Raw genomic sequence first — 60,948 nt, 5'->3', positions numbered from 1 at the left:
TCACCAATGACCTGGTTGACCACGAGCTGAGAATCACTGCATATGACAATGTGTTTTGCTTACACTTCGTTTGCTAAGGTGAGCCCGACTATCAGTGCTTCATACTCTGCTTTGTTATTGGATGCTTCAAACTCGAACCGAAGTGCGTACTCCAGCTTCACCCCGCTTGGACCGTACAGAATAATGACGGCTCCACTTCCTTGTTGATTAGATGAGTCATCTACGTGAAGGATCCAGGGCTCCTCGTCCCAGGTTAGCCTTGCTCTAACCGGGATTAGTGCCGCATTGGTTGTCCTCTCTGTGCTCGAGCTCGATCAATTCAGGGACTGCAGTGCGGAAGGTGCATTTTGCAACGAAATCGGCCAAGGCTTGGGCCTTAATCGCTGTTCGAGGCTCGTATCGGATGTCGTAATCGCTGAGTTCGATGGCCCACTTCGTCAGTCTACCAGATACCTCGAACTTTAGTAATATTTGCCTTAGAGGTTTGTTGGTGAGGACGACAACAGTGTGGGCTTGGAAGTACGAACGAAGCTTCCGAGCTGCAATGACCAGCGCGTACGCCAATTTTTTGATCTTCGGGTATCTCGTTTCGGCATCCTACAAAACTTTACTGACAGAGAAGATAGGTCGTTGGACCTGATCTACTTCTTTTATCAATATCGAGCTAACTACCTCATCACTCGTAGAGAGTTGCAGCTTTAAAACATCTCCCTCATCGGTCAGGTCAAAACCGGGATGCTAGCTAGGTATTTCTTCAGCTTGTCGAAGGTGAGCTGGCATTCTTCAATCCACTCAAAGTCCTTACTTTAGCGATTTGCTGATTTGGACATGAAGCGGCTCAGAGCGGCTATATGACCGTTCAGGAATTTACCCGAGGTGACACCGAAGACACCCTTGTTAGGGTTTAATTTTATATTATACTTGCGCAAAATTTTAAAAACACACTACAAATCATTTATTAAACAGTTTGAAAACTAGGTCTTAACAACCATATCGTCTACATAACACTCAACCTTATTGTCGATCAACGACTCAAATAGTCTGTTTACAAGTCTTTGGAAGGTCGCCTCAGCATTTTTTAGCCCGAAGGGCCTGACCTTGTAACAGTACAATCCTAATTCGATCACGAATGCCATTTTTTCCTTGTTGGCAAGGTTCATCTGGATCTAGTTGTATCCTGAGTACGCGTCCAGGAAACAATACAACTCATGCCCTGAGGTCGTGTCCACTAGACGGTCGATCTTAGGGAGTGGAATACAATCCTTCGGGCAAGCTCGATTCAGGTCAGTATAATCGACGCACATGCGCCATTTACCGTTGGCCTTTTTTACCAGAACTGGGTTAGCCACCTAGCACGGGTAATGAACCTCCCTAATGAAATTGGCTGCAAGGAGCTTCCCGACCTCCTCGTCAACTATCCTCCAGTGCTCCGGGGTGAGGTTGCATTTTTCCGTTGATTCAGGTCAGTATTCAATTTATGAGTTATAATACTAGGATTTATTCCGGGCATCTCTGCCGCGAACCATGCAAATACGTCTAAATTTTTAAGTAAAAAACATACCAGCTGAGAACGGAGTGGTTCCCCAATCGATGCGTCGATCTGGAAAGTTCTGGCTAGATCTTCTTTCGAGACCAGTATGTGAATCGTCTCCTCAGTTGGCGTAGCTCGTTCTTCAGGATACTCCACAGGTTGCTCAACCTCGATATCAACCGCTAGCTTGGCCTTCCCCTTGAGAGAGGCGACATAACACTTGCAAGACTCGAGCCGGTCACTTCGCACTACCCATACTCCGTAATCAGTAGGGAATTTCATGGCCATATAGTAAGTGAAAACCACTGCGCGAAGTGCGTGAGTAATTGGTCGACCTACTATGGTGTTGTACGGGGAGGGAGTCACGACCACTAGGAATGTATGCTCGAATCTTACAACGTTAGGCCACGTGCCAACCTCTACGAGTACTAAGACTCGACCTAGCGGTCTAACCTCTTCTCTGCTGAAGCCCACTAGGGGTGTATCTGTCGGCTTGAGATTGCCTTCTTGGAGCTAGAGCTTGTTGAATGCGTCCTTGAATAGGATGTCAGTTGAACTGCCTGAATCGACCAAGATGCGCTTCACCTCGAAGTCGTTGATTTTCATCTTTATGACCAGGGCATCGTCATGGGGATACTGAACCCCGTGTGCATCATCCTCCGTAAAGAATATTGGATCTTCGAGCCTAGGTCGCTTCGGTGGATTCTGCTCTTCATGTTCCAATTCGCGAACCAAGGCTTTCCCTGCTGTTGTGGTGCAGCCTGCGATGATGGACCCGCCAATAATCATATTGATCACTCTGCGAATCAGTCTCTCTTCCGGCATTTGTCTCTGCGGCTGCTCACTCTGTCTGCTACTGGACTCAGGAGCATTTCTCCTATGTTCCCCTTGCCGATCTGTCTGGTTTTTATTTTCTTTTTGTATAAAACTTTTCAAGTATCCGCGATGGATGAGTTCTTCTATCTCAAGTGGAGATTTCTACAATTCTCGGTACTATGACCGTGATCTTTATGGAAATGACAACAAACATTTCTGTTCCTAGTGGCACGATCTCCCCTCAATCGAGGCGGCCACTTCACATAAGAGGCGTCCTTGATTGCGTTGAGGATTTCTCCCCGCTTCGTGTTGAGGGGCATGTGGCTCGTCCTTTCAACTGGAGGAGTTTGGGAGCACTGATCTGACTTGTTTCCTCCCCTGGTCAGGGACTTGCTTTTCCTTCTTTTGTCGCCGTCGTTGTTCGGGTTGTCATCTTCCCTTTTTCTCTTCTCCGTTGGGGCTTTAGTCTTCTGGTTCATCTCCTCTTTGGTCCTTTGAGCATACAAAGACAAGCTAAGAACCATCTAAGGCATGGAAAAATGGCACAGACTCCCCTTTTGCTTTCGTTCTTTTAGACTGAGATGCCAACAGAGGCATGAAGTAGATTTGCTTGTGGGAGAGATAGATCAGAGATTAGGGGAGAGGTGTAGGCTATTAGAGATTGAGGGCTTTTGCAATTTGGTCCTAGTAAAGACTTTTTTCTTCCCACTATCTGCTTTTGCAATTTATTTTGAAATGTATTTGATTTTTCCAATTTAACAAATTTTGTTAATTTTATGTAAAAATCCTTTCCAAATTTTTTATTTATTTATTAATAATACCACTATATTTTTTAAATTTAATTTTTTAAGTTTAAATCTTTTGAACCAACTAACCAAACCAATATAACCCGAGTTCCTAGTTTTCACTAATGGTCAGTTGGTTTCGCGTGACCAACTTCTCCACCCGACTAGGTCAATTTGGTTGGCCAAACAACCTACAACTAAACCAAACCATCTTGTGAACACTGCTAATTTCATCTTAACTAATAGTCTAATCTCTAATAAATAACAATAGTTTAATCTCTAATAATTATTGAAAATTTTATATTAAATAACAAAACAAAAATAGATTTATACATAAATATTAAAAATATATTTATCAAAAAGTAAAATAAACAATTACTAAAAATACAACAAATATAAATTTTAGTATATTTAAATATATAATAAATATAAACTAAGATTTTAAAACTATTATTAATAAATATCAAATTTTCTGAAAGTTATTTTCCATAGTTATTAATTAATGTAATTGCAATAATGTTTTTATTATTAGTACATTAATAACTTTAATTATTATTCTATTTTTTAATATCTATAAAAAACATTTTTTTTGAAAATTATTACCTATTTTTGTTATTCGAAAGCTTCAATACCTCTAAATAATTTAATCTATTTTCATTATTTCAATAATATTTAAAATTTTTAAATTATTTATATTTTATATTCTTATTATCAAATATTACTAAATCTATTACAATTATTTTTTGTGTTTTAGATAAACTTTTTAAAGTTATTACATAATTTTTTTATTTTATCAATTTTACTTGTTATTTAAATAATATTTAAAATATGATTTAGTTATTAATTTTTTTATATTTAAAATATTTAAAAATTAGTTATTTTCAATATCATTTAATTATTTAAGTAATATTATTATTTAGTTATTTAAAAATTACTTATTGAATTTCATAATCCATAAAATTAAAAATTATACTATTATTACATAATTTCATTATTAATTCAAATTTTATGAAATATATTATAATAATTTTTCTACTTCCAATAAAATTTTTAAGTTTGTTATATAATTTCATTATTTTAACTACTTAAAATTTAGTTATTTTAAATAAGAATTATAGATAATTTAGGAGAAAATAGGGGTTAGACTGGATAGTGGTAATACTTGACTATATTAGATTAGATTTTGGTAGAGAGGGATTTTAGGAGCAGTTTTAGGAGTGGATATCCAAAGTGATAAACATAAAGGAAAGCATGCTAAGATGTTGAAATGAGGGAGGGAGAAGACACTGATGTCATGGCTTTGTGGGAGAACAAAAAAGGCTATATGAAATAGGGGTTGAGAGTTCTTTCTTGGGGTAAGGGAGAAAGCAAAGGCCATATGGCATGGCACCAACTACTTTAGTATATATATAGATTAGAACCAAACCGATTTGGCAACTTGATCCTATTTTTAATGCACTTTAAGCCTATTGAGCTTAAGCCAATTAAAAAGCCCAAAATACCTACATAAATAACAAAAAACAACTCAAATATCAAATTGAAATGTCAACAAGTGCCACCTATTGCTATTATATAAATTACATTGACATTTTCTCAAACAACTCACACACACACAATAAATCAGAATTTGCACTCCCATACTTGCAACAGTTCAAATGAAATTGAACTGTAAACAAACCAGTGAGCAAAAAAACTTAGATCTCTGCTTCTCTAACTCCTTTGAAGAGGGACTGAGGGAGACAGATTCATTCAGGTTGAAACAGTAACCAATTGAAATTTTAATTGTTTGAATTGTTCGTCATTGTGTATAATAATAACAGTGAAAAGTTAACAAATAGTGATTTTTTCCCTTGATTTATTGGACCGCCTGCAAATAATGTGCTACAAAAGCTTAATAATGTCTGAATGAAAAAATAACAATGTCATATGCTCTGTAAACACTTAACGCATCAGAATAATTGATTTTTCATGAGATAGCCTGTCTTGTTTCTTCTCAAGTGGGAGGAACCATTTCGTCTCTTAGAAAGAATGAACGGCTTTGAAATGCATCTAGACTGTTGGATAACAAACCACCAAGGCTAACACTATCTCCTTTAATAATCTGCCGGGACGATGACAAGCTTAGGTCTAGAGACCACAGAGAATCAGTCTGCATTAGGTTATTAAAAAGCAATCAGAAACTATTTGTTAAATATGAGTTGATTAGCTACTAAAAAAATGAAGGGAATATAAGGAAAAGGTTCAAATACCCGATTGATATCTGACATCCCAAGGCTGTTTTCACCATTATCTGCTCCTTGTGTCTGGGGCCGTGTATCTGCTTTAGGTTCTTGAGTCTGATCTTGTGTGTTTCCAGTTTTCACTCCCACCTGCAGAAGCATATCTTCAAGCTCAGTGGTGTTCACCAATGTGATCATTCCCATTAGATAGTTTTCTCAAGAAATTAATGTGTTTTCACTATTTTATGAAAGAATGGTGGAAACCCATTCTTCTTTGTTTTCTGTTTTCATTTTCAAGTGTGAATTACACATATGTCAGAAATGGATGATAAAAATAAATAAAAAATGGGGGCCGCTGAGATGGTAACTTATTTCCAAATTTTGGAAGCTTATTTTTTCTAGTTTTCAAAATCAGTATCAAGGTTCAAAATATCGTTACATATCAGCACAGGCTGATACGTATCGTATCGTGGCCTTTCTGATACACCCCTACCGGGAGTGTTTTGGGTCAGACCATGGTTCAGAGGGTGGATGGGCCTTAAACCAACCCCTCTGAACCAGATTCGAAAAAAAAAAAAACACAAAAAAAGCACCAATTCAGGCCGATACACCTTAAGTATCGATACTTTGAACCTTGATCAGTATCATAGCAACAGAAAATTTCCAATATGTGAAATTTTGCATTTTATTATGGTATGTGAAATCAGTATAATCTGAATACAAATGATAAAGATAAGGTACACTAGCAGCAGAGAAAAGGTTAAGACATCGGATGACTAGGGAGATTCACTCATTCCATTGTGTTGATATTCCCTTCTTAAAATCTACCAGGTCCAGACCAAAGTAGTGGTGAGTCCTGTACTCAATTTTCCGTTTATAACCTCTACCAAATATGTAGTTGTTTTGCATCAATGGCATTTATCCGATAAACATTTTGTACAAAGTTGCTTCGAAAAACAAGAAAAAATTGCCTTCAAACATTTACTTACAACTCAACATCACTAGGCACCACACGTGTCAAACAGTAAAAAGATCGCCCATAGATCTGACATTTTTCTGATAAAAGGCTCTCATGTAACCCAACAGAAACGTTTATCAACTAAACAACTCAACCAAACAATAAATGGGCCACTTTTCTGTTAAATGCCTACTTGGCACTATGCTGGCATTGTTGCTCTGGAAAATTCCATCTTCATCTTCATTCAAGAACCAAAAGATTCTCCATAAAGATGTAGAGAAGAGAACAAAGTAAAATAAGCTGATTATCTTCTATATATTAAGGCTCCATTTGGTTCGTTGGAATAGGGGTCTAGAATCGGAATCAGAATGATCCTAGTGGAATCAGAATTGGAATCCCATTCCCACTCCTAATGAGATGGCCATTCCTTAGCAAACCAAATACCATCTTAATCTTCATTCAAGGACCAAAAGATTCTCCATAAAGATGCAGTAGAGAAGAGAACAAAGTAAAATAAGCTGATCATCTTCTATACACTAAGGCTCCGTTTGGTTCTGGAATAGGGATCTAGAATCAGAATCAGAATGGTCCTAGTGGAATCAGAACCAGAATCCCATTCCCATTCCTAGTGGAATGGCCATTCCCTAGCCCTCCCTTAGGAATGAGAATCCATTCCAACTGATTCTGATTCAGATTCTGACTAAAAACCAAACAAACCCCCGAGTCAAACAACTTAATCATAACAAAATAAACAACCAAAATTTGAGTGACCAAAACGTCAAGCAAAATCGGAATCTGAATTTTGGTCACTCAAAACAGAATTTTCTGTTTCATGGATAAACAGAATCTCTGTTGCAATTTAATACAATCGCTTGAAAGCAATTCAATTGATATACAATTATTCAAGTACAACTATTCCCTAGTTGCAATAATAGTAATATCAATAATAAATGAATCAACGAGAGAGCATACCTCAACAAAATTGGGAAATTTGAATGACTTGGAACATGCATCCTGACTGCAACCCCTGGAAGAACCACTTCTAGATGAAGACACGATCTCTTTGCCAGACAACGAGAATTTTTGAAATGGAAATGCATGGCATGTTTCCTCTGCATCCAAAATCGATGAGTGTGATAGAAGGGAAGGTGGTGTTGGGCCTTGAGGACGACTATATATATGAGCAGCTATAGCAGCATCAAATGAATCAGAGCTAAATGGAAGCTGCTGCAAGGATGATTTATTTGCAGTTGGCACTGGATCGCATTGATTAATATTCCCCTGCAGAGAGGTTTCTGACAGAAGACCTCCAATGCTTATATTAGTTAAACTGTCAGCCCAAGCTAGCGAGGATAGCATAGTCCCATTGCTTGTTCTCAAATTATCCTACATACAGAAAAAAGAGCATAAACCAAAAAGGTATCAATATATAAATAACAAAATAATAATTAAGTTCAGTTTCTGTATGCAATGGAGTACGCTCATTCATAGTCCCATTTAGTGGATTTCAGTGGATTATGGACAGGACATGGTTTTTGGTCTAAGCCACTTACCTCAGATGGTTGCTTATGTCTATTCATAGTACCAATTATTCCACTGCAATGTTTTTGTACATCTTCAGATTGCAAAACATCACTTGATGTAAAAGGTGTCTTAAGAGTTTTAGATTCTAGATCAGAGAACCATCCATATCTGTTTGAGAGAAAGGTCCTTGTTAGCAAATTAAGCTGAGTAAATTTTTAATGGCCAGAATTTGGAATTAAACTATGCTTCAGAGTTCAGACCTTAAACGGAAAATAGCAGGTTTTCCAATGGCTTCATATACATCTGCTGAACTTGTATCACCATCTTTCACTGTCCATCTTCTATAACCAGCAAGATTTTCCAACCGAACATTATAGGGAAAAAGCACAAGCTCACCCATTGCAACAGTTGAAGTGTCCCACTTGTTATGGAGATGCTTCAATACCGAACCTACCTTCTTTCTAGAGCTTAGAGTGAGCTCCAAGTATGGATTATGACCATCCTATGAAGCATATAAGAATAAAAGAATTATGCTTCATGAACCTATCATGAAGAATTAAAAATGTCTAGCTGATCAAATGCTTAGTTTCTTAACTATACCTTCTCCAATCCTATGCGAGTACCTTCATCTATGGGAAAAAGCTGTAGCTTCATCCTTCTAGAAGGTTGAGGCATTTGTCCAAGCTCAATCTGAACTGTAGTCATATTATCACTTGCTTTTGAATGACCTATTTCTTTCACTGGGAGCTGCTGAAAATTTTCTTGAGGTGTAGAAGGCACAGGATGCTCATCTTTTTCATGCAAGCTAGTATCAGTTTTCCCTAGAAGAAACACCATGCAAAATTAAGAAGTAAACTATGTAAGATTCAGTCAAACCAAGATATGGGCTAACTGAATGCATCCTATAAATTCTATACAAGCTCCTAAATGACTCTATAATTAAGCAAACAATACTCTGACTAGGACTGGGAGAACTATTATACATCAAAGAGAAAATTCCAAGGAAACCTTACCAAGTGACGAAAAATACAAAGAACAATAACAATTAGATGATACATATTACTTGTTGCTTTTTGCCGCTGTCCAGTTCTCTTGGCATATGTTTTAGTTCTCTTGCAACTAAGGTCTGCACTTGCTTTGCTCTTTGCAGAAGCCTCACCTGTTTTCTTTTGCTGCCTAGCAGTTTTCATGGTAGAGCCAAGCCTAGTGGGAAACAAAGCCATTGATTATTATCAACTCCCTCTTCATCACAGCATTCCAAACCCCCATCTCTAAAATCTTAGAGAGATGGAGGTTAAGAACCAGTAATTCTACTGAACTAGTACCATTATGCACAATCAATTTATGCTCCTATTTTCTTCCCAAGAAAAAGCTAAAAAGGACACTTTCTGCATTCTAACATAGTAGAAATTTCAAGACTATAACTTTCACCCATCATGTGTAACCAGGGAATATAGAGACTCTTTATAAAGGACAAAAATGCCATAAAAAACTCAATTCTCATGCAAAATGCTGTATCAATTTGTTGGAGGGAGATTCAAATTTACAAGAACCTCTCTCCTCTCCCTTTTGTTTTTTGTCTTTTCCTCTTCCCACCCTTGAGTGCATGAGAAGACTCCTATGAGTATATTTGTAGCTTTGCTCTCTCCATGGATAGGGACCCATGGGAGGAGAGCACTATAGATATTCCATGCATGTGAGGGGGGTTTGGGGGTGCTTTTCACACATGCACGCCGAGCCGGGCCGGGCTGGGGCAAGGACATGGGTGTGGGTGCACGCGTTGCGCCAAATCATTTTATCCTTTAAATGAATTTGAATTTCGAACTTAATGTGTTTGCGTCTGCTCGAACAGGTGACTGTTCGAAGTTCAAAATATATTTTTTTCTGTTTTCATGTCTCTTCTTCCTCCCTGTGCCTCTTCAAACAGGTACACTGTTTTGAAGAGGCTCCTATCTGAATGGACACCTCTGTGTCCATTCGAGTCTGGGAGCACTCTAAGAGTGTTGGCCGACCCAGTTTTTTACAGAACAAGTTTTTCTTCCTTGTCTTCTTTGAAATCTGAGCATCAACTTCTATGGTTCGCGGAGGTCTGGTAAGCGAGTGCATGCCTACCAGTGGCCTGTTGGCTGTTTTATCTTGGCAACCGGTTAATCACTCGGCTGCACCGTAGGGGGCAAATACGGTTTTAAGGAGAGTGACCAAGTGGCACGACTCAGCCCTCCATCTTCCTACAACTCTCAGTTTCGAGTTCCTACAACAATTTCACATCACTACAACTTCGGTTTGGAAAGCGATTACCGATAAGTTCCATCTGCTCTCTTTACTATTTTTACAACACAATTTCTTAAGACTATATAAATCCTTAGGATCCTAGTCCAACAGGAAGTCACTAAATTATAAAAAGGTTATCTAGTTGGTTCAGTCAATCTCTCGAAACCCAACCTACATTAAAAGGTTGGGCCACTTAACTCAGGAGCCAGAGCCCACCTAAAGCCATATTTATGCCAAAACAAAGTAGACTATCACCTGTCACCTGAACAAGTAAACCATCCTGTTAGATCACTGCACACGGCACAACAGTTGATTCTTCTAATTTTACATATGTTACTACGTCAATCTCATTACCAATCTGCCTATGGATATGGGCTTGATTAGAATAGATCAATTAACTAAATATAAATTTCTAGAATTCCTGCTTCTACCCAAAACTTTCTGCCTCTATTCAACAAAGCTTATAAAGTGATAGGAGCACCAAACTTAACAATAATAATAATAAAGAAAAAAAAAGTGATTCTCTTTTGGTATTCCACTTCTTTGGATGTTAAGATTGATTAAATGAAGGCAACACTCACACCAGATTGGCACTTCCACAGTCACTCACAATTTAGGAAATTGTCTACCAGCTCCATCGTCCTTTCACATCTATATCCACACGCATCTGTTTGTAGTTTTGACATCATTTCATAACCGAATACAGTCTAAGCTGTCTTCATAATAAAATACGACATTTATGAAATTGTAGAAGAATCTATTTCTAGTACGTGCTTTAACTGCTTTTTTAGGCTAAAAGCAAAAATAGGAAATCATTTCTAATTCAGAAGGACGGTTTCAACATGAACTTCAAAGTCAAAACCGTTCTACTAAAAATCAAATAGTTTGAGAAGTACCTCAAATGGGTCTTATAGAATTGCAGTCGAAATCGGTCAAGTGAGCGAAATTCAACGAAACAAATCCTAGAAAATGGTTAAAAATAAATAACGAACGCGTATCTCCCTCGTTCGTAGCGATCTGAACGTCGCAGAACAATCCCAGCGAGGTTTCGGATCTCTTTCTTCTCTTCCAAGTTTAGAGATTCAAAGACGAATTACAAAGGAGCTGCAGAGAACACACAGAAACCCGCGAAATATTTTGAGAATTGATTCGCCTTGTTTCAAATACAAAATTTCGCAGAAAAAAATATGCCGCCTCTTTCGAATCCAGAAGGGGTATGATAACCGGAAGAGAGAAGACCTTTGTATCTTAAAAGTTAGGGTATAATTCAAAAAGCTCCCCTGCATTTTTGGCAACCATAAAAACCTCCCCTATAGTTTCATTTTAATAAATACCTCCCCTGAATTTTTTGGAAACCATAAAAACCTCCCCTATAGTTTCATTTTAATAAATACCTCCCCTGAACTTTTGAGAAATTCAACAAAAACCTCCATTCCATCACTCTCCCAGGCTGAAAACGTTAGATTGATGCACTAATTTTTTTCCAAATATCTATTCTACCATTTTATAAATTATTTTATATACAAAATTACTGAAATAATCTCATTTTAACTCAACAAAAATACATATTTTAGAATTTTATATGTAAAATTATTCAAATGATCATTAAAAGAGATGGGATTACTTCAATAATTTTGTATATAAAATAATTTATAAAAGGGTATAATGGGTATTTAGAAAAAACTGATGCATCAATCTAATGTTTTCTGTTCGGGACTATGACAAAAGGGAGGTTTTGTTGAGTTTTTCAAAAATTCAGGGAAGGTCTTTGTTAAAATGAAACTATAGAGGAGGTTTTTATGATTGTTAGAAACTTCATGAGAGATTTTGTATTTTACCCTAAAGGTTAAAACATGAAGGACTAGTGGAGTTGGACTTGGGCCGTGGTATGGCATATGGTTAGGGCCCAGACTCCATACCCATGATAACAAACTCACTTACACCTAGATAGGGATTGCAAACGAAAAGATAGTAGCCCAGTTTAATCTACCCTACTTAGGCTCTAATATAAGCCCCTGTTTGGGACTATTTTTAAGCATTTATTGGAAAAAGTATTTTAGGCAGAATCACACCAATAAGTATTTGTTTGCATTTGGAAAATAAGGTTCAATCAGCACTTTTTAAGGAACAAAGGTCATTTTGAATAAGCTCCAAATTTTGACATTTTTTCAAAGTGCTTTTTGAAAAAAGGCCTTATTGCATTTTCTAAACACCGGTGGCTCACACTATAATTTTCAAAAGGACAAATTTTTCAAAGTATCCTTACTATTTAGCTAATTGACTAACTCTACCCTTACTATTTATATATTGTCTTAGAGTACCTCCTAAGTTTTTTGACAATTGACTAGCTATACCCCTACCGTTAGCATCCGTTAATGTTCCATCAAAATCCATATGCATATGACACCATATAAAGTATAAAATTAATTTTAAAACCCAATACTACCCTATTCGTGAGGATGTTGATGTTTCCATTATCATTACAGTTGCCAATACTACCTTTCAAAATCCCAAACTCAAGATAACGGTAGAAGTGATTCCGAACTCTACTCCCAATGACATGGCAACACTCATTCAATTCCGCTTCCAAGTCGATGCGCATGGCAGCCTCTGAGCCAACTGGACCACTGGCGACATGGCAACGCCTGTCCTCATAGAACTCAGTAGGGTTGTTTATAAGAATGCCCAACCCAACCAAACCGACCAACCCGGACTGATCCAACCGAGTCAGTCGGGTTTTCATTTATACTGGTCGATTTCGGGTTGGGCACATACAAAAACCAATATCTCGAGTCGGTTTCGGTTTTCACATAAGAAAACCGAAACCAACCCGACCCGAACCGAACTAGTCTTTCTTCTACTAATTTGGTAATTCCTACTTCCTAGTTTGAGTAGTTTCCTAATTCCTACTAAATTTCTAGACTTCTACTAAAATAGAAGGCCCATTAGGCAATTACAATTAGAATTCAATTAATTAGGTGTCATTTTTTAGCTTTTTACCTAGATTAGGCAATTACAATTAGAATTCCTACTAGAACTAGAAGGCCCATTAGGCAATTACAATTAGAATTCCTAGTTTCCTACTAGTCTTGTAATTCCACTTTTGTCTTCTCTTAAAATCTTCTATTCTCTAATTTAACTTGGTTGGTCTGCCCCCTCAACTCAAGTCCTCAACTAATTCAGAGTTTATTTGGCTTTGTATAGGAGCAAAATCGAAATTGACCCAAACCGACCCAACCCAACTCAAACCGACCAGGTCGGTTTGGCCTATCAGTGGATCGGTTTTAGTTCCCACCTCTGGTAACCCGACTAGGTCGGGTCGGTTGGGAAAATCCCATGAAACCGATCCAACCCGACCTGTGAACACCCCTAGAACTCAGGACATCGAGACCAAGAGCGGGATGGTGATGTTGTTGGGTAAATTACACTATAGTAGCAGAAATGAATGTAAAACCAATCCCAGGACAGCAAGAAACTTTCCCCCAAATTTGCGTGTCAAAATGGGTTTGCCAACAACAATAATAACAAATAAACAATTCAGCCAAGTAACAAAAAAATAGATAACAATCACCACACAATAGCACACTGGAATTTTTACGTGGAAAATCCCAAACTCGGGGAAAAACCACGGGACCTACAGTCCGTAAAAGTCTTCCACTAATTCAGAATTTAATGGGTACAATAGTCTTCTCTAATTGCAACTAGAGGCTTACAAACATCAAGGAAATAATCATTGGCTCACAAGAACAACATTAACATCACCAAATGCAAGGTGGATACAACACAAACATAAGTTTAGATCTCACCAAGTTGCTGTAAATCTGAACTGAGAAGTAGAGAAAAGGAAGAAGAATCACCAAATCTGAATTGGAGTGGGATTCTTAATTCCAGCACTTAATATCATCAAGAACGGGCTTGAAAGGCACCTCTGAACTTGATCTTGAATGGAACAAGAGCCTGCTTTTTCCTCTTCTTCACAAAACTCAAAGAACCAAGAAATAACTTTCTTTTTTTGGTTTTGTAATTTTTTTTTCTTCTTCTTCGTTATTCTTTGTTCGATGGTTACTAATTTGACGCCACCAAAAAAAAGTCGTGGCCAAATAATGTGGTAACCCACTATTCGGCTCCCTTTTCTTTAGGGACTAAATGAAGGTGGGGTGGACCCCTCCACATGGACTGGACCCACACCGAACAATTCTCCCCCTCTAGCTCATATGGAGGGTTTCATCAAACCTGCAACTTTTTTGCAGAATTCAAATTTGTCTCTAGGCAAGGACTTTGTAAATATGTCTGCATTATTCTAATCAGTATGAATTTTCTCAATGTTCAAAAACTTTATATCCAATACATCCCGAATCCAGAGGTACCTTACATCAATATGTTTGAATCTTGAGTGGAAAGTTGGATTTTTAGAGAGATGGATAGCACTTTAACTGTCACAATAGAGAGCATACCTTTCTTGCTTCATGCCCAATTCTTGTAAGAACTTCAACCATAGGATCTCCTTATAGACTTCTGTAGCTGCAATGTATTCAGCCTCTATAGTAGACAATGCAACACACTTTTGAAGTTTGGATGGCCATAAAATTGCTAACCTTGCAAAAGTCATTAAATATCCCGAAGTGGCCTTTCGAGAATCAACATCACCAGCCATGTCTGCATCAATGTACCCATCTAACATGGCTTTACCATTCCCGAAGCATAAGCATATCTGAGAAGTACTTATAAGATACCTGAATATCCATTTTACTATTGTCCAATGTTCTTTGCCGGGGTTAGAGAGAAATCGACTCACTATACCAACAGCATGAGCAATATTTGGCCTCGTGCACACCATAGCATACATTAAACTGTCAACTGCCAAAGCATAAGGCACTTTCTTCATTTCAGCTTTGTTTTTCTCACTTGTAGAACATTGTTTAGTGTTGAGTTTGAAATGACCTGCAAGTGGAGTAGTCATTGATTTTGCATTGTTCATGTTGAACCTCTCAAGAACCTTCTCAATATATTTTTCTTGAGACAACCATAACTTCCCATTTTGTCTATCTCGAGAAATCTTCATACCAAGAATTTGTCTAATTGGTCCCAAGTCCTTCATTGCAAAAGACTTGCTAAGCTCACTTTTCAACTTGTCAATCTTGTTAGAATCATGTCCAACTACCAACATATCATCAACATAAAGCAAGAGAATAGTAAAATCACCATCAGAAAATTTCTTTACAAATACACAATGATATGAAGTGGTCTAGTGTACCCATGATTAACCATGAAGGAGTCAAATTTGTTGTACCACTGTCTTGGTACTAGTTTCAACCCATACAAGCTTTTCTTTAATCTGTACACCAAATGTTCTTTTCCTTTTTCTTTGAATCCCTCTAGTTGATCCATATAGATTTCTTTTTCCAAATCACCATGAAGGAATGTAGTCTTCACATCAAGTTATTCAACTTCCAAATTTAGACTTGCAACTAATCCAAGCACAACTCGAATAGAAGACATTTTCACCACAGGAGAGAATATTTCTTCAAAGTCAATACCCATTTTCTGACTGAAACCCTTTACAACCAACCTTGCTTTGTATTTTAGTTGTGAGCCACTCTCATCAGATTTCAATTTATAAATCCATTTATTTTTTAGTGCCATTTTCCCCTTTGATAATTTCACAAAATCATAAGTGTGATTCTCATGCAAGGATTTTAATTCCTCTTGCATTGCTTTCAACCACTTATATTTCTTATCATGTGACAGCCTCTTGATAAGTCTTTAGCTCTCTCCCATCTGTCAGCATCACATACTTATGTGGAAGATGCCTAGTGGAAGGTCTTCTCTCTCTAGTTGATCTTTTAAGTTGAACATGTGGTGAAGGAATTGGAGATACATGTTCATTCTGTACTTCCTCTGTATTTTCATTTATAGGAGTTTCATCACTAACAGTATCATCCTGTTCATTTGGTACAACTCCCCCGTGATCACCATCAACTATAGGTGGGAAAACCGGATCCAAGTTAACTGGAACATCAACAGAGAATTTTGGCTTCTCAATTTTCTCTATATCTTCAATTGTTTGATCCTCAAGAAATACAACATCTCTGCTTCTGATCACTTTCTTGTCCACTGGATCCCATAACATGTACTCAAACTCTTCGTGCCCATAGCCTAAGAAGATGCACTGTTTAGCCTTGTCATCAAGCTTGAATCTTTCATCTCTAGGAATATGAACAAATGCCCTGCATCCAAACACTTTCAAATGACTGTATGATACGATTTTCCCTGTTCAAACTCTTTCAGGAGTACCTCCATTCAAAGGAACTAAAGGAGAAAGGTTGATGAGGTCAACTGCAGTTCTCATAGCCTCACCCCAAAAGGATTTGGGTAACTTAGCATGAGAGAGCATGCATCTGATTTTGTTAGTAATTGTTCTATTCATTCTCTCTGCTACTCCATTTTTTGAGGAGTTTTAGGAACACTTTTCTCAAGCCTGATATCATGGATCCTACAATATTCTTCAAAAGGACCCTATATTCACCACCATTATTAGCTCGGATGCACTTCAACTTATTCCCTGTTTCTCTCTCAACCTTGGCATGAAAATACTTGAAAACATCCAACAATTGATCCTTAGATTTCAAGGCAAATGTCCACACTTTTTTGGAGTTCTCATCAATAAATGTCACAAAATATAATGCACTACCAATAGATCTATCTTTCATGTAACAAACATCAGTGTGAATTAAATCTAAAACATGAGGCTTTCTAGATGGAGGAAATTTATGAAATGTAACTCTACTCTGTTTGCCAGCTAAGCAATGTACACATGTTTCAAGAGGCATACCTTTCACTCAAATGTCCAAGCCTTCGGTGCCAAAGCACAATGGATGAATCATGAACTGTGTTCACCTCTCCTTTGCTCAACCTTGCTTGCATCACGTAAAGGGTATTATGCTTCTTTCCCTTTGCCACAATGAGTGAACCCCGATTGAGCTTCCATTTTCCATTACTAAAGATATTTGCATAACCTTCACCATTTAACATGCCAGTGGAAATCAGATTTTGATAGATATTAGGAACATGTCTAACATTCTTCAAAATTAATTTGCATCCAGTATTACTATCTAGACAAATGTCTCCCATACCAATAACCTTGGATGTACCAGCATTCCCCATACGAACATGTCCAAGATCACTTGTAGTGTAAGTTGTGAAAAATTCACCATGGGGAATAACATGAAAAGAAGCACATGAATCTATAACCCAATCACTATCTAGGCATGCACAGTTGACATAATTATCATCACAAACAATAACAACATCGCCCTTGGCTACAACAGCTGTAGTATCTTTTTCTTCTTTCTTTCCTTCACCTTTCCCTTTGGCTTGTTCTCTTTTCTAGACTCTGCATTCATTTTTGTAATGTCCCGGTTTATTATAGTGATGACAAATGATATTTTTCTTGGACATGGACCTTCCTTTGGATTTATCATATTTGTTACGGGGACCTCTGCTCTTACTTATTCCCTGTCTTTCTTTCTTTTTTGTCACAAGAGCTTGAGATTCTGAGTAAGTCCCTTGTTATTTCCTCTTGGACTCTTCATTCATTAAAGCATCTTTGACTGTGTCAATGGTTACTATACCATTAGAGGCTAAATTATTGACTGAAACCACCAAGGTTTCCCAACTATCAGGCAAGGAATTTAGTAAGAACAAGGCCTGCACTTCATCATCCAAATTCAATTTCATAGTAGTTAATTGATTTATCAAAGCTTGAAAATCACTCAAATGTTTAGACATATTACTCCCATCTTTATATATCAAGTGTGCTAGTTTTCTAATCAAGCCAGCCTTGTTTAAACTTGTTTTCCTTTCATACATAGACTCTAATTTTTCCATAAAACATCAACCCTAGTTTCTTGTGCAACATGGTGAAAAATACCGTGGTTGATCCACTGTCGGATTTGGCGTACAGTTTTTTTATGCATGATTCCCCATTCATCACTTGACTTGTCACTTGGATTTATTTCATCACCTCTTATGGGTAGGTACAAATCTTTGCAATAAAGAATGTCCTCCATTCTGGGTTTCCAAATGGCATAATTCGATGAAGTCTATTTTTGAAGGGATAGGATATCCATCACATGGATGCCCAAAGATTGTGGAATAAGGGGGTGAATTTCAATAATTTTTCTCTCCCTTCAACTGGGAATCGAATTCTCTATTTAGAAAATCATATTTTCAAGGATCATTCTTAAACCATGAACTAAACCAGATCTGAACCAAAAGGAGTAGGAAGGGATTATACCTGATACGGAGAAACAGTATCTCCCAATGGAGGTGTTTACACCCAAGGAAGGATCCAAAATCTGCTCCCATTGAAGATGGCGGAGTGCAGGGTGGAGTACAATCAATAGTGTTCTTCCAAAAGAACTTGACCCTTCGTAAGAATCAACTGGATGGCTTGTGAATACATATCAAGATCGAATATTGATTACTCCTATAGAGAGAAGGAGATCGAACTGCTGGAGGCGGCGGGTGCAGGAAAGAGGCGGCAAGAGAGTATTCGCAAGGAGCAAAGTTCTCTCTTCTTGTGATTTTAGCTCTGAAAACAGGAGTTGTGTATTGCATGTCTAAAGGTTGTCGCCCCCTCTTCCTTTTATAATCTTAAAGGGATCAGTTCCTAATCCCATTAGGAGTTTCTAATCCAAATCATATTTGGATAAGTAGTCCCTTTAAGTGATAAGTGATAACCCTTATCTTATCTGTAGATTAGATCAATCATCTCCTAATCTAATTAAGAGGCTTCCAGATCTAAATCTTATTTAGATCTTGGACTCTCTAAGTGGATAGGGTCTAGGCCCAATCCTATCAGTTGATTCATCTCAAAATTCGCCCCTTTAAATGACTAATCAAATCAGCCTAGTTCGAAATGAGTTTAAGGCTCATTTTAGGTTATGTATTCACTTAGCCTTCCAAATTGCTGTCCAGTTGGGCTTCCTTGTATGGCATGGGACCCAAACATTGATCTACACATAAGCCACATGGGTTCGGCCCAGCCTTTGTTACAAGGCCTGGCCGAATACACTATTATGGACAGTGCACTCCCTGAAAACCCATCTTATGGGCTCTATGGGCCCAACACTTACCCTAAGTGGTCCCTGGGCCAAGCCACCTTGTAACACCTAGGGACTGTGGTAGATGCAAGATTAGCCCATCAGATATTATCCACAATGGTCTTACACTTAACCTCTCAGCCCATAATGATCACACACTGCCCAACAAGAGAGGACCTCTCCATCGGTTGCAAGGAACAGTGTTGCACTCTCTACTTATATGGATCCCGGGAATTAAAACATTTTGCAAATCATTTTGAAACCATAATATATATACTTTCATATCTCATATAGAATATATTTTGCAAAATAAATCTCAACGATTGAAATCGACTGCCAACAGTCTTGGTTTCCATCATTGAGAGTGCATCCCCGATCATTACCTTTGTCCGACAAAGGGGCTGGTCCTATTACTATGATCACCCACTTAGATGAATTCTCAGACTATCCCAACATACCCAGGTTTTGACCCCCGCTAAGGATCTCACTGAATGGTATATCAAAGATAGCCCAATCCGACACCTAGTGCAGTATCATAATCGAGTCTAGGGGTCGGGTATAACTTTCTAGTTTTTCCCATCAATATCCAAGGTCCAGGGCAATACTAGAAATCTGGTCCAGTTCATAGATTCAATTAATCCTACACTATATGTGCCTAGGGTCTCACCCTGGCAGCTGAGACAGGCCACCCCAATCGACTTGGTGGCACCACAATGTCAGCCTTGTCAGGATAGGTCTCCTCAGACTGATCCACTGGCTATGAACATTCTAAACTAACACGAGTCTCATTAAGTGTCCAATTTAAGAGTATTACACAGAAACATACCAAGGGAACATGAATCAAATATGCATTTTTATTCATTTACAATAAACTCATAAAGTACATCATTCTAATTGAAGCTAAGGGCATACAAAACTGTCTAACAAATTCGATGAAGTCAATTTTATCATAACACCCGAGGATTCCTCCATTTGTATCAACACAAACAATTAATTTCATCCAACTTGGCTCTGATACCACTGTTGGGTAAGTTACACTATAGTAGCAGAAATGAATGTAAAACCAATTTCAGGACAACAAGAAACTTTCCCCCAAATTTGTGTGTCAAAATGGGTTTGCCAACAACAATAATAACAAATAAACAATTCAGCCAAGTAATAGAAAAAAAGATAACAATCACCACACAATAGCATATCAGAATTTTTAGTGAAAAACCCCAAACTCAGGGTAAAACCACGGGACCTATGGTCCATAAAAGTCTTCCACTAATTCAGAAATTAATGAGTACAATAGTTTTCTCTAATTGCAACTAGAGGCTTACAAACATCAAGGAAATAATCATTGGCTCACAAGAACAACATTAACATCATCAAATGCAAGGTGGATACAACACAAAAATAAGTTTAGATCTCACCAAGTTACTGTAAATCTGAATTGAAAAGTAGAGAAAATGTAGAAGAATCACCAAATCTGAACTGGAGTGGGATTCTTAACTACAACACTTAATATCATCAAGAATGGGCTTGAAAGGCACCTCTAAGCTTGATCTTGAATGGAACAAGAGCCTGCTTTTTCCTCTTCTTCACAAAACTCAAAGAACCAAGAAAAAACTTTCTTTTTTTGGTTTTGTAATTTTTTTTTCTTCTTTTTCGTTATTCTTTGTTTGGTGGTTACTAACTTGACGCCACCAAAAAAAAAACCAAGACCGAATAATGTGGTAACCCACTATTCAGCTCCCTTTTCTTTAGGGAGTAAATGAAGGTGGGGTGGGCCCCTCCATATGAGCTGGATCCACACCCAACAGTTATAGTGTTTCAAACCAAAGCGCACTAAGACCGGGGGCAAGGTTACCCTCTGTAACTGGAAGGTGCCCTAGCTGTCTCGATCCTTAACCAATGGTGACAATAGCCCCCTCCACCTTCAGCCTCTCTCTCTCCCCTTCTTCCCCTTCGTTTTCTCTCGTGCACTTCCCCGGTTTTATCACCGCCATTGCAACTCATTGCAGTAGTGGAGAAGGCTTTGATGCCAAAGTCATCTTCCCATTTCCAATGGATCGAATCGGAAACGTGTTGTGCCCGACAGATCTTGAAAAGAGAATGTTCATCTCTCCTGTAATTTTTTTCTTAACATAAGGGCAAAAAGGACACTTCATAATACCTATACTACCCATTTGAAACAAGCATTTTTTCACCAAATAATCATAAGCACTTATTAGGATAAGCACTTATTTATCCAATAAGCACTCCCAACTAACCACTTGGGACCTTGTATGCCCAATCTCTATTTATGAAGTCGTGGCCCTTTTTTTTTATAATACAAGGAAAACTAGCACTAGCGGGGGAGAACCCTCCCAGTATAAAATCCCAAGGGGAAGAACTTTGGATAGTGCCTTCTAATTGATCACAGTGGTTGGCCAGCCAATCTGCAACAGCATTTCCTTTTCTATGATGCACCCATACGTGATGATTAAAGAAGAGACTTGCACCAAATTCCTACACTCTTGGAGAAGCAATGAACATTGCCAGGGGACTTTTGAGGTACCTTTGAGGATGTTTATCACCAGAAGGGAATATCCTTGGATGATGATTGAAAGATCTTGAAATTGGATGGCTAACTTGTGGGCTTCTATGGCAGCCCGCATTTCAGCTACTAAAATAGTTGTAGAACCTATTTTGTCCCAACTTGTCTTTAGTACTCTACCTTCTACATCCCTCACCACAGGAGCTCCTCCCTTCGGTTTTTTTGAGGCATTAAAATTCAATTTTAGGCTATTTGAGGTCGATGGGACCCACCTAATCCAATTTAAAAGCTTTGTATTGTTTTCTCTTTGGAGAAATAGAAGATTGATTGATTCCATATACTCTTTTGCACAGGTCCAAGCCTTTGTCACAATCTCAGAGGGACAGAAAGAATTATTTTTAAATATATTTTCATTCTGACTTTCCCAAAGATACCAGAAAGTTGTAGCTATATTCTCTCCTAAAACCATTGCAATTGCTTGTCTATATTTCCAAGGGTTGTTCTTTCCCACCACTCAATAAGTTTCTAACTCCCCGAACCCAACAATTTATGTATCAGATTATCTAGTAAGTTCCACACCTAACATGCTATTAAACTGTTAAACATTTATGCCCTTAGCTCCAATCAGATTGATATATCTTTTGACATTTATTGTAAATGAATAAAATACATAATTGTTCATGTCATTGTGGTGTGTTTCTGTGTAATACCCTTAAACTGGACACTTATGAGACTCGTATTAGTTTAGAATCTTCATAGCCGTTGGATAGATCTGGGGAGATTTATCCTACCAAGGTTGACACTGTTATACCACCAAGTTGGTTGGAGTGGCTTGTTTCATCTACTAGGGTGAGACCTAAGGTACATGTAGTGTGGGTATTCTTGAAACCCTAAACCGGACCAAAATTCTAGTATTGCCTTGGACCTTGGAGATAGATAGGCAAAACTGGAATGTTACACCTGACCCCTACACTCGATTATGATACTACACTAGGTGTCGGATCAGACTATCTTTGATATGCCAATGAGTGAGATCCTTAGAAGGGGTCAAAACTAGGTATGTTAGGACAACTCGAGAATTTATTTGAGTGGGTGATCATAGTGACAGGATCAACCCCTTTGTCGGACAAAGTGAATGATGGGGGATGCACTCTCTCTGATGGAAACCTAAACTGTCGGCAATTGATTTCAACCATTGAAATTTGTTTTTACAAAATATATTTATATAAAAATATACATATATATTATGGTTTCAAAATATTTGTAAAAAGGTTTTAATTCCCAAGATCCATATGAGTAGAGAGTGCAGCACTGTTCCTTACAGTCGAGGGAGATGTCATCTCTTGTTGGGCAGTGTTTGATCATTATGGGCTGAGAGGTTAAGTGTAAGACCATTGAGAGTAATACCTGATGGAGTAACCTTGCATCTACCCACAATCCTTGGGTTTTCATAAGGTGGTTGGACCCAACGACCATTTAGTATAAATGTTGGGCCCATTAAGAGCTCATAGTGATGGACTCAAGGGTTCACTGTCTCCTACAGTGAATTTGGTCAGGCCTTGTAACAGAGGCAGGGCTAAACCCATGTGACTGATGTGTAGATCAATGTTTGGGTCCCATGACATATAAAGAGAGATAACTAGGCAGCATGTTAAGAGGTTAAGTGAGCACATAAACTTAAGGGCCTAAAGCCCAATTTTGAACTATGTTAATTAGATTAATTAAATAGTGGCAGATCTAGATTTGGATCAACAGATAAGGATAAGAGAATTAGTCTTATCCACTTAAAGAGTCCAGATCCAAATAAAGATTTGGATCAGGAAACTCCTAATTTGATTAGGATTAAGCTGATCTTGAGCTGCAGATAAGATAAGGGATTATCCTTTTCACTTAAAGAGTTCAGATCCAAATAAAAATTTGGATAAGGAAACTCCTAATCTAATTAGGAGGTTGCCTCTTTAAGGCTATAAATAAGACATCAGGGCGGACACGAAAACCACCATATAAGATATAGAGAACTGCAGAGTTCTTCCCTATTCTTGCCGCCTCTATCCAGTTCGATCTCCACTTGTGGGAGTGATCAAGAATTGTTCTTGATATTGCTTCTTGGTAGAAGAAGCAATCTGAAGTCGTGCTCACTAGCCCTCTACTCCATTCTTGCTGAAGAGTCGTCATGCTGATCCTACTTCACCTCACATTGTGTCATCTTCAATAGAAGAAAGTTTTGGTTTTCTCCTTGGGCGTGAACACCTTCATTAGGAATTATTGCTACTCTGTATCAGGTAGATCTCTCTCCTCCCTTTTTGTTTCAGATCTGGTCCAATTTGGTTCAAGATTGATCATTGAAAATGCAATTTTCTAAAATAGGGAATGCGATTCCCAGATGGGAAAGAGAGAAATTTTTGAAACTTTGTCCAACCTTCCTGTAGGGCTCGGTCATCCATATGATGGATCTCTCATCCCTTCATAAACATCTAACCAGAATATGATCTTTATCTTCTGGTTCTCCATAAAAGGGAAAATCAATTTGAATGTTTAAATCTCTTTCAAGGAGCTTAATTTTGGTAGGCAATTTATTTTTTATTAATAGCCAGAGGAAAGTCTTTAGCTTTACTGAGTAGCATACCTTTCTTTGTTTCTTGATTTGTTTTAACTAGATTGGATATACTGAAATGCTTTCACTAAGGTTGTGTTTGGTTTGAAGGAAAAGGTTGGAAAAGGAAGGGAAAGGTGGGGAAACCTTTACAAACCTTGTATAGGTTTCCTTGTCTTTCCCTACCTTTTCCTTCAAACCAAACATAGCCTGAAGGGAGTTGTAGGCTAATTTCATAGTGAGCGACCCCGATGTACCCAGACATGTGGATTGCCAAGATTTTTTCTAAAATTTGAGGAGGAATCATCCCAATTAATTTATCTTGATCCCATTTTTTGTGTCTCTAGGATTATGAAGTCCTTAACTTTTGAGCCAAGACTAATTTGGGATTCATTTTAATGTGTAGGATGTGCTAAATGGGTTAATTATCTATCCAATTATCCTTATAGAAATTGCAAGAAGCTTCATTTCCAATATTCAACCAAACCCCTTTTTTAATGTTTTCTATTTGTTTTGGAATCTGTTTCTAGGCCCATGAAATTGTTTTAGGGGGCTACATGGTCTAGGAAAGGGGTGTTTTTTAAATATTTCTCTTGGACCACTTGGACCTAAAAATTGTTCTTATCTTTTAGGACCTTCTAGCCAAGCTTCATTAGATTTGCTTGGTTAAATTTTGTCATTTTTAAGGCTTAATCCCCCTTGGTCTTTGTGTGTATAGATGGAGTTCCAGCTTGTTAGTGCAAAGGACTTGTTATTTTGTTTTTTCCTCCAAAATAATTTTTTTTATAACTAATCCATTTGTTTTGTTTTTTTTTTTTTCTTTTGGGAGCCCAAACATACACATTTGGTATTGGGCAAGGTGTCCCGGTACTACTTTGAACAAGGTAATTTTACCTCATAGAGATAGAATTTTACTCTTCCAACTTTCTAATCTCCTTTCATATTTCTCTAAAATAATTTTGAAAGTTTTAGTTGTTATTCTTTGGTTTGTTACTAGGGCCCCAAATAACTGTTTTCTTTATTTGAACATGGGATTCTGATAGCTCTTGTCAATAATTTTTGGAATATCAAAGGCACTTTTTTTTAGAAGAGCATGGCCGGCTTTTCATAGTTAGGTGTTTGACCTGAGGCCCCAACAAAAATTTTTAAAGTGTCCTTACTATTGTAGTAGGCTCTAAGTTTGTTTTAGCAAAAATTAATCAATCATCTGCAAATTGGAGTAGAAGGATTTTGGGTCCATTTCATGAAATTTTATTCCAATATTGGTTTTAGGGCCGATAGCTTGTTTTTGTAAGTGCATGGTAAAGGCTTCATAGCAGAGAACAAATAAATAAGGGAGAGAGGATCTCCTATCTTAGGCATCTAGTTAGCTTAAATGGCCTGGTCGGGGATTTGTTTATGAGCACTTGGTAGCTAATTGTAGTTACACATTCCATAATCCAATTTATCCATTTATCATGAAAACCCATTTTTGTAGGCCTAAACATAGATAATTTCATTCTAGTTTGTTGTAGGCCTTTTTCATGTCAATTTTGTAGGTCATTATGTCAAATTTGCCATTTTTCCTTTTGATGGAGTAGAAAATTTCATATGCTATTTGCACATTATCAACTATCTTTTTGCCTAAGAGAAAGCTGATTGTAGTGGGGAGACTAGCTTTTATAGAACAAGCTTTAGCTTGTTTACTAGGATTTTCTAGGTTAATTTATAATTGACGCTGATGAGGGGTAATTTGGTCTTCCAAATGACATCATGACGCATGGCTTTCAAGTGACACCTCGGCACTAAGTAAGCAGATCACCTTGGCAGGTCGGCTAGTAGCTCCTCGCTAGGGCTGACCTAAAGTACCTTGGCTTGACTGACTTGAAAGACCTCCGAACAAGGAACGACCTACCTTAGGGATAGGCCGAGCCAAGAAAGGTACTATCGGTGACCTACAAGGAATGCTTGTTGACTTGTCACATAGATCCATTGCTAGACCAAGTTCTCTAGAGTATTAATGAGTCGATCGCTAGGCCAACCTACCCACATCACATACATTAGAGTCAATCGGATGGATCTTAGCCCTCTACGCAGATTACGTAACTGACATCATTACTCTCCCGTGACTTAAGGAAAATGGCTCTACGGGAGTTAGGGACCCATTATAGGAGATCTCTGGTGTGCCCAGGATGCATCGTCAAACACCCGGGACACCAGTTTAATAATTTATATTTTTCCAATCCTCAAAGTTAAATAAAGAACGTAGTTTAGTGGTGAGAAAGGGGTCAAATCCTCAGGGAAGCAAGGTTAAAAATTATTATTTTGTTCCAAAGAAATAAGAAAAAGAAAACAGATTCGGGATTTGTAGAAAATAAGAAAATAAAATTTATTAAAGCTGAAATTAAATATTTAGAATTGAAAAAGACAAGAAATAAAATTCAAAAATTAAATAAAACTGAAATTAACAAGAAAATAAATAAAAATATGCTGAAATTAAAATCCAGTGGTGGTAGCTTTCTAGGAAGACAAACTGCAAGTTGTTCCTCCTCCGTTTAGCCCTCAAACCCCTCGAGACACCTTTGCCTTGAAATAGGCGAATTCAGATCTGCAAAAGACAAAGAAAAACAAAAATTAAATCAAACCAAAATAAAAAATTGCATAAACTAAATTGCTAGAAAAACTGAATAACAAAAAAAATGAAAATAAAGAAAAATAAAATTAGTGGATTAGCTCTAATGGTGGCAGTTGCAGGTTGGACAACTTGCTTGCAGGAACCCCTCCTGACAAGAACTGGGCATCCTCCTTCCTGTAACCCTTGAACCACTCAAGAAGCCTTGGCCTTGTGAACTGAGCTAACCAACCCCTTCTCAAGGGCCCTTGGGGTCCTTTTTAAAGAGAAGGGTGGACAAAACTGGGATTAGAGAGAAAGAGAGGGGCGGCTAGTGGGTTTATTCAGAAAATGGGCACCCCTAGGGTTTAGGAATGGAGGGCTAGGATTAAACTAGAGGGATCCAATGGCTAGAGTGAAAAGGAGAGGGCACCTATAAGTATGGAAGGCTGTGATTTAAGCTCCTAAGATTGAATGATGGAGATTAAAAGGAGTGGGTGGCACCCTAGGGTGAGTGGCTGAGATAGAGAGTGAAATGGAGGGCTGAGATCTAGTGGCTAAAGGCTTAATGGTGGGGATTAGGAGTTAGGTGGTGCCCTAGGGTTAGAATGCTAAAGAGAGGGGCGCCCTAGAATGGACGGTGGAGATTGCAAGGTGAAGATCTAAGGGTATGAGAGGTTGCTAAGGCTTGGATGGTTGAGATTAGATGTTAGAGAGGAGTGGAAGGTGAAGATTTAGCAATTAGGGGCAGCTAGGGTTTGTTAGAGGTGAAAAGAATGAGTAGGGAGGCGCTCTAAGGTTTTCTAAGGAGAGGAGAGTATGCTAATAGAGTAGGAGGGGCGCCTTTCTGGGTTTAGTAGATAGGAGGCACCCTCATGTGCTCAGTTTTTCACAAAACACCCCCTCTCTTAGCTAAAATTCTCACCAGCTTTCCAAAATCTACAAAAAAACTCTATAAATTTCCTAGTTTTCCCCAGAATTTGCACAGGGACCCTTAGAGGTCACGACGTTGAATTTAACCGGAAAAAGGGTACATATTAGTCAGTCTAAGGTCTAAAATACCCCTAAAGTGATACCCTTAAGGCATCAAAATACAGAGTTATCAGTCTTAGACCACTCACACTTGTATAAGGATTTCATTTTCACTTGAAGAGGTATGCGTGATTAAGCTCACACACTCTCTAATCTCTCAAGAATTTCTAAGAACTCTTCGCTGACTTAAGCATCAGAGTGCCCACCCCCGAGTAAAAGCAACCTGAGCACTCTAACTCTCTCTCTCTCTCTTATAGAATCATATAGCTTGACTAGACTTAGCTCTGCCAAACTCAACTCAACCACCAACAGAGTGCCCACCCCCGAGTAAAAGCAACCTGAGCACTCTAACTCTCTCTTTCTCTCTTATAGAATCATATAGCTTGACTAGACTTAGCTCTGCCAAACTCAACTCAACCACCAACAGAGTGCCCACCCCCGAGTAAAAGCAACCTGAGCACTCTAACTCTCTCTCTCTCTCTTATAGAATCATATAGCTTGACTAGACTTAGCTCTGCCAAACTCAACTCAACCACCAACAGAAGGAATTTCTAAATTGACCCCCAAGTCATTTGGCACCTGAGAGCTACCAGATCATGCACCATCAATTGGCACCGTCTACAAGAATACACTACGAAAAGCTAAGTTCTCATCTTTAAGCATTTTATACTAATATCCATGGCTTCATCAAGTAACCAACCCTCTAACAACAATAATAATAAGGTCACTAGAGGACACAAATGGCTTGGAATGATCCCGAAAGTACTTTTAATGACTATCGAACAAATTAATGTACCTTTGACTTCACCAAGCATCTTTCCTGCTTTGAACTCGGTCGTACCACCACCTCATGTGAATGCACCTCCTCCTGCAGTCAAGCCCTCTATGGCTCCTACTGGAGTTGATGTGCACCAGTTCTATGACTTGGTGTAGTGTGTCCGTGGAATGAGCGATCAAATGAGGGCCTAGGAGAATAAGTTTGGCACCCTAATAGGGGGCAACAACAGTCACAACAACAATAGGCTCAACATCAAAACCAACGAACACAACAACCACGACCACAACAGCAACAAAATGCTAGGCTCAACCTTAACTTGGCTCCTGCTCGGGTTCCAAATTAGAATCTCAACCAAGTACTTGACCAAAACCAGAACTAGCTCCCAGTGGAAAGCCGGGCTATTGCACCCAATGGAACAAAAGCCACTAGTTCGTCTAAGGGGTCCAAAATGTGGCACTGCAGACATACTCACCATGCCTCAAAGAAAAGTCAGCTTGCTCCGTCTGTGAGCGTGATGGACATGAAGAATGAAAACAAAGAAATCGGCCAGGCAGACACCTCATTTGGGCGGCCTATATCTTGCACCTCGCCATTGGCCCCCAAGATACTTATAGCTCCTCGGCCCAAAGACTTTAGGGCCCCCAGCCTCGAGTCCTACAACAGGACAACAGACCATGTGGACCATGTTGACACCTTTCAGGACTTAATGAAACTCCCCAGGTAAAAGCAACTCGGGCACTCTAACTCTCTCTCTCTCTCTCTCCTGTAGAATCATATAGCTCGGCTAGACTTAGCTCGGCCAAACTCAGCTTGGTCACCTACAGAAGAAACTTCTGATTCGATGTCCGAGTCTCTGCCACCTGGGAGTTGCCAGATCACGCACCATCAGACGTTACACAAGCTAATTGGTCAGAAATGATCAGACTTTTTAGGATTCTTAATTCTGGGGATAAGAGCCAAACGGTTTTATTTAGCTCTCTCATCATTCTTCCTAAATGAAAAAAAAGTTGTATTTGTTCTTACAATCAAATCTCCAATTATGTGCTAGTACTTTTTGAAGAACCCTACATTTAGCCCATCCAACATTGGGGCTTTTAAATCTCCCATTGAATGGAGAACTTCCAAAATCTCTTGTTCCCCAATTTCTCTAATCATTTGGGAATTTTTGTTATTTGATACTATAGGAGTTATGATATCTAGAAACTCCATGTTCTCTATTCCTTCACTAGTCATTCTACTAATGAAAGATGTTGTTAGAATTTCTTTGATTTGATTGACTATAGTGATCCAATTTTGGTCAAATTCCTTGATGCTTGAAATATGATTTTTATTTCTCTTTATTCAAGTTGATGCATGAAAGAATTTGGTATTTTCTCCCCACATTTAAGCCAAGGATATTTCGATTTTCGGGCTCAAAACATCTATTCTCTCTCCAAAAGTTTGTTTATCCGTTTTTGCATGGCCTCTTCTTTGTTTTTAATTGACCTATTATTTTGGTCAAGAACTCTCTCTTGTTGGACTTCCTTGAGTTGATTAATAAGCTTTATCTTTTGCTAGAATATATTACCAAAAGAGGTTTTGCTCGATTGCTTAAGGCATTCAGCTATTTGCTTTGAATTTTTATGAATTTTGACTCCCACAGATCCATCAATATTTGTATTCCAGTTATCTCTGATGAGATGTTCTACATTCTAGTCAATGGTCCACTTTTTCTAAATTCTAAAGGGCTTAGGGCCCAATTTATTTGTTTTTTTTTTTGTTTCTAGTAGTATGGGGGCGTGATCTGAGCTTAAAAATGGTAAGTTTTCAAGATTTGCTTGTGGGAATGTTTGCCTCCATAAGGACCCAATCAAGCTTTTCACTGATACCCCCTCTCTATGAAGGGATGAGAGATCTATCATAGGGATAGCCAAATCCTACAGGTAGGTTGGGCAAATTTTCAAAAATTTCTCTCTCTCCCATGTGTGCATCATATTTCCTATTTTAGAAAATTGCATTTTCAAAGATCAATCTTGAACCTAAACCGAAGCATATCTGAAAACAAAAGGTAGGAGAGGAATGTACATGATACGGAGTTACAGTAACTCCCAATGAAGGTGTTCACACCCAAGGAAATAACCAAAGACTGCTCCCACTGAAGATGACATAGCGTAGAGTGGAGTAGAATCAGCAGGATGGTTCTTCAGCAAGAACCTGTTTCTTCACCAAGAATCAGATGGAAGGCAAGTGAGCACGACTTCAGATCACCTTTTCTGCCAAAAGGTGATATCAAGAACCCTTCTTGATCGCTCCTATAGGTGGAGATCGAACTGGCAATGGCGGCAATAGCAGGAGAAGACGAGCAGATCCAAATAAAATTTGGATTAGGAAACTCATAATGGGATTAGGAGAAACTCTCTTTAAGACTATAAATAGAGGAGGAGGGCGAACCCTAGTTCATTCTACAAGATTACAGATTCAAGAGAGAAGACAACTCCAGTCAGACTGACGCCATCTTCTACTCTTGCCTCCCTCTATTGCTACCGCCATAGCCAATTCGTTCTCCACCTGTAGGAGTGATCAAGAAGCGTTCTTGATAATAGTTTTTGATGAAAAACTGATCCGAAGTCGTGCTCACTCACCCACCATCGAATTCTTGCTAAAGAGTTCAGTTCTTGCTGAAGAAGCACCTGCTGATTCTACTCCACCCTACGCTGTATCATCTTTAGTGGGAGCAGTCTTTGGCATTTTCCTTGGGTGTGAACACCTTCGTTGGGAGTTATTGCTACTCCGTATCAGGTACATCCCTCTCCTACCTTTGGTTTCAGATCTGGTCCGGTTTAGGGTTCAAGATTGATCCTTGAAAATGTAGTTTTCTAAAATAGGGAATGTGATTCCCATATGGAAGAGAGAGAAATTTTTGAAAATTTGCCCTACCTACTTGCAAGGTTCGGCTATCCATATGATGGATCTCTCATCCCTTCACCCACTTCAAGAAATCTATCCAACATAGCTTCCGTATAAATCACAGGATCTTCTCACTGATCGTGGCTTCCCCCAAGTAACTATCCTAGACAAAGTCGAAATGAACTGGAGGCCTAGAAATCCGGGTAGATCTTCTAGGGTGGTCATTACCTGGAGCTTGTGGGACATCTCCCACTACCCCTGAGCTCTCCTAATCAAGAATAACTTCTTGACGATAATTGTTCAGGATGTAATCATCTTCCAAGAAATGGGCATTTTGACTACAGAACACTTTTTGTTCTCCTGAGTCATAGAATAGGTAACCCACAGAGCCTTTGGGGTAACCTACGAATAGGAAACGACTGGTCTTGGATTCCAATTTGTCCGCACTCATTCTTTTAACATGTGCCGGACAACCCCAAATCATCAAGTGTCTTACACTTGGTTTCTTAACGGTCCAAAGCTCATAGGGAGTCTTCGTAACTGATTTGGTTGGAACCCGATTCAGCACGTATATCACAGTTTCTAATGCGTAACCCCAAAAGGATGTGGGTAAAATTGAGTATATGAGAAGTGATCGGACCATATCCAATAAAGTCTGGTTCCTCCTCTCTGATACACCGTTTAATTGTGGTGTAGCAAGAGAAGCTAGTTGTGATACTATCCCATTGTCCTTTAAGTAGTCCTTGAATTCGTCAGAGAGATACTCGCTACCTCGATCCAATCAAAGGGTCTTAATTTCTCTCCCTAACTGCCTCTCGACCTCTTGTCTGAATTCTTTGAAATTTTCAAAGGATTCAGACTTGTGTCTCATTAGGTACATATAACCATACCGTGAATAATCATCGGTAAATGTTATAAAATAAATGTGTTGGTTACATGTCCTAACACTTATGGGACCACATACATTAGTATGCATAAGGTCAAGCGTGCCTGTACATCTTTCAAGCTTATCGCTAAATGGTCGTTTCCTCATCTTACCCTAAAGGTAAGGTTCACAACTTGGAAGATTTCAATGGGCCCTAAACGGCTAGGGTTCCGTACGATTCCTCTTAAGGAGGTGTGTGGCCCACCACAAAAGGAGATCATCCAATGATCTTAAGGACACTATGGCAATGGTGTGCATTCAGCCATGGTGTGTGCAAGAGCCACTATCATCTCAGCATGGGTTAAGTACTGATTAATATTATCATAATATTACTGATTAATATTACCGTATCAGATGATTAATATTATCATCTGTAAAACTCATTCTTAAAGTCCACAATAATTCATAATACTACTGATTAATATTATCTAGGTATATGGGATGAATAGCAAAGAGCAGTTCGACCCATGTAGCTTTTATGTAGTTAATGGGCTTTAAGCAATTTTAACACATTAAAATTGGGTTTTACAGGTGTGGGCCGAATTAGATCTTGTAATTAAACATCAACTCCTAGACCCAAGAATGAAAAATTAGGGCTGAGAACAGCCCCCATCGAATCACAGATTCGGCCCAACCAGTTTGGTCCAATCTGGTTCGAATGGGTCTAGGGTTTGATTTTTAATTCAAGATTATGATCTGAAATTAAATTACTGATAAAAGACATTCAAGAATCAGTACAGGGTTCGTAGATCTTCTACCCTACAAAATAGAGGTTTGTCCACAGTTTGTAGTTTCTCAAACTGTAAATCGCAGATAGTTGAACCCAAATCTGTGAAACTCCTTCCTTCTGCGCAATCAACTTCGAATTTGAATAGAATAAAATAGAAAACCCTAATTTTTATTAATATTACATCAAATCGAATTCCTATACATTCAGTCTAAAAATTAAAAAAAAATAATTACAGACAAGAATGTAAAAGTTTGGGTCTCTGCTAGTTGAGTGACGATGCTAGATGTATCATTACATCTGGTTAAGTGTGCCATGGTGTCCCATCTTCTTGCAGGCGTACTAATGAGTCATGCTACATAGTCCCTCGTGATGATCCGTCTGGACGCGCCTATTCATTTCTTTTTTCGTTGGGTCATAGGCTACCTATAAAAGGGGGCAGGGTGTCTTATTTTGTATCACTATTTTTTTGTCGATCTTTTCCGTTTTCTATTTATGGTTGGGGATGGCTCTTAATCAAAATGATGCACAGATGCCCATTAATGAATCTGTGGGTACTAACTCGCCGTCTCTGGTGGGGTTGGTGTTGTCTCTGGAGTATGCCATGGTTCATCAGTTGCTTAGGCGGTATTGTGAGGAGAATGTTGTAGCCCCCTTGGGGTATGAAGCTATCAACGGGGTTCTTGTCTGGGGCATTTGTCCGGGTGAAAAATTTCTAGTAACAGGGGAAGTGGCAACTTTCGCACAGGCAACTATTCGATTTGGCTGGCTGCCTCCAGTCAACCAAATGTCATAGCCGGTCCTCGCGTAGTGGCTGAGGACTTGCGAGATTTTATCTGCAGTCGGGTTTATGTCGCAAAGGTTGAGGAATGCGTCATTTTATTGGCCCACATATTTTGGAGGGCCGGGCTTGGGAACTCGTCGTTGTTTTATGGACGATCTTTAGCGGACGTGTGTCATTGTGTGGAGGCAGCGGAAGCAATGTTGTCCGAAGATACAAGAGGCCTTGCGGCCCTCGAGGTGCAGTGTACTCGCCAACGCCGAATGGTAGTAGAGTGTGAGGTGGACATAGCTAAGCTCACAGCATATGCGGCTCGGGAACCTCTGCTCGGGGACATAGAAGCAATGAGAAATGAGTGGACTACACCATGAATACTGTATAGGGATTGCAATTATGTAAACTAATTTTTGAATGAAATCAATGAGATTCTCTACATCACAGTGTACTTAATCTATTGTTATTTTGCATTGTATTGTGCTTTTGAGAAAGGCTTGTGTGAAGCTTTGGTCGAGTTTAATTGTATGCATCTAGGTGTCACCCATGGTGTGTTGGTGTTTTATCCCAATTTGGGCAAAAGGTTAATTTGGTTTCCTGGTTTGGCTACATTATTGCCCTCGTAAGTCCCTCTCGACTACTCAGCAATTCGAGGGAGGAATAGTTTGTAGGGGGAGAACCCTTCTTGAGTAATAGCCTGATCAACTTATTGTCAATCCTATGAAGGCCATCCGATTCGTTTTCCAATCGGGACTCCATGATTGGTTGGGTTTGGTCGCTTGGCACCTGCTGGTAGGGCAGTTTAATCGGCGCTTGAGAAATTGTTACGATTTAATCACACGTGTAGGGCAAATTCGATGCTCGATATTGTTTGGCGACGGTTATTAACATGGCATGTTGTTTGAATTAATGTGCCTTGCCAGTCTCGCCTTCCCAGTGGTATTTGAGTAATTTTACGTAGTTACTTTTACTCTAAGTAATGCTTTGGGTATTGGGCAGGCGTCCGTTCATCTGTGTTGGCGTTGTTCGGTCTGCTATGAATGCACATGTCGGACAATCTCCAAAGAAAGGGATTCGAGAAGTTCCTTTCACCTTCGATTTGTGCTTAAGGTTCCTTTTGCCCGACACCCTTTTAGTTTCCTTGTGGGGTATCTACTATGCGTTCCCTTATCTCGCTTTGATTTCTATCCATGGCTCCATGTCGCCACTAGGATGTTAGGGTCACTAAGGAACAGAGGACGAAGAAGTCTAAGAAAAAGGGTTGAGTGCCCTTTTCGTGATTTCGTTACAGAAGTCAATACGGTGGAAATGCTCTCGGAGTGAGAGGCCGCCTTGGTAACTGCAGGGGAGCAGGGTTTTTGGCCTCTGGTCCTGGTGGCGAGAGGTGTAGAAGGCTTATTTGATCCTATTCGAGGGAATGAATTGTTGTGCCTTTGTGATCAGTCTGACCAATCCATGTCGTATAAGTGTTCGGAACATAGGACCAACAGTTCGAGGTCCCTCAACAGTTATATTGCATGGGGGGAATTCATTCTCGAAAACCTCATCGTATTGTCGGATGCTGCAGGATTTCGGCCTACTTAGACTCATTGATTGCTACACGGGTCTGTCTGGTAGGGAAGGTGTGAAGTATGTAGGGCGTCTATTGGAGCACTGGTACTGTCGCACCCATGTGTTCGTCGGAGCGCTCGGGGAGTTCACAGTGATAGTTGAAGATGTGGCTGCCCTGCTATCGCTTCCCATTGGCGGTGTTGTGTCTGCCAACCATTTCCAACATGTTGAATCTATTATGGCGGAGTACAAGGAGTTGTGTGACGAACTCCTTAGTGATATTGTAGTGTTTAAGGCATAAGAGGATCTGACTATCTCGCGTGGGAAGATGTGACTTGACCATTGGATGGAGTTTTGGTTCGAATCACACGGAGATTGAGACATAATAGTGAGGAGCGCGGATAGTCAATGCCATTTTGTGACGGTCTGACACAGGCTTAGCCTTGCCTACGCTTGGTAGGCTTATGTTAGGGACATGCCCGTCATTTTCGCTTGTAAAATTTTTGGTAGAACTGATGTCATCTTCAGGTAGACCACCAAAAGCTTAACATACTCTTTGAGGAGGGGTGATTGATCTCCTTGGGTGCTTAACCTTGGCACTCCTAGACCTTCATCCCCTTGCGGGGCGGCCCTGGTTAACGGCTAGCATGGCTACCAGGGTTCCTCATGGGTGCACATTTGCTCATGGGGACAGTGTTGGACCGGCACTGCGCTACCGATACTTAAGGGAGGCTTGGCATGCAGGCCTGGCTCAAGCATGTTCCTTCACCATGCCAGCCCCTTGCCCAAGCTAATTGAGCTATCCTGTTGCCTCTAGCGCACGAGTGTGTTCCAGCCCAAGCGGTTGCCTATCATCATGGCACGCAGGTGCCTGTCATCATCGGCATACAGGAGACCCATCACATCGGTGCCAAGTCACCACATCGACGCATGGTCGCCTTGCATTATGGTTGTCCCCCTTTAGCACGTAAGCGGCACCTCCCATGGACCGGTCTGAGCCAGGAGAGTGCCCCGGCCATTGGACTTGAGGTCATGATCCAGTGCTACTGACTTTGGTGGAGCCATTCCATCAGGCAACTCCTAGCCTCTATGCGTATAAAGGCTTGTCCTGGCCTGCCTTGGCCAGAATGCCGCACGGGTTTCTTCCGCTGTAGAACTACCCCCGTGATAGTTGGTATCAGAGCAAGTTGGCCAATTGCAGCCGCAGTTGGTTTTCAACAGATTAGCCTAGAGCCAGTTGAAGCGGTCATTTCGACAAGCAGCGTTTTGTGGGGTGCGGTCCCTAGGCACTTCCACTCAGGATCGAGTAGAATTCAGATCAGGCCTGGTAAGAGGCCATTCATTGTTTGTGTCCCATTCCAATGACACTAAAATAGCTTCCCTTGCGGGGGCAGACGCATTGGTTGTTATCCTCATGCGGGGGTAGACGCGTGAGCCTTGATAGGAATGTGGGTACACTATTTGAACATATCAATTATCTGGCCTAAAAAGAGGCCATTCAATGTTCGCGTTCCCATTCTAATGACCCTAAAACAACTTCCCTTGCGGGTGCAGACGCATTGGTTGTTGTCCTCATGCGGGGGCAGACGCGTGGGCCTTCTTAGGAATGTGGTTGCGCTAGCCGTTGGAGCATGGCGGCCCTACACTGGCAAAGTGTCAGTGGACATGCTCAGTTTTCAGGTTGAACACTTGCAGCAGTAGAAGCTCATCACAAGGCGAATGCATGTTCGGCAACTCATGGGTAAAAGTTTCCACACTCGCACAGATTGCGGTCAGGTCTCCTTGAGCTAGCAGCAGTGGGGCCCCCTTGGAGTGAAGATGTAGCCCGAGTCGGCGAGGCGAAGTGTAGTTTCGAGGGCCAAGAGAGCATAAGCCATGGCTAGGTTTGAGTAACCCGAATCGGCGAGGTGAAGTCTGCAGGCCAGCATGGTGAAAGGGTACCCAGGTCATCGCCAACATGAGGAGTAGACCTATCAGCGTGTTTGGTAGCATCACTAAAAAGCTACCAAGAAGACGATTGAGCCTTGAGGTAAGATGATACATGGGGCGGACCTCCGCGAATCACCACACACATTTCTTCGAGGGCCCTTCTTTCACAATTCAACGGCATAGCCATTGCACAGTTTGAGTAACCTCAATAGTGGGGGTGAAGTCCAGGCAGGCTAGCATGGTGAAATGGTTTCGTCCCCATAAATGGACACCAACATAGGCAAGACCCGAGTTGGCCAGGCGAGCCCTGGAACTGGCAGAAGAGTGGATGGCACGGGACACAGACGCGCATTCACGTGAAGACCATTGTCGAGGTCGACAATGGATTGAGTGGGGGAGCCTGTGACGGTCTGGCACAGGCTTAGCCTTGCCTACACTTGGCAGGCTTACGTTAGGGACATGCCCATCATTTTCGCCTGTAAGATTTTTAGGAGAACTGATGTCATCTTCAGGCAAACCACCAAAAGCTTAACGTATACTCTTTGAGGAGGGGTGGTCGACCTCCTTGTGTGCCTAACCTTGGCACTCCTAGACCTTCATCCCCTTGCGGGGTGGTCCTGGTTAACGGCTAGCATGGCTACTAGGGTTCCTCATGGGTGCACATTTGCTCATGGGGACGGTGTTGGACCGGCACTGCGCTACCGATACTCAAGGGAGACTTGGCATGCGGGCCTGGCTCAAGCATGTTCCTTCACCACGCTAGCCCCTTGCCCAAGCTGATTGAGCTATCCCGTTGCCTCTAGCACACAGGTGTGTTCCGGCTCAAGCGGTTGCCTATCATCATGGCACACATGTGCCTTTCATCATCGGTATACAGGAGACCCATCACATCGGTGCCAAATCACCACATCGGCGCATGGTCGCCTTGCATTATGATTGTCCCCCTTTAGCATGTAAGTGGCACCTCCCATGGACCGGTCTGAGCCAGGAGAGTGCCCCGGCCATTGAACTTGAGGTCATGATCTAGTGCTACTGACTTTGGTGAAGCCATTCCATCGGGCAACTCCTAGCCTCTATGCATATAAAAACTTGTCCTGGCCTGCCTTGGCCAGGACGCCGCACGGGTTTCTTCCACTCTAGAACTACCCCTGTGACAATTTGGTGGCTTTTATTCTTTACGTCCCTTCTCGGTTTCTCTTTTCCGATCCCCCAAACTATGGTCTACGAACGTCTTTGGTGTCACTTGTTGTGCTTGCCGCATGTAGGTATCAGCTTCCCCTGGCCACGATGTTCGTTGGGTATCTTTATGCGTAGATGGATGGCACTATGCAGGAGTTGGTAGATCCGAGCTACAAAAGGCGTGTCAATTATATTTGTGCGCCATTTCTGTGGATGTATCAGTGTGAGCATTTTGACCTTGCGGTTACCCCGCATTCGCCCATTTCCGGGTCCCTGTGGCGACCTTGCATGGGGACGAATTTGAGGACAAGGTTTTTTAGGTGTGTAGGGGGAAAAGATGGTTGCAAGCCGCTCATTATAAGAGCTTCAAGATGGCCAAAATCAGTGTGAGGTTGGTGTCGCTGGATGGGTTTGAGTGGAGGCCCTACGCTTACCCGATTCGTAATGCTCTCCCGTTTTGTGCTGTCGCGCCTGTTCTTGTCGATAAGGACCAATAGTGTGCCTTAGATGTTGATAGTCCTGCTGTGGGTATAGTGTGATTAGTCGTGTGACCTGACGTGGTGGCTTATCTCAACCTTAACGGTGAGGCATAGCCGGCCGTCTACCGCCCTGATCAGGTGATGCATCAATTTGGCTATGATGATTTGGGTGGCCAGTTTCTGCGGTCATCGGGGGTGGAAGTTTTTTTGGACTCGGCGACACAACCGTGCCTTTTCGGGGTGCTCACATTTGCCTGTTGCAGGCTTATTCAGAGTACCGAGGTGCGGAGCACTGCAATTGTCCTATCTTTGTACTTTGTTTGCTGGCTTCCAAGAGGTCTCAGGAAGACCTCTGAACTCTGTCATTCCTTGGCCCCTCCTTAGGGTCACGCTGGAAATCGGGGTGCTAGTCTAACCCCTGTCATGTCGCAATTGTCGTAGAGGCTCGGGGCCAAACGCAATAAGGGGCCTTTGGTATTGGAAGAGGGGGATAGCAGTAGTCCCCTTGTTGTGAAAAAGATTAAGGTCTGCGAGGGTGCCTTGTCCTCCACAGTTTAGTCTTGTGCCAGAACCTCTAGCTGTTGCCTCATCGCATGTACCTGCGGATGATCAGGGGGTTCCAGCGGCAGCCCTAGTGGAGGGCGCTGCTCCATTGGTGAAGCCAATAAAGTTAGTGGTTGCATCATCATCGTTCAGGGGTGCCATAGTTTGGTTTTCGAGCGGGCGGATGAAAAGGAAGGCCCCCCTCTCTCGAAGCGAGGCTTCGGGGATGACAATTCGGTATGCATTTGTAAGTTATGCTTTGTGTTTCGTTCTGGGCTATGATGAAGCGAGACTGTGTTAATTCTCTTTGTCTTTCGTTTCTGTCCAACCTATCGAGAATGAAGTCTATTAGGACATCACAAGCGTTATGGTGATTCCTCTGGAATAGCCAACGGAGGCTCCGGTAGAACCCTCGGTCGGGACTGGTTTGGTGAGTATCTAGGCTTATGTCGTAATTGTAGCTTGATATGTCTGTTGTGTATTACAAAGGCAAACTGTAAACCAGTCTTTCATTCTAAAGCGGGTTGATCGCAATGAAGCTCAGTCAGACGAGGACGAGGTAGATCCAAAGGTGAGTCATTGGTAAATTTCATTATTTGTTCGTTTGCTTTTTATTTGGCTCATGATTTCTCTCGGTGTTCTGACTATTTGGGTATGGCTTTATCACAAGCTTTCTTCTCTGAGTTTCTGGTCGGGTGCCAAACACAACATTTTTCGGGCGTCTAGTCGAGGAATTGAGGGCAATGCAGCCCCCCACGGATGAACCCGCGGTGGTTGGGGGTGCTGATGTAGGTGGCGACAGCGCGATGCGCTCCGATGTCCAGGAGGTGCGCCAGGCCAGTCAACCAAGAACGGAGCCGGAGGCAGCGACACAACATGAGGAACTCGCTGCTGATGCGGACGCATCTGGGGATGCCAGAGGAAGAATCTCTGTAGAGTCCCGGTCCTCCACTGTGGTTGTCAATTCTACCAGGGATGCCCCTCCACAGCCTGATCGCGATGAGGTTGTGGTGCCTGAAGTCTCGAGGGACTTGGAATGTCGTTCAAGGAATGAGGAGGCAGTGCCAAAATTTGTCTTCCCTCCGGAGGAGAACTTACGAGGAGGAACTAGCTCAAATATGGCAAGAGTTATTGGGATACTGAGACAATCAATGTCTCCCACCATTGCACTTCCTAGTGGTGGATCCTGTGCGCGTGCAAGGTAGAGAAGTGCATTACAATGTCTCTAGTGCGGTTGCTCAGTTTACATCAACTGCGATCTGTGCGGAATGGTTGCCGGAGGGGAGTCTGCGTCCGGACGTTGTGGATGCTGCCCTTAATACCATTGCTACTCTTATCAGTCGCGTGATGCGTCACCCACCAGAGGAGCTATCCTGGGCCGACTTCACCTGCTGGTTGGAAGCATGTCGGGCATTTTCCTCGATGGGTTTCTTCATTGATCAGGTCGAGCAACGAGTCGTGATATTAGTGCATGCCTTTTGAAAGTTGAGCTGGGACATATCGCGGAATGACTTGTTACATTCCATGAAAGATGTTCATGGGCGTCGGAAGGTTGTCGAGGCAGGTGCTGCTAGGGTAACAGGCAAGCTCAAGGATCTGAAGGAAGAGTGTGCATGGCAGGAGCAGATTTTGGATGACTACAAGGCGGAATTGGAGAGTTTGAAGCAATTTGAAGAAACTAGTCATGTGATAGAGACAATAGTTGCAATCCGGGAGAAGTGAGCCAAGTGATCACCTTGTGTTGTATCTGCTCTTGACAGTGCAGGGGATGCCCCGAATATTGTACATTACTTTGTTATATGTTGCACAATTTGATTGGTTTTGCTGTTAACATGAACTGTAAGAATATAATCAGCTCTCAGTTTTTTTGGTTCCCATTCTTGTTGTGTGCGTCTAGTTTTTATGATTATGGTGAGGGTAGTAGTGCATTTGTAGGTTATCTGTAGTTCGGATATGTGGCCACATGATACACAACTCTAGCGCTTATTCTTATTATGCGATAGAGACATAGTAGGCTAGCGAATTTTCCAATGTCAAATGTTGCTTCATCGCAAACTGTTGATCAGCCAGTCACTGTCATTAGTGTGAATGACATATTAATTTTGATGTTGCGTGGTAAATTTTGGTCTCCTTGCTAGAAAAATGAGTATGTGTTTGGGAATTTTGGTAGGAGAGGTTTATTGTGTTCTATTGACAGAACTTGCTCTCCAATGTTTGTACGAACGAGTCCCCTCCCCATTTGGGGGTCGTACAAGTATCTTTTATAGCTCTATTCTATTATGAGCTGGGCTCAATCGTGTGGGTTGGGTTTGTTTGATTGAATAATAGTGGCACTTTGTTTCACTGAATGAAAATTATGATGCCGTTTTATCGTGATTAAATGCCAATTGGAGGGTCATTTTATTGTAACCAAACGCAAATGTAGCGTCGCTTTATCGCAAGTTGTTTTAGAGGGGTTGAGCAGTGCTGATTGTGGGGAATTGCATGACTACTCTTTATGTAGCTATCTGATTAGGCAAAGAGGGGGGTTGTGTTTGTGTGGGAACCACTCGTCGAATGTTGAGGAATACTAAAGTGGTTTTATGCGTTACCATGCTTTAATGCGGTGAGGCTCTTTATGATATGCATGATAGGCGCTTGGTGTATCGCAATGGGTAATGAAAGTGTTGTGATATTGGTGAAGCCCCCCAATGGTTATATACGGAGTTGTGTCTATGGGGTTTGTGCTCGTGCCTGGGGTTTGGGGCTTACTTATTTGCCCGGGGTGTTCAAGGCTTTGTCTGTGTACCCAGGGTGCCAGATTTACGGGGGTGTCCAGGGCTTTGTATTGGTGCCTAGGGTGTCAAGGCGTACTGAGATGCCCGGGGTGCTAGATTTCCTGGGGTGTTCGAGGCTTTATATGGGTGCCTGGGGTGCCAGATTTCCTAGGATGTCCATGAAGGGATGGTATATCCATCACATGGACGCCCAAGTCTTGCGGAAAGGATTTGGTGAATTTCAAAAAAAATTTCTCCCATCTTTGTATGGAATCGAATTCCCTATTTTAGAAAAACATATTTTTCAAGGATCAATCTTGAACCATAATCAAACCAGATCTGAACCAAAAGGAGTAGGAGGGAGGATGTACCTGACACGAAGAATTAGTATCTCCTAATGGAGGTGTTCACGCCCAAGGAAGGATCCAAAGATTGCTCCCACTGAAGATGGCGCAGTGCAGGATGGAGTAGAATCAATAATGTTCTTCAAAAGAACTTGACCCTTCGCAAGAGACAACTGGATGGCTTGTGAGTACTGCTCCAATCAATCTTTTCCCAAAGATTGGTATCAAGATCAGATCTTGATTTCTCCCAAGAACTGGAGATCGAACTAAAGGTGAGGAGGCAAGAGAGATTTTGCAGAGGTTGCAGAAATTTCTCTTCTGTGATTTCAGCTCTGAAGACAAGAGTCTTATGTTTCACGTCTAAAGGCTGTCGCCCCCTCCTCCTTTTATAGATTTAAAGGGATTATTTGGATTAGAAGTCCCTTTAAGTGATAAGGGAGAACCCTTATCTTATCTGCAGATTAGATCAGCCATATCCTAATCTAATTAGGAGGCTTCCAGATCTAAATCTTATTTAGATCTTGGACTCTCTAAGTAGAAGGGTCTAAGCCCAATCCTATCAGCTGATCCATCTCAGAATTCGCCCCTTTTAATTGACTGATCAAATCAGCTAAGATCAAAATGGGCTTAAGGCCCATTTATCGTTATGTACTCACTTAGCCTTCCAAACTGCTGCCCAGTTGGGCTTTCTTGTATGGCGTGGGACCCAAACATTGATCTACACATCAGCCACATGGGTTCAGCCCAGCCTTTGTTACAAGGACTGGCTGAATACACTGTTATGGACAATGCACCCCTTGAAACCCATCTTATGGGCTCTATGAGCCCAACACTTACCCTAAGTGGTCCCTGGGCCAAGCCACCTTGTAACACTCAGGGAGTGTGGGCAGATGCAAGATTAGCCCATCAGGTATTATCCTCAATGGTCTTACACTTAACCTCTCAGCCCATAATGATCAAACACTGCCCAACAAGGGAGGACCTCTCCCTCGACTACAAGGAATAGTGTTGCACTCTTTGCTTACATGGATCCCGGGAATTAAAACCCTTTTGCAAACAAAATCTCAACAATTGGTTTCCATCAGAGAGAGTGCATCTCCGATCATTACCTTTGTCTGACAAAGGGGCTGATCCTGTCACTATGATCACCCACTCAGATGAATTCTCGGATTGTTCCAATATACCCAGGTTTTGACCCCCGCTAAGGATTTCACCGATTGGTACATCAAAGACAGCCCAATCCGACACCTAGTGTAGTATCATAATCGAGTCTAGGGGTCAGGTGTAACTTTTCAGTTTTGCCCATCTATCTCTAAGGTCCAGGGCAATATTGGAAATTTGGTCCGGTTCAAAGGTTCTATTAATCCTACACTACATGTGCTTCGGGTCTCACCCTAGTAGCTGAGACAAGCCACCCCGACAGTTGAAAGCACACCAGTGTCAGCCTTGGTAGGATAAATCTCCCCAGACTTACCCAATGGCTGTGAACATTCTAAACTAACACAAGTCTCATTAAGTGTCCAGTTTAAGGGTATTACACAGAAACACACCACAGGAACATGAATCAAATGTGTACTTTATTCATTTACAATAAATTCATAATGTACATATTTCTGATTGAAGCTAAGGGCATACAACTGTCTAACAACTCCCACTTGCACTTAGGTCCAATCTGGTATAAGCCGGAGTCCCATACTTTCCACGTGTTTCTCGAACACTTTCTGTGTTAGTGGCTTAGTCAATGGGTTTGCTACATTCTCCGTTGATGCTACCTTCTGAATCAAGATGTTCCCTCTACCAACAATCTTCGGAGTATGTGGTACTTCCTCTCGATGTGCTTTGACTTCGAGTGGGCTCGTGGCTCCTTAGCCTGAGCAATCACTCCATTGTTGTCATACAACAATGGGATGGGTGATGTGCTGGATGGAACTACTCCCAATTCGTGAATGAACTTCTTCATTCACATGGCTTCCTTGGCAGCTTCACTTGCAGCAATGTATTCGGCTTCGGTTGTAGTGTCTGTTGTGGACCCATGTTTGCTTACAGCAAACAGCACACGATCCTATCATGAAAACATATCCAGATGTAGACTTTCTATCATCCGTATCCGACTGGAAATCCGCATATGTATACCCTTGAATCTGTAGTGAATTACCATAGAATACCAGACAAAACTCTTTTGTCCTTCGAAGGTACTTAAGTATGCATTTCACAGTAGTCTAATGCTCCTGCCCTGGGTTGGCCTGGAATCTGCTTACTACACACACTGCCTGGGCAATGTCAGGGCGAGTGCACAGCATGGCATACATGATACTCCCTACGGCTGAGGCATAGGGAACGTCTTTCATGCTCTCAATCTCCTCAGAGGTCCTTGGAGGCATCTTCTTGGAGAGATTAACTCCATGCCTGAAAGGAACATTTCCTTTCTTGGAGTTTTCCATGCTGTATCTCTTGACTAATTTGTCAATATAAGAAGATTGGGATAATCCTATTATTCGCTTTGATCTATCTCTATAGAGTCGAAGACCTAGTATATAAGAGGCTTCTCTAAGGTCTTTCATGGAGGACTGCTGTGATAGCCATACTTTTATCGTAGTTAACATTCCTACATCATTCCTAATGAGTAGAATGTCATCTACATCTAGAACCAGAAATGTAACCTTGTAACCACTGGTCTTCCTGTAGACACAGGGTTCATCCGGATTCAGCTCAAAATCAAACTTTTTGACTGTAGAGTCAAATCGGATGTTCTAACTTCTAGAAGCTTGCTTGAGTCCATATATGGATCTATTCAACTTACAGACCATGTGTTCCTGACCCACAACTACAAAACCTTGCGGTTGGTGCATATAGATATCTTTAGTAAGATCTCCATTCAGGAATGTAGTTTTGACACCCATCTGCCAAATCTCATAGTCATAGTAAGCTGCTACACCTAGCAGGATCCTAATGGATTTAAGCATGGACACGAGTGAAAAGGTTTCCTCATAATCGATGCCTTCTTTCTGAGCGTATCCTTTCGCCACTAGACGAGCTTTGTAGGTCTCAACCCTGCCATTGGGGCCCTTCTTCCTCTTGTAGATCCATTTGCAACCAATTGCTTTTACTCCGGAGGGCGGATCCACTAGAGTCCAGACTCCATTGGTCTTCATTGAGTTCATCTTAGCTCTCATGGCATCTAGCCATTTAAGGGAGTTTATGTCCAACATAACTTCCGTATAAGTCATGGGATCCTCTTCACTAGTCGAGGTTTCGACCAGATAACTATCCTGATCATAACCAAAATGGACCGGTGGCTGGACACCCGGGTAGATCTTCTAGGTTGGTCATTACCTGGAACTTGAAGGGGTAGGATATCCATCACATGGATGCCCAAATCTTGCGGAATGGACTGGGCAAATTTCAAAAATTTCTCCCATCTTTGCAGGGAATCAAATTCCCTATTTTAGAAAAACATATTTTTCAAGGATCAATCTTGAACCATTAACCAAACCAGATCTGAACCAAAGGAGTAGGAGGAAGGATGCACCTGATACGGAGAAATAATATCTCCCAATAGAGGTGTTCATGCCCAAGGAAGGATCCAAAGACTGCTCCCACTGAAGATGGCGCAGTGTAGGATGGAGCAGAACTAGCAATGCTTTTCAAAAGAACTTGACCCTTCGCAAGAATCAACTGGATGGATTGTGAGTACAACTCCAATCAATCTTTTTCCAAAAGATCGATATCAAGATCAAATCTTGATTTTCCCCAAGAACTGGAGATCGAACTGGAGATAATGGCGGCGGCAGGAAGGAGGCAGCAAGAGAGATTTCGCAGGGTGCAGAATTCTCTCTTGTGATTTCAGCTTTGAAGACGAGTTTTTTTGGGTTGCATATCTAAAGGCTGCCGCCCCCTCCTCCTTTTATAGATTTAAAGGGATCAGCTCCTAATCCTATTAGGAGCTGCTGATCCAAATTATATTTGGATTAGAAGTCCCTTTAAGTGATAAGGAAGAACCCTTATCTTATCTACAGATCAGATCAGCCATCTCCTAATCTAATTAGAAGGCTTCCAGATCTAAATCTTATTTAGATCTTCGACTCTCTAAGTGGATAGGGTCTAGGCCCAATCCTATGAGTTGATCTACCTCAGAATTCGCCCCTTTTAATTGACTGATCAAATCAGCCCAGTTCGAAATGGGCTTAAGGCCCAATTAAGGTTGTGTACTCACTTAGCCTTCCAAACTGCTGCCCAGTTAGGCTTCCTTGTATGGCGTGGGACCCAAACATTGATCTACACATCAGCCACATGGGTTCAGCTTAGCCTTTGTTACAAGGCCTGGCTGAATACACTGTTATGGATAGTGCACCCCTTGAAACCCATCTTATGGGCTCTATGGGCCCAACACTTACCATAAGTGGTCCCTGGGCCAAGCCACCTTGTAATACCCAGGGAGTGTGGGCAGATGCAATATTAGCCCATCAGGTATTATCCTCAATGGTCTTACACTTAACCTCTCAGCCCATAATTATCATACACTGCCCGACAAGAGAGGACCGCTTTCTCGGATGCAAGGAACAATGTTGCACTCTCTGCTTACATGGATCTCGGGAATTAAAATCTTTTGCAAATCATTTTGAAACCATAGCATATATATATATATATATATATATATATATATATATATATATATATATATATATTTTGCAAAACAAAATCTCAATAATTGAAATTGGTTGCCGGTAGTCTTAGTTTCCATCAGAGAGAGTGCATCCCTAATTATTACCTTTGTCCGACAAAGGGGCTGATCCTGTCACTATGATCACCCACTCGGATGAATTCTCAGACTGTCCTAATATACCCAGGTTTTGACCCCCGCTAAGGATCTCACTAATTTGTATATCAAAGGCAACCCAATTCGACACCTAGTGCAGTATCATAATCGAGTCTTGGGGTCAGGTGTAACTTTCTAGTTTTTGCCCATCAATCTCCAAGGTCTAGGGCAATACTGAAAATTTGGTCAAGTTCAAAGATTCAATTAATCCTACACTATATGTGCCTAGGGGCTCATCCTGGCAGCTAAGACAAGCCACCCCAACCGACTTGGTGGCACCATAGTGTCAGCCTTGCCAGGATAGGTTTCCCCAGACCGACCCACTAGCTGTGAACATTCTAAACTAACACGAGTCTCATTAAGTGCCCAGTTTAAGGGTATTACATAGAAACATACCAAGGGAACATGAATCAAATATGCATTTTTATTCATTTACAATAAACTCATAAAGTACATCATTCTGATTGAAACTAAGGGCATACAAAATTGTCTAACAGAACTTGTGGGACACCTCCCACTGCATCTGAGCTCCCCTCATCAAGAACAATTTCCTGACGAAGATTGTCCAGGATGTAGTCATTTTCTAAGAACTGTGCATTCTGACTGTAGAACACCTTTTGCTCACTTAGATCATAGAATAGGTAGCCCACTGAGCCCTTTGGGTAGCCTACGAATAGGCAACGACTGGTCTTGGATTCCAATTTGTTTGGATTTGTTCTTTTAACGTGAGCCGAACAACCCCAAACATTCAAGTGTCGTACACTGGGTTCTTTCTGGTCCAAAGCTCATAGGGAGTCTTAGGAACTGATTTGGTTGGAACCGGTTCAGCACGTATATCGTAGTCTCTAATGCGTATCCTCAAAAGGATGTGGGTAACTCTGAATGGATGAGAAGTGACCGGACCATATCTAATAGGGTCCTATTCCTCCTCTCTGAAACACCGTTAAGTTGTGGTGTAGCAGGAGGAGCTAACTGTGATATTATCCCGTTTACCTTTAAGTTGTCCCTGAATTCGTTAGAGAGATATTCGCTGCCTCGATTTGATCGAAGGGACTTAATTTCTCTCCCTAACTGTTTCTGGACTTCTTGTCTAAACTCTTTGAACTTTTCAAATGATTCAGACTTATGTCTCATTAGGTACACGTAACCATACTGAGAATAGTCATCGGTGAATGTAATGAAATACATGTGTTGGTTACGGGTCCTAACACTCAGGGGACCACATACATCAGTATGTATAAGGTCAAGCGTGCCTGTACATCTTTCAGGCTTACCGTTAAATGGCCTCTTTGTCATCTTACTCTGAAGGCAAGGCTCACAAGTGGGAAGATCTTTTACAGTTAGAAAATCCAAAGGACCATCATTTACCAGTCTTGTGATTCGGTCAATATCGATATGGCCAAGTCGATAATGCCACAGACACGTGGGATTAACTGTATCACGTGCTCTTTTCTTGGGAATTTCAGCCGATGTAGTTTCGGCTATGCTAGTTTTAGAGAAGGATGTAGAACATAGAGACCGTTCTCTAGCTCCCCATATGCGATGAATTTATTGTTTCTTTTAATAGTAATCGTATTACTAAAAAAGATAGAATATCCATCCGCACACAATTTTGAAACAGAAATCATATTTCTTCTTAGATTTTGCACAAAAAGACAATCTTTAAGTACAATATTTCCTTCTCTAAATTTTAATTCTACGGTGCCTATTGCTGTAGTTGCAATGCTTGCAGAAGTCCCCAAGTAGAGCATCACTTCTCCATCATTTAGCCTTCTACTTACCTTGAACCCCTACAGTGAGTTACACGCATGAGTTGAAGTCCCAGAGTCAATACACTAGGATGTAGAAGCTACCAATAAGTTGGTTTTTATGACATAAGATTCAAAATTACATTTCTTGGATTCCAGGTACTGAGGACAGTTACTCTTCCAGTGGTCGGTTTGTTTGCAGAAGTGACATGCATATGTTGTCCTGTCCTTCTTCTGCTTCTTGGGCTTGGTAGTCTTCTTCTAAGGCTTCTTTGCCTTCCTCTTTTTCTTGCCTATTTTGTTAGCTTCAACAAGCATCACCACAGGCTCATCCTTCTTAAGTAAGTCCTCAGCCCTTTGCAACATATTGCTGAGCTCTTGGACGCTGACATTCATCTTGTTCATATTATAGTTTAATATGAACCCATTGAAGGAAGAGGGCAAGGAGTTCAGAATGGCATCCACTTGAGTGCCAAGATCTAGCCCCGATCCAAGGGCTTCTAGCTCGTTAATGTATCCCGTCATTCGAAGACAATGGTCATGAACTTTCTTCCCCTTGGACATCTGAGCGGTCATGAATATTTTCAAGACCTTCTGCTGAGTAGAACGGTTCTGCTCTTTATACATTATTTTCAGACTGTCCAATATGTCCTTAGCGAGTTCAATCTGATCGAACTGCCTCTGTATTGAGTTGTCCAAAGAAGCAACGACATAGCAGCGGGCTAGGGAGTTTGATGGACAGGCCATTATCAGTCAAAATTCGCAATGGTACCCTGAATCTGTGGACTATGTTTTGTCTCAGGAAGTTCACTATGTTGGTGGCATAGATTCGTCATAAGGGAACAACTTCTGCCCACTTAGTTTAGTAATCTGTCATGACAATGATGAAGCAATACCCCTTAGAGGGTGGGTGTATCTTTCCTATGAGGTCTACCCCCAAGTATGAAAGGGCTAGGGTATGATGATTGGGTGGAGGTTGTTGGCAGGCTTGCGGATCCTTTCTCCATGGAGTTGGCACTTGTGGCACTGGTGCACATGCCACTGCATGTCTTCCATCATAGTTGGCCAATAAAAACCAAGATGTAGGATGTGGTCGTGTAGGGCAAGCTGGCCTTGGTGGGCTGCAGGTTCAGAGCTATGGGCTATCTCTAATATATTGTCCTGGCCGGCTAAGCATCGTAGAGGTTTTCTTGTGTGAGATTTCTTGTACAACACCGTCTTGGAGGTAGAATATCTTGATTTTGGGTAGTAGCTTCCTCAATTGGATGTCAATGGGGAGTGTGTACTCCTATAGGTATTCTATGTACATCTTCCTCCAATCCTCATCACAAATCACCAAGCATTCCTTGTTGTCTTTCTACGGGACACATTTATCACACTCTCTTTCCATCTTAGTGGAGTCCCACTTCATTGTAGGCCAATAATATCCCAACCATTGTAGCTTATGGAATAGGGTACTCGTGATATTTCCACAAGTGGCTTTGTGGACTTTGTTCAACACCGCTTCCGCATCTTGCTTGCCCAAACACTTTGTCCTCACATCGTCTGACTCTCGATGATATAGCACTCCATGCACCGGATGGAATTTTGCGATCAACCTAATGTCTTGTGTCCCTATGGCTTGACCTTTTAGTTTTTGTATCACTCCATATATCCAATCGTCAGCCGCTATTTGCCCCACGTCTTCCACTCGATCTTTTAGGGTGGAGTTGATTGCCTATTAACTATCTAGATAGTAATCTCTATCAGATCTGGGTTGGCTTGTATCTTGGACCCTAAGGTAGCTAGTGCGTCAACAAACCTATTCTTGGCTCTATTTTGATGTTCGAAGCCTACATCCAAGTCGTGGACTAGTTTTTGGATCAGGGTCCTATAGGGTAGGATGGTGAGCTCCTTTACCGTTGTCCTCCCGTCAAGCTGCCCAATTACTTGCTTTGCATCACCAATCACCTTTATCTTCTTTGCGTCAACCTCAATCCCTTTTATCAAACCAGGGACTAGTGCTTCATACTCTGCTATGTTGTGGGAATAGGGGAACTGGAGCTTAAATGAATACACAGTGGTCTGTCCATCTAGGGAGGTCAAGGTTACTCCAGCGCCGGCCGAGGTGCTCGTGTTGCTCCCGTCAAAGGTTAAGATCCACTCCCTATTTTCTACCAAGGTGACCATGGGTATGTCTCTGGGAACTTTCTCTGATATAGGGAAGTCGGAAGTTGATGGAATGGTAGCCAATAGGTCAGCGGACAGGCCTTGTTTAGGTCCCTAAAGTTGATGCAAGATCTTAGCTGCCCATTCTTCTTCTTCACTGGAACCACATTAGCTAACCACTAGGGGTGTGCTATGGGTTTGATGAAGCCTACTTTCAGAAGCCGCTCCACTTCCTCCTTAATCTTCAGCGTTATCTCCGGCTTAAAAATCCTCTGTGGCTGCTTCATTGGCCGGAATTTTGGATCTATACAAAGAGAATGGCGGACAAATTCTAGATCGAGTCCTGGCATCTGGTTGTATGACCAAGCGAATACATCCTAAAACTCTTTTAGATGTGCGATGAATTTTTCCTTATCCTTGGTTGCTAATTTAGCAGATATATACAAGGGTCTTTTGTTAGATCCGTTGGCTGCTAAGTTGATTTCTTCCAATGGTTCTTCAATTGTGTTGATGGAGTCCTTCATGCACTTTAGGGGTGTCCTAACTTCATTGCAATATTCTATTGCACCTTCTTTCGATTCCTTTATGCCCAATTCAACGGTTGAGCCATCACTTGATGGCATGATCGTAGCAATATTGGTTTACAATGTGGTGAAATAATGCTCGGGAATGGCCTTTTTAGTCATGGGAGGTCTGTCACTCTCATGGTCCTCGATGACGGTGTAATACTCCTTCCCGTTGTCCCTATCACCTGCATGCATCTGCTTCTCTATCATCATTCTGACGTTCCTATGGGTTCGTTCCTATGCGGATGTGGTAACTTTGTTCCCTCCACTTTAGTTATCTTTGTCTCTTTGTCCTCTACCAACTCTGTGAAATCGACAACATCTCGGAGGTGTGTCTTGGATTTGTCAAATGGGGCCTTTGTGGCTGGGAACCTTATTAACCTCCCTCGGTCTCTGGCCTTGATGCATTGGTGGTATGTTGAAGGAACAAGAGTTAGGTCGTGTATCAGTTGTCACCCTAGAAGTGTGTGGTAGGAAGTCTTCCCTCGAACTACTTGGAACTCTTGCATTATACTGAATGGCCCGACCACGACTTGTACCTCTATAGACCCTTCGGTGGTTGATGGGTTACCATTAAAATCCACTATTTCTAATGGCAACCCTTTGATGTCCTCTTTTGGATACTCATCAGCTCTAGTGTGTGGACTAGGGTGAGGTTTACGAAACTTCTGGGGTTGACCATTGATCTATGCATGTCATACCCTCCTATCTTTTCCATGATGTACAAGGGCTGGTTGTGAAGGGGATCAACAACTAGCATGTCATCTGCTGTAAACTCCATGCTGCTATGATTGCAGATATATGGCTGCAAGGTGTACTGGAACACTTCCACTAGCACCTTGATAGCCAATATTTGTGTTGTTGTGTTGATTCCCTACTTAGTGAAAAAACTGGCGCAGTTCTTCGCTCTGCTCTAGCCTTTCTATCAGGGCATTGGTTTGGTATTGTCCAGTTGCCCTGACTACATTGATGCTACCTCGTCGAGCGTGCTTCGGTAGGGGATCAGTTTTTACACGAGCTGGTTCCTTTGTTACAAATTGATCTAACTTCACTTTCTATGCAAATATCCTCTTGAGGGTGAAGCAATCCATCAACTCATGATGTGGTGTCTGGTGATGGTTACACCACTTGCTGCCACACTTATCATTCTCTGGGTCTACTTTTGGAGGTGGTGGTGGCAAATTAATAACTCTGTCTTCAACCAACTTGTTCATAATCATAATTGCCTCCTCCCTAGTGCAAGAAAAGGGGGGAGGTGTTGGTGCATCTCTTCTTCCTTGGGTGTTGCCTCACTGGTATGGCCTTTGTCTTGTTCCCCCATTGTTTCTCGGCCTCCTATCAACCGCATACGCCTCTTCCCTATTGTATGGGGCTGTGCTTTTGACGGTTCGTGCCATCCTCTCCGTGCATTTCCAGTGCTGGCTACTGGTTTATGCTTCAATGTTTTCGATGTTGATCTGGTATGCAAGGTGCATACTCTGGACACACTGTTCAACAACTCTTTTTAGTAGCATGCTCGTCGAAGATGAAATGAGTGAGCTTCTGGAATCTCATGACATAAGAAGGTCTTCCCCTGGCCCTTGTTCTACATTCCGTAGGTCGGCCATCGTCAGTTTCCTTTCTAGAGTGAACCACTTCGATAGGAACCTATTGGCCAACTCACCCCACGAGTCGGTACTCTCAGAGTGAGACTCACAAACCATGTGTATGTTGGGCTGGTCAATGACTTCGAGAACTCTTGTACTTTAAGGTCCCCATCAAGAGTGAAAGGACTGAAGAAATCTTCAAACTTGCTGATATGTTCCTGCGGGCTACCCCTCTGTCCGTCATACTATGGCCATTGTTGGGGAGAGATGTACTCGGTAAGATAGGGTTTGTACAAGATACGATCGAAATAGGGCTTCCACAAGACTACCAAGTCCTGGGCCTGACTACGACTTTCAACCACCAGCCCTTGGACATACTCCTTTAATTCGTCTCTGCTGAGGGGAACTTTTAGTACTAGGTTGGCACCGGGGAAAGTGCGAAACTAGTGGACGGGTACAGAGCTTGCTTGAGGTGGGGCCGGGTTGGTCCTGTGGTGCTGCTCTGGGATGCTAGGGAAGGTGGGTATGGTACCAAAAGTATGGTGGCTGGGATTGGAATTTGGGACACCGGGGATGGTGGCGGCAGGTGTTTGTTCAGCCTTAGCCGAACAGTTAAGCATGATCTGGTGGGCGCTCCTTGTCTCCTCCATGCCTTGTTCGATTTTCTTGAAACGCTCCTCGAAAAGCAGAAGGGAAATCTCAAACCCATAGACCTTGTTTGACAAGATCTCAATATCGGCCTGGATGGGTGTTTTCTTGAACATTGCTCTATTCCTCGGGGATGGTAGTGAGGTTGATCCAACTTGAGGCCATCCTTCGTGATCAAAGATTCAACCAAAGATTCAACTATAAGACTGAGGTGTAAGGCTAGGTCGAGGAATGGTCTCTTTAAAATATGAAGAAGAGCATTCAAGGAAGTCCAAATCCTTTTGGTAAGGGATTAGGAAATGTGGGAGTATCGGTAGCAAAATGCTTGAGATTTAATGATGTCTAACACGAGGAGGACCCTCTATTTATGGAGAAAGTCTCAAGATCCTAAATGGTAGGAGACAAGGATATTCGCTCCATATCGGGGGAGGGAGTATTTGGCTCGCTGGCAATTATTGGATACGTTACTAGCGTATCGCCACATGTCTCATGAAGATATTCTCAAGGATTAGCTTTCCTTATCCTTGAGATCCCTCATTACTCACGTGTACTACTACCCTTCTGCGAGTAATAACTAATCCTGTGTGGTGATGATGACATGGGCTTGCATGTGTTTTGGCACATGTGGGCCTCACCATGGACTCGACCCATTGTCCTCTTCGACTCGCTACCCGGAACGGGTTCGCAGGTGGTGAGTTTACCATACATCACCGCGAGTGTGGCTTCATCTTTCACTTGAATGTGCTTGGGTCTTTTAGGCAAGTCTTTCTGAGACTTGTTTTGGTTTAGGCATTGGCTGGATGTGGTGGGCCGGCGATTTATCGCAGTTCTACTTAACATGTTGTGGGTTCACCGCGAGGTGACGATGAACCGTAAGTTCATCGTAGTGTAGGGGGTTGACTGTAGGCTGCTTATAAGCGTTTCTGTGGTGTTAATTTTGTTGTTTGAGTGCTCTTTGATGGTTTGAGTAGTTGTACACACCTAAACTAGTGAATGAGGAAGCTCCATCTTCTGCGATCATTTGAGATGAGCAGCGCACACCTTCATGAACTCATGAATCAAACCATCCTTTACCATTCTAGTAGTCTCCATGACTACAACAACATGTAGAGTTGTGAGACAATGATGAACTTCTAGGGTTTTTACTTTCTAGGAAGTGTAGTGGGCATTCCTGTGGGAGATATTTGTGGTCAACTACACAAGTCCTACCTCCCTATTGTAAAGAGCTCAAGCCATGTTTTATATAGAAGCCTCCAACTTCATTTCAACATACAAGAAAAATACAAAAAATTATAGAGAAATTAATGAAGTGAGGGAAGGGAGATGTAGAGAAAGAGAGAGACATGAAAGACTGAGAACTGAAACCCACCAGAAATACTAGAAAACTGACCAATTCGGGTCGAGTTGGGTCAGGTTGGTCAGTTTCAGCGGTTTGATGAACAACCCTAGATGAAATTAATTATTGTTATTTTTGTATTGTAAAATATTATATAAAATATAATTAATTATTAATTGTTTAAAACGTTAAAATATAAAACAATTGTTTACTCTTATGTGCTTCTACTATTAAGATTTCGCTTAACAAAGCCCTTGCATTGCACAGGTCCCCGCTAGTTTTCTATACTAAATGGTTTGATTGGGCCTAAGAATTTCTCAAATCATAATTTACTGATTTGGTCTAAGGTATCCTCCAAACCGAACTATGAACACCCCTAATGGATAATGTAAAATAAAAACCAAAACACCAAAACAAAAGTGTGACCAGAATGTACATTATTCTTATTTGTTGCATTTCTACTAGTGAAAATAAAAATTGAACTACAAACAAATGGAACCTTTATCGGGGAAATCTGGCAAAGGCTGACGAATTTTGGTTTTTTTTTCCCACTTCTATCCCCTCCCTCTCCCCTCTCTCTACTATGCAAACCACAATCACATCTTTCCCATATTATTAGGGCCGAAATGGCTTGGTGTATTTCTACTACTTGGTTAATTCTTCTTGTAAGGTTCCTACCTTTTTCTCCAAATCAAACATAACTTTAAGGCTATGTTTGGTTTGAAAGAAGAGGTAGGGAAAGGAAGGGAAAGATAGGGAAACCTATACAAGGTTTGTAAATGTTTCCCTACCTTTCCCTTCCTTTCCTTGCATTTTCCTTCAAACCAAACATAGTCTAAATGAAAGGTGTTAGGATTCCCTACAAGAAAAATCTATGCACATAATCTGCAAGTATGGAAATTGAGTTGCACATTAGGAACATGTCCCCATGGATTTAACATACATGTATGGGAGATATTCCCTAGGGGTGTTCATGTTTGATGGCAAACTCGATTTGGTCAATTTTTCAATACCACTAGTCGGTTTTGGTTTTTGTAGGTAAATAAACTAACAATTTGGTTCGGTTTCGATTTTCACGTATGAAAACCGAAACCGAACAAAACTGAACATGTAATCCTTTAAGTAATTAGTCCCTAGGTAGTCTTTCCCTAATCCGATAGTACCTATCCTAGTTGGTTTCTAGTTAGCTACTTAGCTTTAACATAAAAAAGCATTAACTAAATGGGAATTGGTTTTGTCGTTGGGATTGTTTTTCTTTTTGAGTTGGAAACTTAACACCAAATAGGAAACATTGGATATTGGGGGGGGGGGGAGACATAATTTTAATCAATTTCAAAAACCTTTTTGGGATTAAAAAGCATTGCAAGCAAGATCTCTACACCTTTAGATTTGCTGAACTTAGAAAATTACTCTTTTCAATGGAGTCTTGGACAGTGGACACGTTGGAGACTTGGAGTCTTGCATTTTTGGGAAGAGTCAAAGAGAGATTCTATGCTTTACACCGAATAGGAGTCTCTCTTTGGCTCTTCCAATCTTTATCTATATCCTTCTACTGCTTGTTCTGCCTCAAGTTGCAAGTTTGCAACTCTCAAGGCTTCTTTCATCCACCATCAACTACAAGGCTATCGTTTTCCTCTCTTCTTCTCAACTCTCATTCTCTCAACTTCTCAGGACTTAAGCATCACATTCATAGGTTAGTATTTTATTTTTTCTTTAATATTTTTAAAATTTAATGTATGTTCAATGTTGATATATTTTATTTGTGTTTTGTTTGAGCTTTGAAAAAAATCTGGTTATTTATAATAAAAACTAAAAAAATAAAATCAATACAAATATAATACAATGGTACAATACTTAATTCAGTTTTGTATAAATTTAAATATATATTTGCGCAGAAATTTCAGTTTTATATAAAAAATAATCTATTTAAATATATATTTCGGTTTTGCATAAAATTGAAAAAAAATAATCTTAAATATAAATAGATATTTAGATATAGATATTTCAGTTTTAAATAATAAATATATACCTGGAAAATATATTCCAAAATATATTATATATGTATATATTTTAATTTTAAACCGATAAACTGACTCAAACCTTCATTCTTGAGTTGGTTTTGCTTCGTGGTCAGACGGTTTTGATTTGATGATTTACTAACCTGACAAGGTCGGGCCGATTTTAGAAAATATCTTGAGCCGATCCAACCCGACCCTTAAACAGGCCTAATATTCCAAATGTGCAACTGGAGGCTGTGTACAATGTTTTTGCTTGCAAATAAATTACCAAGCTGTCCTTAAGTAATATTTGGCTTCCTAAGAAAATTACTATATTTTGCTTCATGGGTAGGAGATTTAGAGTCCCCTTGTGGTTGGGGACCTGTATGGTGGTTTTGATGTTTTGCATGACATTGCATAAAAAAATGTTATTCCCCAATTTTTATTTATTATTTTTAAAAAATAACGGACTAATGCGCTTAATAGGCCACAAAGTTAATTTAAGTTAACAATTAAGACCCATATGAGTGTGCTGTTAATTCACTTTTGCCTGGGTCAAGCTTAATCGTAGCTAAATCCACATATTAATTACGTGCCCGTTTGGAAGGTTGGGACATGGCTTTTGACTCTTCAAGTTGGGTTCCATTATAGGCATTATGAGCCAAGGCTTTAAAAATCAGATCCGATATGGAATCGTTTTGGCACCGTCCGGCTTAAATGAATAGTCCATTTTAAAAAATAAAAAATTAAAATAAAAAACAGCTAAAAATCATTGTCCCGATTGATGGTTCAACCACCCAAATCAGTAGGTTGTCACAATTTTTAGCCTAAGAATGATTTTTGGGTGAAATGAAACCAATTGCCTAATCGATTCCTGGCCAATTGGTCTAACTGTCTAGTCTGATCCGGTTTCGAAAACCATGTTCTGAACATCAAAATCGTGACTGTAATATAAATCTATTTTAAATAGCTTATTCGGACACAGTACTCAACCAAAGTGGCAAAGTGGCTCAGTTAAGAAAACTTGCCCCACATGCAGAAACCATCCCAAACGTATCCCTGATCACACTTTGCTTTGGATTTCAGAGGAGACTAGGAGGGTGGAAAGTGAAATCATGTACCTATAGGTAGTTAAAGACTGTAGGGGTGTTACACGGTTTTTGGAAAACCGGTAATCGGAATCGAACTGAGACCAGTCGGTAACTGGTTGACTGGTTCAGTTAACCGCCAGTTTGGTTCACTGGTTTTTCTGTTTTTTAGCTTTTATAGTATATATTATAAAAATATATAAATATATAATAAAAATTATATATATATATATATATATATATAATACATAAATATATAGAAAATATATAAAAAAATATTATACTGGTAGATTCGATTAACCGTCGGTTTTTTATATTGATTAATCAAAACTGAACCAGTACCTTCGATTTTTTAAAAACACTAAACCAACCAATTCAATTAACCGAATTTTTTAATTCAGATTCGATCGATTTTTTCAATCATTTTGGTTTTTCGATTTTTTTTCTCACCCCTATTAAAGAGCAAGATTCTCACTCTTAAATTAGGTTTAGGGAGAAAGAGTAGAAATAAAATAAAAGCTGAATTCATCAGTGGAAACTGGAAACAAAAAGCTTTGGGAGTAGACCTAAAGGGGTTTAAGTAACTCTGTAGATAATAGATAATTAGGTGTAGGGACCTCACAGTGCTCAAAACTTTGACACCCTTTACTGCATATAATATGGGACTAAATGTAAAAGAAAATGCTCTCTCTCTCATTGTCAGCTTTACAAACTCCCTTCACATGGAAGCATGATGGCATACGACAAGGAATCAATCATCTGGAGTACAAAGTCTTATGTCTTTGACTGTCAATGCGAATCATTGTTATTTATGGAGAAGGTAAAAAAAAAAATCTTCCCTTCCTCTTTTCTAAATGGAAAGAGGGTTGCCGTAGCAGCTTCCCCATGTTGAAATCAGTATCGGAATTTGGAAATCTTCCCAACCTAATTTGTCCAAACACTGTATTTGGACATTTGTTCATAGAATGATTTGGCAAGTTGAAGTCACAACACCTCACCGTCCCACACATAAATCTGCAGGACCCTGAAAGCTACGAATGAATAGTTGATGAAAAGCTCAAAACCATGGGTTTATAGGTGCAACCAAAGGAGCTGCTTTCTCTGCTGCTTGCAAAGCTTGCAAAGAGTGGGCTTTATGGAGTCCATAAAGCATTTGTTTATTGTCTCACAAGTATGATTCACCATTGCGATGTGGACAAAGAGGGAGACATTCTCCTTCATAATTGTCTTCCATTTGACTCAGATTCGACCTAAACAAATACAAAGTGCGCTCAAATTCAATCCCACTAAAATGTCATTAGCCCACTTTTCCTCCCTTTGTCTACTTACATTTAAAGTGGGCTTTTCATGGGTTCCCTCTATTTGGCAAGTATTTGTATTTGTCTTCCAATTACACTTAGATTAGACCTAAATGGTACCACAAAGTGGGCTCAGATTAAACCCCACTAAACACAGACAAGAGCCCACTTCCCCTCTAGACTACTAAAAGATAAAGTTGGCTTTTCATGGGTTCCCCCTCTTTGGCATGTAATTATATTTTTCTTCCGATTTACACTTATTAGATTAGACCCAAACAAGTCACTTCGGTTTTGGTACCACAAAGTGGACTCAGATTAAACCCCACTAAACACTGACACTAGAGCATTTCCCCCCTTTGCCTACTGAATGATAAAGTGGGCTTTTCATGGGTTCTCCTCTTTGGTATGTAATTGGGAACGGGATCTGCTCTTCACACTTGAGCGCCTCACATGCACATCTACCGTGCATTAGGAGCATTTCCCGTGAAAAATAACTTGTAAGTACGGGAGATGTTCCTAATCCATGATAGGATGAACGTGTGAGACGCCCTATGTGAGGAACAGATCCAGTCTCATGTAATCGTATTTGTCTTCCACTAGTTCTTCTATATTTGTTTTTTGTTTTCATTCCCTAGAAGATGCCCAATGAACCAATAGGAAGGGCATTCTCTGGCATCAGATTGGAATCTGCCCTTCATTTTAATTACTAAGAATGCATTTATTATATGTATTAAAGGGCAATGGATGAACCCTCTATCCAATCCGATGGTGAATAAGTGCCCCCAATTTTGTGGATGGTGTTTTACCTTAGTTCATTCTGATATCATGGTGAAAAAATTATTTGTTTGTTTGAGTTGTAGCTCAATTTGGTCTACACTTAAGCATGGATTGAACTGGGCCA

General features: G+C 40.9%; 1 protein-coding gene and 1 long non-coding RNA gene across 5 annotated transcripts; one reads left to right on the top strand and one right to left on the bottom strand.

The window, feature by feature from the left end:
- Positions 1–4,880: 4,880 nt before the first annotated feature.
- Positions 4,881–11,329, bottom strand: LOC148876313 (TSL-kinase interacting protein 1-like). Of its 3 annotated transcripts, XM_088983195.1 has the most exons (9): positions 11,001–11,296; positions 10,715–10,771; positions 8,897–9,036; positions 8,434–8,654; positions 8,094–8,335; positions 7,863–8,001; positions 7,282–7,695; positions 5,382–5,501; positions 4,881–5,281 (listed from the first exon to the last, which is right to left on the bottom strand). In XM_088983195.1, the coding sequence occupies exons 3-9, from the start codon at positions 9,021–9,023 to the stop codon at positions 5,126–5,128; spliced, it is 1,419 nt and encodes a 472-aa protein (XP_088839321.1). In that variant the 5' UTR covers positions 9,024–9,036; positions 10,715–10,771; positions 11,001–11,296; the 3' UTR covers positions 4,881–5,125. The 3 variants fall into 3 exon arrangements, with proteins under 3 accessions (XP_088839321.1, XP_088839312.1, XP_088839330.1); XM_088983186.1 differs by lacking the exon at positions 10,715–10,771 and having other exon boundaries at positions 11,001–11,329; XM_088983204.1 differs by lacking the exons at positions 8,897–9,036; positions 10,715–10,771.
- Positions 11,330–38,688: 27,359 nt separating this feature from the next.
- On the top strand, positions 38,689–41,593 carry LOC148876312 (uncharacterized). 2 transcript variants are annotated; one of them, XR_016099872.1, is made up of 3 exons: positions 38,733–39,953; positions 40,061–40,287; positions 40,387–41,593. It is a non-coding gene; the product is annotated as an uncharacterized LOC148876312 (long non-coding RNA). The 2 variants fall into 2 exon arrangements; XR_016099870.1 differs by having other exon boundaries at positions 38,689–40,287.
- Positions 41,594–60,948: the final 19,355 nt, after the last annotated feature.

This window comes from Nelumbo lutea, chromosome 1 (assembly GCF_056320005.1).
Source record: "Nelumbo lutea isolate HS-2025 chromosome 1, American lotus-T2T, whole genome shotgun sequence".
NCBI lineage: Eukaryota > Viridiplantae > Streptophyta > Magnoliopsida > Proteales > Nelumbonaceae > Nelumbo > Nelumbo lutea.
This window is presented reverse-complemented; position numbering and strand designations above follow the sequence as displayed.

Excerpts from the sequence above, each read along its gene's own strand:
- LOC148876313 (XM_088983186.1), bottom strand. The coding sequence starts at position 9,023 with ATGAAAACTGCTAGGCAGCAAAAGAAAACAGGTGAGGCTTCTGCAAAG. Across the intron at positions 8,655-8,896 it reads ACAGCGGCAAAAAGCAACAA|GGAAAACTGATACTAGCTTG; the intron begins GTAATATGTATC and ends TGTTTCTTCTAG. Across the intron at positions 7,696-7,862 it reads GACATAAGCAACCATCTGAG|GATAATTTGAGAACAAGCAA; the intron begins GTAAGTGGCTTA and ends TTCTGTATGTAG.